This window comes from Pelophylax lessonae (genome assembly GCF_965119305.1).
Source record: "Pelophylax lessonae genome assembly, chromosome: 12".
Taxonomy (NCBI): domain Eukaryota; kingdom Metazoa; phylum Chordata; class Amphibia; order Anura; family Ranidae; genus Pelophylax; species Pelophylax lessonae.
In genome coordinates, this window is record NC_138779.1 from 185,022,905 (window position 1) to 185,094,993 (window position 72,089).

The 72,089-nt window shown below is 43.0% G+C and overlaps 1 protein-coding gene and 1 pseudogene across 2 annotated transcripts; both read right to left on the reverse strand.

The window, feature by feature from the left end:
• Positions 1–14,743: 14,743 nt before the first annotated feature.
• LOC309568555 (trypsin-3-like) lies at positions 14,744–26,145 on the reverse strand (annotated as a pseudogene). The gene is made up of 5 exons (XR_014226128.1): positions 25,982–26,145; positions 22,222–22,387; positions 20,450–20,709; positions 17,263–17,399; positions 14,744–14,962 (listed from the first exon to the last, which is right to left on the reverse strand). The product of XR_014226128.1 is annotated as a trypsin-3-like (transcript).
• Positions 26,146–37,819: 11,674 nt separating this feature from the next.
• Positions 37,820–45,063, reverse strand: APOC2 (apolipoprotein C2). Its single transcript, XM_082273896.1, has 3 exons — positions 44,961–45,063; positions 42,540–42,699; positions 37,820–37,943 (listed from the first exon to the last, which is right to left on the reverse strand). Exons 1-3 carry the CDS (start codon positions 45,013–45,015, stop codon positions 37,856–37,858), a joined length of 303 nt encoding a protein of 100 aa, XP_082130022.1. The 5' UTR covers positions 45,016–45,063; the 3' UTR covers positions 37,820–37,855.
• Positions 45,064–72,089: the final 27,026 nt, after the last annotated feature.

Consider the following 72,089-nt stretch of genomic DNA (forward strand, 5'->3'; position numbering starts at 1 on the left):
AGAGTACTATTCTTGCCGCTTGGACCCCGTGGCTAGGAGTGGCCCTTCCTGGTTAAACTGTTTTTGCTGTCCATACTCTGCTGGACAAAAACTTCAGACCTCGTTTTAGCACACCTGCTTGTTCTGGTTTCGCAAGACAATGCTGTTTCCCAAAGTGTGCTCTACTCATCCCGGACAATGTGTCCCTCCAGCGAGTCACTCTCAACCCGGCCACACTTCTGCCGTTTTTTTCGAGGGGGGACAAGAAGGAGAATAAGGAGAAGGACAAGAAGGAGAAGGACAAGAAGGAGAAGGATAAGATGAAGAAGGTGAAGAAGACCCCTATAAATACTCCAGATATGCAGACGAAGAAGGCAAGTGCCATACTGGTGGCTAGAGGGTTCCTGACAGCGGCCGGAACACCATTGAAACATGGCCCAGTAATCAAGGATTTAATGGATGCACTATTCCTGCCTGAACAAGTGGCTGTCTTGAAGGTTAAAGCACATGGCAGACTGAATTCTCAAGAAGCCATAGGGAACCACTTGGTGGATATAGCGGCTAAGCAAGCGGCAACAAACCAACGAAAAATGGCCGAAGTGGCCGAAGAGGAGAGTGAATTTCCAGTGCAGATGCCTTTGGCAGTGCAGATGCCATCTGACAGGCTATACCTAGCTTCTATGCAAGGGGCGGCTCACACAGATAAAAGGAAAAACCCGTTTACCAAAATATATGTATTCAGCAGTCATCCAATGGGAGCATGGATCTGCACATCTCTCTAAGAACTTAATGAATTCACTGATCAGCAGATATTACTGGGCCCCAGGATCAGGAATAACCACCTTAACCAGAAATTACTGTGCCTCATGTGCAGTATGTGAAAAATGCAATCCGGTGAGGACAGAAGAGACACCGCAGAAACATTTGGCGAAACCCCTGTATCCATTCCAGAGGATACAAATTGATCATATACAGATGCCAAAAAGCCCTAGTGGTGGTAGACATGTCCTCCGGTTGGCCAAAAGCCTACAACGTTACAAACATGACAACCAATGCCACAGCCAAGAAATTATTCAGTGAGATATTATGTAGACTTGGGGTCCCAGAGGTGGTAGAGAGCGATCAGGGCCTAGCTTTCACAGCAACCCTTACAAAAGAGATTTGGGCATCACTGGGAGTTCAGTTTGCTCTACACACCCCATATCACCCTTGAAGTAGTGGGAAGGTAGAAAGGATGAATGGTACAATAAAGTCTAGGATGTTAAAAATGTCCCATCTGGGGTGCCAAAATGTGTTGGATTCGGACCAGAACAGTCCTCAGATATATCTACTGCCTTCCCAATTGGAGAGATTAATGTGCGCACACTGAAATGACCAAACTCTGACCATCGTCAAAATAGTTCATTCTGATTTTATTACTTCCTCTTTATCTTTATAAAGACTGAGGAAAGTTATTTCCAGGAAATAGTCATATATAATACGTATAAGGTGGTGATTGGATGATTGGAGTATCTATGTGTCTAGGCTTTTCTTCCAGGACATGACGAGGTCCTATTTTGGGTGTAGTCTCCATGTTCAATCGCCATCTTGCTTCTCCGAAAGGAGGGGTGATCTAATTGCATTTTGAGTAAGGTAGTGAATCCCAGCAGTAGTTCGCTGGTACAATGGTTAGCGATCTCGCCTCCCATAGGGAGAGCCACAGGTTCGATTCCTGACTACTGCACCATAAGGTGAAATAGGCATTTCACTAATATAACCAGTATTACATCCATTACAGGATCCATGCCTGGTTCATTTTAATGAACGTGAGCTTGTCCACATTGTCTCTGGACAGGCGGCTGCGCTTGTCTGTGATAACGCCCCCAGCCGTGCTAAATACACGTTCAGATAATACACTGGGCAAAGGGCAAGCTCAGGCCATGTGCCCAATTTGGAGACCCAGAAGTTGAAGGGGGCAGACCCGTCATTCACTACATGTAGGAGTGTGCACACATACTGCTCCACCATGTTGGTAAAATGCTGCCTCCTGCTAAGACGTTCCATATGAGCTGCTGGTGCTGCTGTTTGTTGTGGCATGCTGACAAAGCTTTTCCACATTTCGGCCATGCTAACCCTGCCTTCTGAGGTACTGGCGGTGCCCTGGTTGCATTGGCGACCTCTTCCTCCTCCTCCTCTGCCTTGGCCTTGTGCTTCCACTGTGGCCCCGCTGTCAGGTGGGAATGCCAGCAGCATCGCGTCTACCAGCGTGCGCTTGTACTCGCGCATCTTGCGATCGCGCTCCAGTGAGTGAATTAAGGACGGTACGTTGTCCTTGTAACGGGGATCCAGCAGCGTGGCCACCCAGTAATCAGCACAAGTTAGAATGTGGGCAACTCGGCGGTCGTTGTGGAGACACTGCAGCATGTAATCGCTCATGTGTGCCAGGCTGCCCAGAGGCAATGAAAGGCTGTCCTCTGTGGGAGGTGTATCGTCTGTGTCCTCTGTATCCCCCCAGCCACGCACCAGTGATGGCCATGAGCTGGCCTGGGTGCCACCCTGCTGTGAACGTGGTTCCATCTCCTCCTCCATCTCCTCCTCCTCATCCTCCAGAACTGTGCCCCTGCTGGACAATTGTGTCCCTGGCGTTTGTGGGTGCAGGAACCCACCCTCGGAGCCACTTGCGAATGACTGCCCTGAAAGCCTTGGAAATGTTACCTCTTCATCCTCCTCCTCCTCCTCATCCTATGCCACATCCCCTCATCATCGCCCAAATCGTTTTTTGAAGGAGGCATAGAAGTGGGATAGTTAAGCTGACAACGGCGTCATCGGCACTGGCCATGTTGGTGGACTACTCAAAACAGCGCAACAAGGCACACAGGTCTCGCATGGAGGCCCAGTTATTGGTGTTGAAGTGGTGCTGTTCTGCAGAGCAACTCACGCGTGCGTGCTGCAGCTGAAACTCCACTATGGCCTGCTGCTGCTCGCACAGTCTTTGCAGCATGTGCAAGGTGGAGTTCCACCTTGTGGGCACGTCACAAATGAGGCGGTGAGCGGGAAGGCCGAAGTTACGCTGCAGCGCTGACAGGCGAGCAGCAGCAGGGTGAGAACGCCGAAAGTGCGGCGCACAGACGGCGCGCACTTTCTGCAGCAGCTCTGACATATCGGGGTAATTTTTAAGGAACCTCTGCACAACCAAATTCAGCACATGCGCCAGGCAAGGGATGTGCGTCAAACCGGCTAGGCCCAGAGCTGCTATGAGATTTCTCCCGTTATCGCACACCACCAGGCCGGGCTTGAGGCTCGCTGGCAGCCACCACTCATTTGTCTGCTGTTCCATGCTCCTCCACAACTCCTGCGCGGTGTGTGTTTTTTTTCCCCCAAACAGGCAAGTTTTAAAACTGCCTGCTGTCGTTTACCCCTGGCTGTGCTGAAGTTGGTGGTGAAGGTGTTACGCTGACCGGATGAGGAGGCGGTAGAGGATGAGGAAGCGGAGTAGGAGGAGTTAGGAACAGGAGGCAAACTGAAGCGCCCTGCAATCCTCGGTGGTGGAAGGACATGCGCCAAATTGCTATCCGCCTCAGGCCCATCCGCCACTGCATTTACCCAGTGTGCCGTTAGGGAGATATAACGCCCCTGACCGTGCTTACTGGTCCACGTATCGGTAGTTAGGTGGACCTTGGCACAGATGGCGTTGCGCAGTGCACACCTGATTTTTTCCCCCACTTGGTTGTGCAGGGAAGGGATGGCTTGCCTGGAAAAGTAGTGGCGGCTGGGCACGACGTACTGTGGGACAGCCACCGACATAAGGCTTTTAAAACTGTGCGTCTCCACCAGACGGAATGACAGCATTTCAAAGGCCAAGAATTTTGAAATGCTGGCATTCAGGGCCAGGGATCGCGGGTGGGTAGGGGGGTACTTCCTCTGAAGTGTTTGGGAGATGGAAAGCTGAACGCTTCCACGGGACATTGTGGAGATGGTTGGTGACCCAGGTGGTGGTGTTGCTGACAGATCGTCTGTTTGCGGGGTGGCAGGTGCTGGTATCACTACAGAGGTGGATGAAGAGGCCGAGACTGCAGCAGAAGAGGAAGAAGGAGGAGCCAGAGACCTTTCTTGGTTTTGAAGGTGTCTACTCCACTGCAGCTCGTGCTTTGCACTTAGATGCCTGATCATGCAGGTTGTGCTCAGGTTGAGAAGGTTTATGCCTCGCTTCAGGCTCTGATGATTGCACAGGGTGCAAACCACTCGTGTCCTGTCATCAGCACATTTTCTGAAGAACTTCCACGCTAGAGAACTCCTTTGAGCTGGCTTTGGTGCGCTCGGTCCCTTGCTGCGTTGGGCAGTAGCAGGCGTAGTGTCTAGGGCATGGCCGCTCCGCTTCTGCACCCTGCTCCCTCTTCTGCTGTGCTGGTGGCTCTGTGCGACCACCGCCTCTTCCTCCAAACTACTCAGGTCACCTGCATGACCTTCATTCCATATGGGGTCGAGGACCTCATCGTCCTCCACATCATCTTCCACCCTGTCTTCACCCCTGCCCTCCTTGTCGGTCTCCACAATTCTGAGTGCCGCAGCAGTTGGCACCTGCATTTCGTCATCATCGGAGACGTGCTGCAATGGTCCTTCCATGTACTCATCTTGAGAAATAAGTGGTTGGGCATCGCTGCACTCAATCTCTTCCACTTCTGGGGCAGGGCTAGGTGGATGGCCCTGGGAAACCCTAATGACAGAGTCATCAAAAAGAAGAAGAAACTGCAGCATGACTTGGGGCTCAGACTGCTTGCCTGATTTGCAAGGGGGTGAGGTGAAAGACGGTTGGACATCGGCTGCAGGTGCCAACTCTGACCTTTCTGCAGTAGACTGGGTGGGAGACAATGTGAAGGAACTGGAGGCACTGTCAGCAACCCAATCTACTATCGCCTGTACTTTTTCTGGCCTCATCACTTCTAGAGGCGCATGATGCCCTACCAAATACTGCTGCAGGTTCTGTCGCCTACTCACACTTGAGGAAGATGTTTCACTTGTGCATGTAGCTGGCACAGATCAATCACGTCCTCTCCTTGCAACAGGAGCTCTACCAGCAGCACCACGACCCAGGCCACGGCCCCTATTTGACGGTCTCCTCATATTTCTGTAATTTATGATCTTGCCCTAGAAAGGTGTTTATTGAATAGCGGAACAAAACAACAACAGTATTGCACGGATGTATCTCACAGTCAAATATGCAAACTATGCCGCAATTTAATTTTTTTTACCCCAAAAGGGTGTTTATTAAATAGCGGAATAGAAAAACAGTATACAAATACAACGGGTGTATCTCACAGTCAAATATGCAAGGTATGCCGCAAATTTAATTTTTTTCACCCCAAAAGGGTGTATATTGAATAGCGGAATAGAAAAAAGGATATAAAGTGGTGTATCTCACACGTACAAACACAGACTAGGCCCCGATTACAATTTTTTGTACCCTAAAGGGAGGATGAGGAAGAGGAGTAGGAGGAGTTCAGAACAGGAGGCAAACTGAAGCGCCCTGCAATCCTTGGCGGTGGAAGGAGATGCGCCAAACAAATTTAAAAGGTGTATCTCACACGTACCGATACAGACTATGCCGTAATTAAATTTTTTACACTCCAAAAGGGTGCATATTGAAGAGCGGAATAGGAAAAATTGTATAAAACGGTGTGTCTCACATGTACAAACACAGACTAGGCCCCGATTAAAATTTTTTGTACTCTAAAGGCAGGATGAGGATGAGGAGTAGGAGGAATTCGGAACAGGCAGGAGGCAAACTGAGACACCCTGCAAACCTCGACGGTGTAAGATGCGCCCCAAAAATTAGAAAGGTGTATCTCACACGTACCAATACAGACTATGCCGCAATTTAATTCTTTTTACCCCAAGGGTGTAGATTGAATAGCGGAATAGAAAATATGATATCAAAAGGTGTATCTATCTCACACGTACAGAGCCAGACTAGGCCCCGATTACTATTTTTTGTACCCCAAAGGCAGGATGAGGAGTAGGAGTAGTTCGGAACAGGCAGGAGGCAAACTGAAACACCCTGCAATCCTCGGCGGTGTAAGATGCGCCCCAAAAATTGGAAAGGTGTATCTCACACGTACCGATACAGACTATGCCGCAATTTAATTCTTTTTACCCCAAGGGTGTAGATTGAATAGCGGAATAGAAAATATGATATCAAAAGGTGTATCTATCTCACACGTACAGACCCAGACTAGGCCCTGATTACTATTTTTTGTACCCTAAAGGCAGGATGAGGAGTAGGAGGAGTTCGGAAAAGGCAGGAGGCAAACTGAAACACCCTGCAATCCTCGGCGGTGTAAGATGCGCCCCAAAAATTGGAAAGGTGTATCTCACACGTACCGATACAGACTATGCCGCAATTTAATTCTTTTTACCCCAAGGGTGTAGATTGAATAGCGGAATAGAAAATATGATATCAAAAGGTGTATCTATCTCACACGTACAGACCTAGACTAGGCCCTGATTACTATTTTTTGTACCCTAAAGGCAGGATGAGGAGTAGGAGGAGTTCAGAACATGTAGGAGGCAAACTGAAGCACCCTGCAATCCTCAGCGGTGTAAGATGCGCCCCAAAAATTGGAAAGGTATATCTCACACGTACCGATACAGACTATGCCGCAATTTAATTCTTTTTACCCCAAGGGTGTAGATTGAATAGCGGAATAGAAAATATGATATCAAAAGGTGTATCTATCTCACATGTACAGACCCAGACTAGGCCCCGATTACTATTTTTTGTACCCCAAAGGCAGGATGAGGAGTAGGAGGAGTTCGGGAACAGGCAGGAGGCAAACTGATGCACCCTGCAATCCTCGGCGGTGTAAGATGCGCCCCAAAAATTGGAAAGGTGTATCTCACACCTACTGATACTGACTATGCCGCAATTTAATTCTTTTTACCCCAAAGGGTGTAGATTGAATAGCGGAATATAAAATATGATATAAAATTGGTGATTTTTCAATAGCACATGTGAACACAGCAGCGTCTTATGTCAGACAGCTCTGCTGCAGGCTATGAAGGGAAAAAAAAAGAAAATTCCCCTTTAATTAAGTTTGTAATTTTTAAATAGATTAGTACAGACTATGCCACAATTTAATTTTTTTTTAACCCAAAAGGGTGTATATTGAATAGTGGAATAGAAAAAAGTGTATAAAATTGAAAGTCACTCAATAGCACATGTGAACATAGCAGTGTCTGATCACAGTCAGCACTGGAGCAAAAAGGCTATGAAAAAAAAAAACCCTTTTAACTTGTAGTAAAATAGATCTAAGATGAACGCTGCACACAACTGACTGATAAAAAATTATTTTTTTCTCCCTCCTCCTCCTCCTCCTCCTCCTCCTCAGTGGGCTCAAGTGAGGGCAAAAAGATTGTTCACTGCACCACCCCCCACACAGCAAAATCGATGTATACTGTCCCTGCCTAATCTCTCCAGCCTGGCCCTAATATGCTTGATAAGATCGTTCACTGCACCACCCCCCACACAGCAAAATCGATGTAGAAGACTGACCCTGCCTAATCTCCAGCCTGTCCCAAATATGCTCAATAAGATCGTTCACTGCACCACCCCCCACACAGCAAAATTGATGTAGAAGACTGACCCTGCCTAATCTCCAGCCTAATCTCCAGCCTCGCCCTAAAATGCTCTAATAACTCTCTCTGCCTGCACTCCGACCTGTCCCTGCATTCTTTTCGGACACAATTTTTCACAGAATCACTGTCTGTCCCTAATCAGCAGCCAGCACGTATGATGTGTGCTCTCTCCCTAATCTACAGCAGAATGACGCAGCACGCTGGGGCTCTCGAACTTATAAAGACATGGTCACATGCTTCAGATGGCCAATCACAGCTACTAATACATTAGTAGGCATGGCTGGGATGGCTTAAGGCACACCAGTTAAACGCTTGTTGATTGGCTGTTGAAAGCCTGCCATTACATACAAAACAGGAAATAAAATGACCGAACACGGATTTTAAACCCGAACATACAGTAAAGTTTTCGGGTCCGTGTTCGGGTAACAAAAATCCAATTATTCGGTACGAACACGAATAATACAGTCCGTGTTAGCTCAACACTAGTCTGGAGTTGTGAGTGGAGTGCCCCAGGGCTCTGTCTTGGGACCAAACCTGTTAAATTTGTACATAAATGATGTAGAGATTGGAATAAAAAGTTGAATCTCAGTGTTTGCTAATGTTACAAAGATTGGCAGGGAAATAAGCTCATGACAGAATATAGAAACTTTACAAGAAGACCCCCATAAAATAAAGGGGTGGGAAGCTACATGGCATATGAATGCAATTTACTCCCTGGGGGGAGAACCTCTGAGAGAATCGAGGATGAAAAAGTATCTAGCAAGGTCAATAGACTATTAGCATGCATTAAAAAAGGGTATCTACTCAAGAGATAAAACTATAATTCTACCACTTTACAAGACATAGGCCTGGCTATCTTTAGTATGCCAGCAAGTTCTGATCACCAGTCTACAGGATGGATATACTTTAACTGGAGGAGTCCAGAGAAGAGAAACCAAGCTAAAAAGGGGACTGGAGGACCTCTGTTATGAGGAATGACTACAAACATTAAACTTTTTCTTTCTGGAGAATAGACGCTTGAAAGAAGATATGATAGTGATATACAAATATCTAAATAGTGATTGTAGCATAGGTAGAAAACTATTCAGTCTCAGGCTGCTTAAAATGGAACTTTAGGCTCCACAATGAAAATGGACAGACAGGAAGGATTTTTTCAATGCAGCAGAGACATGCTTTGTCTCTTCTGCATTAAAGTTTCTTACCTGAATGTCAATCCCTATTTTAGTTAGCTGCGCAAGCACAGCTCATTGCACAAATTGGGTAATGCTAAATTTGACGGAACTCCCTCATATGCGTGGCCCAGCCAATGAGAGCAGCTGGCAATCCAGACCCAGAAGCCAGACAGCCAAAGATATCAGCAGCAAACAGCGAGTCCTGGGGATGGTGCATCGCCAGATTCTAGGGGAGTATAGTTCCACTTTAGGAAGACAGGTTGCCACTCAATGACTGCTTAAAAGGTTCTTTACAGTTAGCGGGATGTGTTGATAATTTAAAAATATTTTAGATGGGCATCCTAATGAAGGCAATATACAGGGATATGGAAAATGGTATTGACATAAATACATACAGACACATACACCTACGTCCACACAGGTTGAACTGGATGGACTGGTGTATTGTATTGTATTACTGCTTTTGTCAACCTTACCAACTATATAAGATGTAATTTGTAATCATTTATAGCTCTGGGGAATTTTTTATTAAAATCGGCTAAAAATACATTCCAGTGGCATCAAAACAAAAGGAGTATGTGCATAGTCTTACAGTTTTTCATTAGAAAGCAGGTAAAACCTGAGTAGAAAAGCCTAACCTAATGGCAGCATGCTGTAGAGAAGGGTCCTTTGATTCTGTAAAGGTCCAACACTTTCTTTGCTGGGTCAGACCTAAAGCTCTGTAAAGCCCCGTACACACGTCCCGAATGTCGGCCGAACGATCGGCCGTCTTTTGTCGGCTGAAAACTGCAAAAGACTGCACATGAATTTTGCTGGCCAACAACAGCCGACTGCAGAAGTGATGTCATGTGATGGTTAACTTTCCGTGTGTTTTTTCTTTTCTGAGCATGCCCAGTCTTGCTAATCGGCTGTTTGTCGGCCGAATTCTGTACTGACTGGCGAACAATCGGCCGTTCTGGTGTTGGCCAACAAAAATTTTAATGCCTGCACAACAGATTCTGTTCGGCCGAAAAGTCACTGTCGGTTGTCGGAAGCATCAAACTAACAAGCCGACAATCGGCCGATCGTTCGGCGGCCGAATATTTACGGCCGACAATCGCTACGTGTGTACAGGGCTTAAGGAGCAAAATGTGTGCTGCTTATTAGAGGGATTTACCTCTAACTTGGCAGAGGGTGTGTCAGATCTCTGCAGAGTTAACTGCTACCAAAGAGAGAGCAAGGTTCCCACTCTACTGTTTGCTGGCTCGGGGACAGGCTTTTCTACTCAATCTGTGACTGCTATGTGACCTCCTCCCAACCGGCCACTGTACATGTACAGTGGGGTAGGCCTTTCACCAGTCTGAGTGAACGTTCAGGAACGTCCCTCAGAACAAGTGTCTGATATTTTGATGGCTGTGATCACAAGACAGAGCCAAGAAGGGAAATGGCCGCTATGATTTTTTTTCTTCAAAGCCCGTGGTGTGTGAAACACATTCAGACTAGCACCCGGTGCATAAAAAAGTGCATACACGCAAACGTGAGAAACACAAAAAGTGCACAGGGTGTGCGAATGTTCCACCTCTGAAGAGGATGGACCCTTACCTTGATCCCCCCAGGGCTCAAGACTCCTGACAGGAACCAAGGTACTCACTGGTTCGCCTGGTCGAAACCAGGCAAACCCCGTTCTCTGGGAGGACTGCTGAAACAGCCCACCACAAGTACTAGGTGGGGCTCCCCCAAAGGGAGACCCCATGAGATGGGGCGATCTAAGCCAGAAGGTCATATCCACCCCCTCCCAAGACTTTCAAGGTAGGTCCGAGGACCCACACCCTACTAATCATGTGAAAAAGTGAGATGCAGTGACAAAGAAAAAAACACACAAGAAAAAGTGGGGAAAGGGAAGTGGAAAAGTGCATAGTGTCAAAGTGCAAGACCTTGACAGGCCCTTCGGCCAGGAATAAAAAATTCCTCTGGGCCCAGCCTTAGAGGCAGGTGCAAAAAAAGTTTGTAGGTGCAGTGACCAAAGTGCCAAAACACTCAAGATGAGCTCCCCCACCTGTGAAAATCAAGGCACCCCAGGGGCACATACACCATGGGCTTTTTCCGTTTCCCGTCCTTCGGCCAGACCAGACCAGCCCCATCCCTACCAGGAGGCATCAGAATTTAGACAGCTTAGGGAGAGCCTAGGCCTAGGGACAAGCCTTTTTCAAGGCCAGATTCAACCCAGGAGGATAAGACCCTCCCACCACTATCACCATTCCTTACTAATTATATCCAGGAGCAGTTCTAACTGGCATGGACAGGGCACCGGCTTTCTCGCTCTCTTCAAACTGATAAGAACAATTACTGCACTTGACTCTTAGCCAAAAGACCGAGGGAAATGGCCGCTGTGATTGGCCCTCCTGATCATGGGATGGCCAATCACAGCCTTCACAGTGTAAACAGAGACAGGTGTCTCTGTGACAGTTCTCCCCGCTGAGCTCAGTGAGAGCTCAGTGTGTGTGTGTGTGTGTGTGTGTGGGGGGGGGGATCTGCAAGATCTGTGACAACTCTGTGTGTAAGGATGCTTTTACATACAGAGCTGTCACAGATCCCCCAACATACACAGTACACCAAGCATCACTGTCCCTGTCCCCATACACATCTGTCATAGTGCCAACATAAATATCTGTACAAATGCACAAAGCATCTGTCAGTGTCCCCATTACATCTGTACCAGTGCACAAAACATCTGTAAGTATCCCCACCACATCTGTCACAGAGCACAAAACATCTTCCAGTGGCCCATCACATCTGTACTAGTGCACAAAACACCCGCCAGTATCCCATCACAGCTGTACCAGTGCACAAAACATCTGCAATAGTACAATAGTGTACCATTGTGACATCAACATCTGTCACCATTGTCACACCAATAAATAAAGAAAACTTTTAAAGCTTCCCCCATCACCCTGTGCTCGCGTGCAAAGACAAACGCACACGTTGCTCCAGTACGCATACGTAAACAGCGGTAGCACCACACATGTGAGGTATCGCTGCGAACGTCAGAGTGAGAGCAATAATTCTAGCACCAGTCCTCGTGTGTAACTCTAAGCTGCTAACCAATAAAGGCTTATAAAATCGTTGCCTATGGAGATTTTCAAATATCGAAGTTTGACGCCATTTCAAAAGCGTGCACAATTTTAAAGCATGACATGTATGGTATCTATTTACCTGGCGCAATACCACATTTTATATTTTGCCAAAAAGTTGGGTATTATATTGTCTTTGTGTGCATTGAAATTTAATAAAAAGTATTGATGCGTTAGTGTATAAAATTGCGTTAGAAAAACTGCTGCGCGAATACTGTGTTACATAAAAATTTGCAAAACCCACCATTTTATTCTCTAGGGCCTCTGCTACAAAAATATATAATGTTTGGGGGGTTCAAAGTCATTTTCTAATAAAAATACAGATTACAAAAAGTGTCAGAAGAAGTCCTGATCTTAAGGTGGATAATGACTGAAGTACTCCTTGGATGTTGTGGCCTCTATGTGGCCAGGCTGTGAAAAAGTGTGACTATGTGGTATCTTCATACTCGGGACAAGCAGCAGAGTGTGTTTTGATGTGTAGTTGCAAGTATGCCTATGCTTTGTGTGAGAAATAACTTGTTAATACGACATCTTTGTGAAAAAAAAATAATACTTTCCTAAATTTTCAAAGAATTGTGGGAAAAAATGACAACTTCAAAAAACTTGTCATGCCTTTTACAAAGCAAGACCACTCCAAGGGTCCCCCAGGCACACACCTCCCAAAGAGTAGTGTTCCCTTAAAAGCCAGGGCCCATAGTCAGCAGGAGGCCACCCTGCAGTCCTCTCCAAAAGCTCTTCTCCCTGTTGCGTCTGTCACAGGGTTGGTTTAATTTTTCATTTTTTAAAGAAATTCTGTAGTGAGAAAGTATTGAGATTAAAGTTGTAAACCTCTGAAATGGAAAATTAAAACAGTGTATACATGTCTCAATCCAAAGCATTTAGTGTGCATCCTGTCTGCTGTCTCCTCCCTCTATCTGCATGAGTCAATTGTGACATGTTATGCCAACTCTAAGAGACCCAGGAGGATGGGGAGGAGAACTCCATCACACAGCCTGTGATTGAAAGGCTCAGCTATTAACATCCTGAGGAAGTCTTCATGATGAAATCTGTCAAGCTGAAATGACGTCATATGCAGGGGACACCATAAGTATTTCTATTTCCATGGCTGAAAGATAGAGGCTGGTGTTTATATTGTGTTATGGGAATAAAATATTTTATTAAAAATGTGCTTTTGACCTTACACTACACTATGGGAGCATTTTTGTTTGATATGTCTCTCCTATATTGGGGAGTGGAGGGGGAACAAGGGTTGGTTTTGTGGGCTACAACTGAAGGAGAAGATTAGGAAAAGAGTTGAGAATTCTGGTTGTTCCTATTTTGGATAATATATTGAGAGGTGGGAATCTTAGTGGAAGGAGTAGGAATCTGGATGCCTTATCAACCATATCTAGCTGCATAAATAAGGGGTCGTGGAAATGTTGTGAACATTTTATTTTTAAGTGAAGTGTCACAGACTTGTGGGATTTTTTTTATTTGAGCTTGACGGTGTGAAAATCAGGCTCTGGTTATTTCTTTTGCATTACATAATTTATGTGTTCACTATATGGGAAATTTAGCATGGATGTATGATGTGTGACACAGAAGATATTCGATTTTCACTGTTATTACAACATACTGTATGTTTTGACTGTGTTTGAGCATTTGCTTGGTTTCAATTTATCATTTGCTTAACCACTTGCCGACCGCCGCACGACTATTTACTGCGGCGGTCAGCCCCTCACAGGCAAAGCGACTAGCCTGTGAGGCTCTAGGGAGCGAGCGCCGCCGGAGGCGCGCTCCCGCTTGGTCACGGACCCCCCCCCCCGCGCGTGTGCCCGGCTGATCCGATGTCCGCCGGGCACTCGCGATCATCCGTTACACCGGGAGAAAGGCAGGCGGCTAATGTTAACAAAGCCACCTGTCTTTCTTCCATGTGTAAGAATGGAGATCACACGGTTCTGCTATGTAGGACCGTTGATCTCTGTTCTTACACCAGTAGCCACATTTAATCACAGTTAGAATCACGCCCCTAGGGACACACTTAACCCCTCCCTCTCAAAAAAAGTTAACCCCTTCACTGCCAGTGTCATTTTTACAGTAACATTGCATATGTATAGCACTGATTACTGTAGTAATGTCACTGGTAACCCCAAAAGTGTCAAAAATGTCAGTCAAGGGTTCGATCTGTCCGCCGCAGTGTCGCAGTCCCGCAAAAAAAATCGCAGATCGCCGCCATTACTCGTTAAAAAAAAAACAACAAAAATGACAAAAAACGCAATAACTTTTGCGCAAACCAATCAAAATACGCTTTTTGCGATTTTTTTTTTACCAAACATATGTTAAACAAATGTTAAAATGTTAAAAAATTTAGATTTTTACATTTTTTGGGGGGGGGGATTTCATATAAAAAAATGTGAAAAATAGTTATTTTTGCAAAATTGACGCTTTTTTTTGTTTATAGCGCATGATCAAAAAATAGCACAGGTGATCAAATACCACCAAAAGAAAGTTCTGTTTGTGGGGAAAAAAAGGACGTCAAATTCGTTTAGGTACAGCATCGCACGACCGCGCAATTGTCCGTTAAAGTCACGCAGTGCCGAATCGCAAAATAGGCCCTGGTCAAGAAGGGGGTAAAATCTTCCGGGGCTTAAGTGGTTAATATTGATGGAGCGCTAGTTCACTTAAACAGTCATACTGTCATGTTCTATTTAGACCTTTCTAAACAACAGGTTTCTATAAGGATTCTCGGTCTTTAGCTTTATCGCTAAATCGTTTCATGGCTGTGGTAAAAATATACCATCTCCTTGTGTAAAAAACCTTGGCGACTCAAAGACTTATTGGTGTTTATTTATGCAAATGAGAGCCCTAAAAACCAGAGTCAGTGTAAAGTAATATGGACACAGAGATGCTGGAAAAATGTACAATACTTTAATATACATTTGCTTTGGTGTAACATTGACTTTAGTATTTCTCAATAACGCTCTTAATCCAGTCGAAATAGATGCAGACTTTGGTATAGACACCAGGATATCCACTTTGTGCACATCCTTGACCCCAGGAAACCACTCCATACAGCTCTCCATTGCAAACCAGTGGTCCACCAGAATCACCCTGTGGAAATAGAGATACGTCAGTGTAGTGCATTATTAAAAGCATAAGACCGAGAATAAACCAGTATGGTATAAACCACCCTACAACTTCTAAAAATGTATTTACCATTGTACCTCAAAACCAGAACAATGTGCTGGCACATTTAATTTATAAAACCATTGTATTTCAGTTATATGGTAGAATACTATTTTATTTTAGCTGAACAAGACTTTTAGCAGGGATAGAGCTGGATTCTCAGCAGGGACCGCTTACACAGCTGGCATGAAGAAAAACCTAACAAACCTATTATATTACCCAATAGTAGGTATCAATCGAATAAGAAGAGGTCCAACTCCAGTCTTGTGTAAATACCTGACCACCACTCCCACCTGGCATTTATTTAAATTGGCATTTAACACTCCCATCTCCTCTATTGCCCCAACATTTATAAGTCCCCTCCTTCAAACAACTCATTACCTCAAATCTTTGTCTGAAGCCACCCTTTTGGCATTGGAGCTGAGGGAAGTACTGTCAGGATCCGGTTCCGAACCTGAAACCTTTGCTGTGTCCGGTGATGTCTCTTCTTGCTGAGTTACCTGAGATGCTGGACAGCACCCTGTCTGATCCATTGGTCATTGTTTCTACTGAACTTTGAGCTTCTTGCTTCTCCTATGAACTTCCTATTTAAGCCACGCCTTTGCACTTCCTGTTTGCCAGATTATTGTGCTCTCACCAGCCAATATCTCACTCTTGGCACTTCTGCTGCCATCCGTGTCCCTGCTACCACTCATTACCAATCTTTGGCTTATTCCTCGACTACACTTCTGCTTAATTCCAACCTGTGACCACATCTTACCAACATTTGGCTTGTTTACTGACTACTCTTCTGCTTGATCCCTACCAGCTATATCTGCAACTGGACCCTGGCTTGTTCACTTTTTGGTGGGGCAGTCTTAAGGACCACAACCTGGTACTAACACACAGCAAAATCCATCTCCACCATCAGGAGCTCTGGTGAACACTGACTAGTGCTTCAGAATCCGCACCTCGGATGAGCCCTGTCAATCACCAGGGTTAACTGCTGTGGCACATATACAACTGGTTAGTGGGAGCCTTTTCACTGCTATAGCTACTGGATTCTAATCCCGACCCCTGAAAATAGGTGTCATCAGAAAATACTCTGAAATAGGTGTCATCAGTCAGAGCTGCAGAGGATGCGAGTAGTGGAAGTCTTCCTCCCCTGGCCTTCAAAATCCTGTGCAGTACTGTGCTGATGGAGGTCTGGACAGGGTCCAATTGAACCCCCCTCCACTTGACAACACACACCTTTTGTCCCATGACGATTTATTCTGTTTTTCCCCAGCTTCATTGGTGGCAGCAGCAGTCTAAATTACACTGCCACTTATGAAGCCTGGAGAAGGGAGGTTACAATTACACAGTGTCACCATAACCTCTTTCCCCACCTTCATGGATGGCAGTGTTAATAATTATACTCTTTTTTTTTGGAGGAGATTACTCCTCATCTCCAAATTCTACACCTGCCTCACACTGATAGGGAGGAGGGGAGTAACTCAAAACTAACAGCCATGCACACGAAACAGAACAGCGAGCAGCAGGCAGACATTAGGTAACACACAGGGCTGCTGTTAGAAATCGCGGGGCCCCGTACAGACTACCTGGCAGGGCCCCCCCAAGAAAATATTAAAGATATATTTAGCTAAAATTACAACAAAATCACTATTATCAGACACAAATATAACATAACTCGAATAATTCCTGCTAAATCTAAAAAAAAAAAAAATCTATGTTAAATAAAAAAGAAGATGAGATGAGAAAAATATACAGGCTGGGCAGTTGGAGCTCAGTGATCAGAGAGACAGAGAGAGAGAAACAAAGTTACAATTTACAAATAAACTCCTGAGCAGAGATAAGTGCTGGGAGGGGGGCCCACACAAGGGAGGGGGATTAGTGAGGGACGACTGTCTCTTTCTCAACAGATAAAAGCTGATAGCAGGGAGAGGGACAGATCTGATTCAGGTGCTGGAGGAAGATTTCTGTATTTGTTGTCCATCACTAATCCCCCTCTCTGTGTGGGCCCCCCCCCCCCTGTGTGCTAGGGCCCCCTACAAGAGGGCTGGTGGTCCCCAACGATCAGCGGCCCTGGTAACACAACTTACCGTCTGATCCTGACCAGCCCCCCCCCCCCCCCCCCCACTAGCTTTAGCAGTCATATAGTCTGCTATGGGTTTGTTTACCATCTAAGTAATACAGTATGAAAACATTTATTAATATTCGTATTTCCATGTATCTTTAATACTCACCTGGCATGAGTCTTTGCCACCTTCTAGGTAACCAGCACAGAACATACTGCTAGTGATCATATCTGGATAAGAAGCTTTACAGTTGGAGTCCGACAAAACAGGGAGATCAAGACACTGTAAAACTTCAGGATACTGGACTATAATAAATAGAAAACTAAGTAAAACATTTTGCTATCAACTGTAGAGCAGTGTAATTTAAAATATAGGTGATGTTATACATTTTTACATTATCATTTACATTTTGGGAGATGAAAAGACTAGAGCCATTTTTCTTTTCAATAAGTATTTTAAATAAAAGTGCAGTTTTGTGTAAAACAGATGTAGCACCCTACAGATAGGTGCTAGGCAAATGTATAGTGGGCCTTGTCTGCTTAACAGCAGGGCTGTGGTTTATTCAGTGAGGGTGTCAGGGCTTCCAGAGGTGTATGCTGAAGGGAGAAGTATCCCCACTGGCTCCTGTGAGAGGCTTCTCATAGGGCAGTGTGGGAAGCCCAATCAGGGGACACATCCCAGCTTGTAACTACCCCAGAAGGCAGATTATGCTGCAAAGGATTCTGGGAGTGGGTATAAGTTTGGGGGGAAGTGCGTGGCACGGTGCCTTTGGCAGGAGTCCTAGGAAGGAGAGTGCGGCTGTCTCTCCTCCTATCTGAGGAAGGTTGATGTCTTGGGGTGTCGCCTGAGTGTCCAGAGAGTGCTGAGTTGAGCTGAGGGGATCCGGTGTGCCGAGAACCTGCGGAGAGCGAGAGGGGTCCAGTCCCAGGAAAGCCTACACAGGTCGTGAGTACTGAGAATTGCCCCTGGGGGTCTGCCTGAAGGCAGAGGGGACCACTCCGGAAGAGGTTCTAGGATCCAGTGCCAGCTAGCTGTAAAGGGGGTGCCTAGGTTGAGGACCCTGAAGTTGCAGAGGGGGTTCATAGTCAGTGAACCCCGAAGATTTCAAGGTCAAAGGGGGTACCTGCAGTTGGGCCCTGAATTGTACAGAGTGGGTCAGTCTGAAGCTACAGTTTTATAAATTCTGCATCATACTACCTCAAGCCAGTGCAGGGCAGGAGGGAAGTATCCAGTGACTTTCACAGTGCAGCAGTGTCAGTAGTTCTACAATTTCACAGTCCTGGGTCTTCTGGACTTAAAGTTGAGGATCTAGCACTTCTATCAAGTTACAGAGTGTTCTCAGTGTCAGTGAGCATTGGCTGGCGCCGGCTGGCATTAAGGAAGCGCCAACGGGCATTTTTTCGGAACAAAGTCCCAAGTGTATCTAGTTAAAGCCTAAAGGAGTATCCCACTCATTCCCTTCTCCCATCCCCTTAAAAACAATAAAAACCACAAACAAAGATGCCGGAGTTGTCACTGCTTCAGTTCTCACACCCAGGGCCGCAGCTCACATGGGCTGGAGAGGTAACCGGTACTGATGGCAGACCCACATCAGGCCACAGGCCTGGAAAACCTGCTACACAACTTTGGTCAGTTTTGCATAGTGTGTGTGAGGTTAGAACCTGTGGCAAGCTTGTATTTAGTTAGGTTTGAGTCCCCATTCAGGAGAATTCCTCCTCACTTCTTTGCCTAGTGACCACAAAGAAATTGAAGATTATCTTCCAAAGGGAAACAGACAGCAATAAACACATGGCAGAATATATAACACTTACCCATTCTTCTACAATGGTGGAAAAAATGGTAGCAGAGAAAAGTGTGAAAAAGAAAAATACATCTTTGCTTTGAAGCCAACCTATGCTTTGCAGAGCAAATCATTAAACATCTTAAAGGGTTGTTGCAGCTTATCTTTGAATGTGTGTATATATATATATATATATATATATATATATATATTTGTATATGTTTACATGTTTCTGTACTGATGACTATATGCTTCTCATTAAAGAAAAATGTCTTGTTGCCTCACCCCTGAAACCCCTGAAAAAGCGGGTAACCGCGAAACATGTTGAATATTGACCAGATGTGCCCCTATTGGTATATAGTATCATTTTATACTATTTGGACATAATAGACCAAAGCACAGTTGATTCATTGTAATGGGTGTAAAATTTTAATGGACATTCTTACTTTGTACAAATATCTTTGTTATGCTGTTATTTTTGTAATAAAAATGTGTTGATTTTACATACGGTTTAATACGTGTCTATTGGTACCAAGACAATCCTCCAGCCCCTCCTTCCCTCTTTTATATCTGAAATTGCAATTTAGGATGTACAGTAGGTACCTGTAATGTTCTGGTACCTTTGGGTACCCTAATTACTCTTTCATAAGTGTATGCGCCCCACCATTCTCTTTTGGTAAGGTGCGCATACACCTTTAAGACTGATGCTGTCATCACTGAGCGCCGGACTGGATGGCTATTTAGATCGCCGGCTCTCACTCACATGTGTTCGTTCAAACTGCTTTGTGCCTTGATGCTAACCTGTCTTGAAGCTCTCATGCTTGCAAGCATACCTCGCTGTCGGAACCACGCTGCGCTGATCCCTGTATCCCGCTACCGGATCATCCGCTCTTGACGAACCTCTCCTCTGCTACATTGCTATTAGTGATAAGTACCCCACAGGGGAAACCTCTATAACCTTTATACTAAAGCTTACACTATCTAGCTCTGCATACTAAGGACTATTACTACATCTGCATTATCTAAGATTGCTAGCTCTTGAGCCTACTACCACCTGTTCTTGCACTGGGTTGATCTCTCTTGTATGTCCACCTGCTACTCTGTCATCTACTACCATACATGATTGCTAAACCTATCTGCATCCCATCTGCTACTATCTTACTTTCAAGAACATTTCCTTTCAAGTGTCTGTCATCTACCATCTCTACCCAACCTGTCTCTTCAGCCTATCATCACTGTGTTACTATATACATAAGTCACTCTAGGAAACATCTTATTGAGTGTGTGTATTTACTTGCTGAATTGAGATCATCCACACATGATGAGTCATTGAGAGTTGGGATTGGTGTCTCAGCGTTTCTCTACATGACTACTGAAGTGGAATATTTCTGCAGCTGAAAATCCACATCATACGTAAAACGCAGGAGCGTTACAGTACCTTTTCAACCAGAATGTATATGCAAAGAGCACAAAAATAACATATCCCTATATACTGTATCTTAAAGAGTATGTAAGCCTTCTTAATAAAGTTCGGCTTTAAAACAATTATTTCTAAATACCAGAAAATGAACTTACCTCCAGAGGTCTTCAGGTTTCCCCAGCCTGAGACCAGACACTGACTTCCTTCTGTCGGACAGGATGTGGCTATTGGGATGGGTTGGACGTACTGATTGAACTGGGCTGGCTCAGCTAGTTTGACCATCATGAAATCATGATCTATGTAATATTGGTCATAGTAGAAGTACTGATAAGCCTTTTCCACCTGGATATGCTGCTCTGTTCCTTCTTGTTTAGTAGTGTCATGTTCCCCAAGGTGAGCAATCAGGTATCTGGGCCTGTGCAAGTTGGATATAAGAATAAAGAGGAACTGTAGATATTAAAGGTTACTACAGATAATGTGTAAAATGGTTTCTGTTAAATATTTTGTAATTCCAGAGATGGCATCTGCCCATCCTGCCCTGTTGCAAGGGGCGTTGATATGATACTCCCAACTGTTACTGTCCGTCCCCATCACAGGAGAGGGCTCCTAAGAAAAAAAATAATAATAAATGCACATTTTTTTTAAATGCAAAAAAAAATATGCATTTATTATTATTTTTTTCAAAAGACGAACTTATCCTTTAACCACTTAAGCCCCGGAAGATTTTACCCCCTTCCAGATCAGGCCCTATTTTGCGATTCGGCACTGCGTGATTTTAACGGACAATTGTGCGGTCATGCGGCGCTGTACCCAAATTAAATTGACGTCCTTTTTTCCCCACAAACAGAGCTTTCTTTTGGTGGTATTTGATCACCTGTGCGATTTTTTGATCATGCGCTGTAAACAAAAAAAGAGTGACAATTTTGAAAAAATAACAATATTTTTCACATTTTTTTAAATGAAATTCCCCAAAAAAAATGTAAAAATCTAAATTTTTTAACATTTTAGGCCAATTTGTTTTCTGCTACATATGTTTGGTAAAAAAAATCGCAATAAGCGTATTTTGATTGGTTTGCGCAAAAGTTATTGCGTTTACTAACTAAGGGAAAGATTTTTGTAATTTTTATTGTTTTTTTTTTTTTAACGAGTAATGGCGGCGATCTGCGATTTTTTTTTTTGCGGGACTGCAACATTGTGGCGGACAGATCAGACCCCTGACTGACATTTTTGACACTTTTGGGGTTACCAGTGACATTACTACAGTAATCAGTGCTATACAAATGCACTGTTACTGTAAAAATGACACTGGCAGGGAAGGGGTTAACTTTATTGGAGAAGAAGGGGTTAAGTGTGTCCCTAGGGGTGTGCTTCTAATTGTTATGGGATGTGGCTTGTTGTGTAACAACAGAGATATACGATCCTGCATAGCAGGACCGTATGATCTCTGTTCTTACACAGGGAAGAATGAAAGGCGGCTTTGTTTACATTATCCGCCTGCCTTTCTCCCTTCAAAGCGGACGATCGCGAGTGGCCGGCGGACATCGGGTCCGCCGGTCACCCGTCCGGGGGGGTCCGTGAACGAGCGGGGCCAGGAGCGTGCCTCCGGCGGCGCGCGTTTGCCCCCTAGAGCCTCACAGGCTAGCGACGTAGCCCTATGTCACTTTGCCTGAGAGGGGCTGACTGCCGCAGTAAATAAACTGGGGGCGGTCGGCAAGTGGTTAAGAGGAATCATGCATCAAACAGATTGATGGGATTCCCACTGGTCTTCTTGTTCAGACAACTACAAATCTTTTTGTTATGGTTAGCCTAAGATTCTCTAACCTTTTTTTTAATGGATCCAAGTCATTTTGGCTTTAGGCCACTGGCTTGGTCTGTGTTCAGGATTGCCAAGTGTTACCAATCTACATAGAAGAATCATGGAACTTACTGCTTATAGCAATGAGCTGCAGATATGATCCACCTTGCTGTGACCAGGGAGCCACCACACCAACGTTGTCCATTATAGGTGAAATAAACCTGCCAAGGCTGGGAATGGCGGGCACACTCATAGCCATTGATAATCTTATCATCATCATCAAACCGTGGAGCAGCAGCTTCAAAACAATCAAAAAGAGTTTAAAAATACTTGGTGAAACAGAGACCCAAAACTTTCTGCCAAATTATGGGAAAGTTAAAACTTTACTCCCACTTCCCAAGATCATATAATCATTTTCTGGTTGCTCCCCCACTGCCATATTCAGCCAGCAAGAGCAAACAAAACATTTCCAGGTACTTGGGGTATTGATTCTCATACATACTGACACAGTACTAGGCAAATCAGACACTAGAACTGTCACATCCGGACCAAAACCTTGGGTCAGCTACAACTAGAAATGACTAGGTGCATTGATAGGGCAGCTCCAATTCCAGAGAGACAGGGAGTTGTGTGGACAGGTCTGTGTAGAATGCAGGGCCAGGTCACCAGGCATGGAAGGGTAGGGGGGGAAATGTAGGCCATTCATGCTGTAAAAGTGACATCATTGGACCTTCTATCGTCTATAGCAGGGGGTCTCCAAACTATTTAAACAAAAGGCCAGTTTATTGTTCTTCAGACTTTAAGAGGGCCGGATTGTGGCCGGGGGGGGGGGGGCAGTAAATATCCCAGGCTTGGCATCAATGAGAATAAAAATGGCCTCAGGGTTTGTGGTCAATAGGAGAAGGAGTAGTGCCCCTAGTAGTAGGAATAGTATCCCATCATTGGTATCGGTGGATCAAATAATGCCCTATTGTTGATATCATGGAAAAGAGAAACCCCCCTGAAGGGAATGGGACTCTTAAGGCCAAAATAACAGCAAATATTGAATAACAACATAAATTTATTAAATCGCCATAAAATCAGCTAAATAGAAAAAGTAACAAATATGCAATAAATTACATAACATGATAAAATACTTGTCAATTCAGACAATAAAGGGTTGAAGCACAGACTTGTGAAAGACACCCATCACCCTACGCGTTGCGGGAAACCCTTCATCAGGGGTGTGAGTGATGAAGTCCAAAGTGCTGAAGTGTAAGTATTTCTGCAATAGAGAGTACACAATAATAGTATACAGGCAAAATGTATGAGACCAAAGAGATTTGTACTGAATTGACAAGTATTTTATCATGTTATGTAATTTATTGCATATTTGTTACTTTTTCTTTGTAGCTGATTTTATGTGGATTTAATAAATTTATGTTTTAATTCAATATTTGGTGTTATTTTGGCCTTAAAAGTCCCATTCCCTTCAGGGGGGTTTCTCGTTTCCATATTTTCCAGGGATTTCGGCCTTATAACACCCAGTCCTACTTAGATGAGTGATCCTTTGTATTTATTGTTGATATCAATGGGAGGAATAGTGCCTCATATCAGTTGGAGGAATAGTGCCCCAAGGGCCGGTTAAAGGCTAGCAAAGGGACACAGTATCACACATAGCACTATGTACCTGGAGTTCCCCGTACACCTCCCATAGTTCAAGCTGCAGAGAAAAGAGTCACGCCCCCCTGTTGTAAGTAACTGAGTATTTAAATGATTGAAAGTATGTTTGAAAAATATATTTAGGGTGTATATAGTGATATACACTGTTTGCATCCTTGCTAAAGTGATGAAAGGAAGAACTGAAGAGACTCAAAGGGCTTCTACCTATATTGTCTTGTATTTTCTCTGGTGGACTTATAATCTGTTTCTGAGTTTTTTCATTTATATTATCTGGTATTTATTCTACTGGACTTCTCATCTGTATTTAGGACTCTAAAATTCAATAAATGCTGCAATCTCTGGAAAAGAACCAAGGCTGCCTGGAATTTGCTCGATGGTTTCATTCTACACCTTTCCTTTTCCTATTATTATGTATACAGTACTTTATATTATTAACAACATCACCAACCACCCTGGATCTTGGACAGTCCCAAGCTTTAAATAAAAAATCAGTATCCTTCATGTCCTGGACATGTCCCAAGGCAGAGTTCTTTTGAATATGTTCCAGTGGCCAGCATTAAGCCCATTCTGGCAATGTTTGGTGGAGTGATCTTCTGCTTGACACTATCTGTATTTTTTGTTGGTTATCCCACCAGAGTGAGGCAGTGGCTGTGCATAAAAAACAGATGCCCTGGGTAGGTGGACGGTCTGCTCAGTAGGCACTTCAAGGTTCTTTTTTTTTTAAACGTTGGCACCATACCCTTGATTAATGAGGTTTACAGTGTTTTTGAATGCTGATTTATTATTATTATTATTATTATTATACAGGATTTATATAGCGCCAACAGTTTGCGCAGCGCTTTACAATGTGAGGGAAAACAATACAGTTACAATACAATTCAAAACAGGAGGAACTAGAGGGCCCTGCTCGTTAGAGCTTACAATCTAGAAGGGAGGGTCAAGTGAAACAAAAGGCAATAACCGTGGGGTATAGATTAATGGAGAAAATGGAGGTATATTTGTTAGGTGTTGGTAGGATAGGCTTCTCTGAAAAGGAGGGTTTTTAGAGATCGCCTAAAAGCTAGTAGAGTAGGAGATAATCGGACAGATAAGGGTAAGGAGTTCCATAGGATTGGAGAGGCTCTGGAAAAGTCCTGGAGGCGAGCATGGGAGGAGGTGCAGAGAGGGAGCTAGAGAGCAGGAGGTTTTGAGAGGAACGAAGAGAGCGATTAGGTTGGTATTTTGAGACTAGGCTGGTGATGTAGCTGGGGGCTAATCTGTGGATTGCTTTGTAAGATGTTGTAAGTATTTTGAATCTAATTAGTGGGATTTAAAGCGGAGTTCCAGCCATTTCACTCACCTGTCCAACGGTCCAGCAATGCGGCCGCCCGAAGCCTCGATCCTCTCCCTCGGCGCCGGCATCACTGCTGTGGGCACCCGGCTGTGACAGTTTGCGGCTTCACAGCCGGATACCCACTGCGCATGCACGAGTCGCGCTGCGCGTCTTGATTGGCCGGCAATCTTCTGGGACCTCTGACATGTCCCAGAAGATTGCAGGGAGGGAGGGGGAGAGGAGAACTTCCGTTCAGGGCGCCGCGGCGCTCCGAGCGGAAGTGGGAGCGGGTACCTGTCAAAACTAGGTACCCGCTCCCCCCCCAAAAAAAATGACATGCCAAATGTGGCATGTCAGGGGGTTAGAATACCTAAAGCGGAAGTTCCACTTTTGGGTGGAACTCCGCTTTAAGCTTTGTATTTATAATGTATGTATGTAACTGTACGTATGACTATTTTTTTCTTTTTTCTAATGTGTAGGGAATGATTAATACACCTGCCTGTTTTTTTTTTTTTGATGGCCCATCTTACTTTCCCTGGGTGTAACAGGAAATGAGTGGAAGTCTCCCCAAATGAGGGGAATTACCCTCTTGAACAGTGGTCGCTGAAGCAGGTGTCCCCTTCTGGAAATGTTTCCTTATCTATTGTTCTGGTAACAACTTTAAAATGTAGGTTTTCCCAATGCTTACTATCTTGCTGGCAGTGGTCACATATCTAGGACAAACAGAGAAAGTGGGTCTCCCCATCAAGGATACATACAGAAATAGAAACCCGGGGTTCCAATACTTATGCATTGGATCCAAAACAGAAAAACATGTTTTGGATGTGCAGACACTTCCAGGCAACACAATTTATTTTTTATGCAATCATCTGAGTTGCAACAGAAATTATATGAGGTGTGATGATGATTAGCATTTACCTGCAAGCCCCAGGAACATCCATAGCCAGAGATGGAGCATCGTGAGCTGATGGTAGCTCTTCTTTGAGTTGTTGAAATATTTAAAGAACCATGGCCAGCTCAGGACAACATTTATAAAGGTCTGCATAATGAACAGATTGCCCGTTTCCATGGCTCATCTCCAAGCACCTGGCTTTTCCCATATTAACTGCATAGATATTTCAGCAAATGCCAAAGAAACAGTGACTGCTAAGTACGTTTGTCATAAACTTGTTTTGTTCTTATTAATTTGGGGTGTATTTTTATACATAAGTTCGGAAAATATTTGGCAAAGTGAAATTAAGCCTGAAGCACTTTCCAGTATATTTATAACAGATGGGCACTACTTGGGATTGCTGCTACCTGTAAAATCCAAGGCTCTCTTGTAGTGCTGAAGGATACCATAGCTCTAACTCTAAAAACAATGCTAGGCTTGCAAGCATGCCATTGAATATGATACAGATGACAACATGCTATTTAACCACTTTACCACCGGAGGATTTTGCTGTCTTGCGTCCAGGCCACTTTTTGCGATTCGGCGCTGTGCGAATTTAACTGACAATTGCGCGGTCGTGCAAAGCCATACCCAAACGAAATTTATGTCCTTTTTTCCCACAAACAGAGCTTTCTTTTGGTGGTATTTGATCACCTGTGTGATTTTTACTTTTTGCGCTCTAAACAAAAAAAGAGCGTAAATTTTGAAAAAACAACAATATTTTTCACATTTTTTTTATATGAAATTCCCCCCCAAAAAATGTAAAAATCAAAAATTTTTTAAATTTTTGGCCAATTTGTTTTCTGCTACATATGTTTGGTAAAAAAATTCACAATAAGCGTATTTTGATTGGTTTGCGCAAAAGTTATTGCGTTTACTAACGAAGGGAAAGATTTCTGTCATTTTTGGTGTTTTTTTTTTTTAACGTGTAATGGCGGCGGTCCGGGGGTTTTTTTTTTTTGCGGGACTGCGACATTGCGGCGGACAGATCGGACCCTTGACTGACATTTTTGACACTTTTGGGGGTACCAGTGACATTACTGCAGTAATCAGTGCTATATATATGCACTGTTACTGTAAAAATGACACTGGCAGTGAAGGTGTTAATTTTATTGGAGAGGGAGGGGTTGATGTATGCCTGGTGCTTACTGACATGTGGGGGGGGAGGTGACTGAGTGACACAAGGACAGATCGAGGGTTCAACTATGCTGAACCCTGCAATCTGACCCTGTCTGTCACTTAGGAGATCCGCCCGCTTTGTTTACACATGCAGGCGGATCTCCACACTCGATCCCCGACGATCGGGGAAGAGCGGCGGCGATCGCCGCTGCTCCTCCCGTGGTCCGATTCCGGCTGTGACTGAAAGGGGAGTGTCTGACGACGTAGTACTACGTCGTCAGACGATAACGAGCCACTCTGCCGCAGTAATATTACTGCAGGCAGACGTAAAGTGGTTAAAATCATTTATAGCTCAATGGAACTTTCTATTTAAATCCACTAAATACATCCCAATAACATCAAAACAAAAGGAGTGCATAGTCTTAGTTTATTTTCTTTAGAAAATAACCACAACTTTAGTAGAAAAGCTTAATCCATGGCAGTATGCTTGCTGTAGAGATGAATCCTTTACCTCTGTGTGGAAGCAGTGGTCTCCCTGCAACATTTCAACATGCCCACTGCTGGGTCAGACCCAGGGCTTTTTTTCAGCCAGAACACGGTGGAACTGCTCCCTGCTCACCACTAATACTTGTAAACACAGAAGTCTGGCTTCTGTGTTTACAAGTGACAGTTTGTCTCCCAACGGCTGATCTTCTGAGTGTCTTCCACTGAGTGCAGGATGAGGACAAGGGAGATGCAGGTGCCAGGAGTGCAGTGCAGATGCCGACAACCCCAATGGATGATCTCCCTGCAAATGAGAGAAACAGAGCCAACTACAGTGTGCAGGGAAGTACTAGAGCTGCCTGTGTGCTTCTGTTTAACACAGCAACAAAAGTAGGAAATGAAAGATGGTGAAGCTTTAAAGAAGGTGGAGAGAAAATAGGGGTATGGAGGGGGCTTGCATGCAGAGGTGAGAGCTGTCGTGGTTGAGTTCCTGTACCTATTTGCTGAGAAAAAAAGCCCTGATCAGACCTATAGCGCTGCAATAAGTAAAAATTGTACTTTATGCTGATTTGAGGGATTTAGCTCTAACTGTGTCAGACCTCTGCAGACAGAGTCCACTGTTTCTAAATAAAGAGCAGAGATCCTACTCTGCAGCTTGCTGCCAGGGGACAGGCTTTTCTGCTCAAGCCGTAACTTCTTTTTAACCTCTTGCTCTCCAGGCCATTTTTTGCGATACAACACTGCATTATTTAAACTGATAATAGTGTTTGATCACCTCTTGCGCTATAACGAAAAAAAAGGCCGACAATTTTGAAAAAAAAAAATATTTTTTTTCATTTCTGCTATAAAACGCATCCAATAAAAAAATCTTTTTTTTTTTTTACATTAAAAAAAATGTAAAAAAATATAAAAAAAATGTCTTCATCAATTTTGGCCAATATGTATTCTGCCACATGTTTTTGGAAAAAAAATCCCAATAAGCGTATATTCATTGGTTTGTTCAAAAGTTATCGCATCTACAAACTAGAGGATATTTTTATTTAATTTTTATTTATTTATTTATTTATTTTACTAGTAATGACAGCGGTCAGTGACTTATAGCGGGACTGAATGATACTTTTTTGGGGACCAGTGACCAGCTAAAAAATATGCACTGTCTCTGTACTAATGACACTGGCAGGGAAGGGGTTAACATCAGGGGCGATCAAAGGGTTAAATGTGTTCCCTGGGAGTGCTTGCTAACTGTGTGGGTGGTGCTTGTACTGTGGGAAGACAAAGATACGTGTTCCTGCTTAGCAGAAAAACAGGATCTCTGTCTTCCCTACTGTGACGAGACCAATCTCGCCACTGGGCGTTGGAGAAGCCTGATTGCTCGCCTCCTGCAATGGGACTATGGACCCTCTCATCAGCCCAGGCTAAACGTAAACCCCATGGCAATTTGACATTGTTTGTGGCATCTGAGTGCTGTTTGGATATGTTGAGCGCTCAGATCCAGGCTATCTGGGGATGGGTTGAATGTAGGGGTTCTGTTCAGTAGACTGGGAGTTATGCATTTTTGTGTCTTTTTGTGTTTCTTTAAACATGTGGCTAATGGAGCCTTGCCTCTCCTGGAAGCTAAAACGTATTCCTGTAAACTGTAAGGAACAGGAAGCCAACTCCTAATATGGGCATTACAGGAAGTTCTGAGGAGACGGGCGGTCTATTGACACTCAGAGTAATGTGTATTGAGGGCTCGTTAGGGAACCATTGTTCTGTGTCTGACTATTGTGTACATTGTTTGCCCCCTGGGGCTTCTGTCTCCTTGCATTGGTCAAAACTATCTGACCAATCCCTGTTGACTCATTTTCAAGCCCTCATTTGCATATGCTGGAGAGGACCTTAGTGAGAACTGCAAGTACTTTACAATTGACCAATGGGAAAGCGGTTGTTGGGGAAGGATGTTTCAATTTCTGTATAAAAGTGTGCTCTGTTCTTCCAATAAATGTTGTTCCTGTTTTACCCTCATCTCGGAGCTTTGTCTCGTTATTGGGGGAATCTGCTGCAGGGATTGCTATGGTCTTCCATACTCCCTTAGAGAATCACTAAGCTCTTGTAAGAGCTTGTGTAGAGCTTGTTCGTGCTGCACTCTCTAGGGAAAGAGAGGTTCACCCACAGGAACCTGGAGCCTTGTCGTTGGTCCAGGGTGGGTAGGAGATGCCAAGACCCTAACCAAGCTGCGGCGGTTCGTGGAGTCTGAAGTGCTTACGGTGTCTGGTGGAGTGCTTGGAGCCTTCGGGAAGCACTAGGAGCATCTGTCAACGGAGGTACCTGCTCAGGGGTGCCCTGTTCCGTAACAATTGGTGGCAAGCGACGGGATGGAACCAGCAGTGGAGTACAGATACTCTCTGAGAGAATATGACCGTATGGTGTGGTTACGGCTGAACTTTTTCGGACCCAATCCACTGGAGAGATCCAAGCGGTTTGTGAAGAACTTAGTGTTTGGGACTCTGCTAGACAGGGCAGAGAGAGAGGGCCAGCTGGCACGTTGGGAGGAACTCCAGCGGCAGGTACAGTTAAGGGAAGAGGAGAACCCAATCTCCATTCCCCAGCGGCAGCCTGATTTATTGGGAATTGGGAGCCCAGTCTCCATTCTCCAGCGGCAGCCTGATTTATTGGGAATTGGGAGCCCAGTCTCCATTCTCCAGCGGCAGGCTGAGTTAAAGGGGGCAGAGACAGTCGGTCCTGTCGCCCAGCAGCAGGACTCTGTGTTGGGAGGAGAGACAGTCGGTCTCCCTCCACAAAGACTGGAAGTATGTATGGGAGAGGAGATTGTTACCCCCTCTCCCCAGCGGCAGCTTAATGTACCAGGGGGAGACTGTAAGCCCCCCACCAGTGCAGATGGGACCGAGGTCTCTCCACCGGTCCTGCAGGGAATTGGGAGCCCAGTCTCCATTCCCCAGCGGCAGTGTAAAGTGCAGGGAGAGGAGAGCAGTGTCCTCCCTCCCCAGCAGCAGTGTGATGTGCCGGGAATTGGGAGCCCAGTCTCTCCATTTCCCAGCGGCAGAGTATCCTACAGGGAATAGAGAGCCCAGTCTCCTTTCCCCAGCAGCAGGACTCTGTGTTGGGAGGAGAGACAGTCGGTCTCCCTCCGCAAAGACTGGAAGTATGTATGGGAGAGGAGATTGTTACCACCTCTCCCCAGCGGCGGATCAATGATGGGCAGAGTGTTCTATCGGGAGAGGAGCTTGTTACCCCCTCTCCCCAGCAGCAGCTTAATGTACCAGGGGGAGACAGTAAGCCCCCCAACAGTGCAGATGGGACCGTGGTCTCTGCACTCACAGCACAGGGGGTAGGGACAGTCGGTCCTGACCCCCAGCAACAGGGCTGTTTAGCCAAAGGGAAGACAGTCGGTCTTCCCCCACAGCAGCATGGTGGGGTATCTAAAGGGGAGACAGGCGGTCTCCCCCTCCAGCAACCAGGCTCCAACCAGACTACTCCGGTTGTAGTGCTGGCACCAGGACAGAGTACCGCTGGTCTCTGCCCACTCAGCAACCCACTAAGGCAGCCTACCAGTCCCCTACACAGCCATGGTGAGGCACCTGGACATGGACATGTTTCTCCTCTAACCAGGTGTAGTAACCATTTATTGTGGGTGGGCCGTACTGTTTTTTCTGTTTTGTGGGTGGGCTGCTGGACTAGCAAGGGCACTGACCGGCAGGAGGTCAGGTACCCTGTTAGTCTTTTTGGAAAGGGGGAGAGATGTGACGAGACCAATCTCGCCACTGGGCGTTGGAGAAGCCTGATTGCTCGCCTCCTGCAATGGGACTATGGACCCTCTCATCAGCCCAGGCTAAACGTAAACCCCATGGCAATTTGACTTTGTTTGTGGCATCTGAGTGCTGTTTGGATATGTTGAGCGCTCAGATCCAGGCTATCTGGGGATGGGTTGAATGTAGGGGTTCTGTTCAGTAGACTGGGAGTTGTGCATTTTTGTGTCTTTTTGTGTTTCTTTAAACATGTGGCTAATGGAGCCTTGCCTCTCCTGGAAGCTAAAACGTATTCCTGTAAACTGTAAGGAACAGGAAGCCAACTCCTAATATGGGCATTACAGGAAGTTCTGAGGAGACGGGCGGTCTATTGACACTCAGAGTAATGTGTATTGACGGCTCGTTAGGGAACCATTGTTCTGTGTCTGACTATTGTGTACATTGATTGCCCCCTGGGGCTTCTGTCTCCTTGCATTGGTCAAAACTATCTGACCAATCCCTGTTGACTCATTTTCAAGCCCTCATTTGCATATGCTGGAGAGGACCTTAGTGAGAACTGCAAGTACTTTACAATTGACCAATGGGAAAGCGGTTGTTGGGGAAGGATGTTCCAATTTCTGTATAAAAGTGTGCTCTGTTCTTCCAATAAATGTTGTTCCTGTTTTACCCTCATCTCGGAGCTTTGTCTCGTTATTGGGGGAATCTGCTGCAGGGATTGCTATGGTCTTCCATACTCTCTTAGAGAATCACTAAGCTCTTGTAAGAGCTTGTGTAGAGCTTGTTCGTGCTGCACTCTCTGGGGAAAGAGAGGTTCACCCACAGGAACCTGGAGCCTTGTCGTTGGTCCAGGGTGGGTAGGAGATGCCAAGACCCTAACCAAGCTGCGGCGGTTCGTGGAGTCTGAAGTGCTTACGGTGTCTGGTGGAGTGCTTGGAGCCCTCGGGAAGCACTAGGAGCATCTGTCAACGGAGGTACCTGCTCAGGGGTGCCCTGTTCCGTAACACCTACTAACAGAATGGCGATCTGCCTTGTTTACATAGGCAGACCCGTGTTCTGCCTCTGCCAAGAATGATTGGATAGGTCCCAGCGGACATCTAGTCCACCGGATCCATTAATTGGCTCCTGATGTGTCCAATCAGACATGGAAGGGCAGAATGATGTACCTGTACGTGATTCTGCCCAGAGTACCTGTATCCTAATGAGAGATGAGGTAATCTAGATACCAGTAATGTGTCCCCTTTAAAAGCAATGAGATAGCAATGTTCAGAATGCAAGGCCTTTCTATTATCTTAACTGGCAGTTGGAGGTCAAAGAGCAAATGATTCCCCAGTGTAGCACAGTGTGAAACAGACAATGCAAAGTAGCTGGTTCTGATTAATGATGCTCCACTAACTGATCCAGGTGTAGAATGTCTGTGTTTAGTGTTTAAGAGAAATTGTAGAATCATGTAACTGGACTCTGTGCAGTTGCTCTCTCACCAATCCTGATGTCCCTCTTATGAGTTTTGGAAGAACAGGCAGCGGCAACTCTCCATGCTGTGAGACACTGAGATGGCTGTGCTCTGCTGTTTCAGTGAGTCCCGCCGACTTCAACTCGATCAGCAATACTGCAGGGATGTCCACAATGTAGCAAGTGTCATCTGTCCCACATGGGCTGAGTCTGCAGACAGCTGGATAGCATGCAGTCGGCCACAGTCCTCTCTCTGTGGCGGACCGATGCACACACCATGGATCCCTGGAAGCAGGAGAGCATGGACCTGTTCAGCAGAACCTTTTATAGTCTCTCCCACAATTCTCCCCTGGAGTTAATGGCCTGCTGGGAGGTGTAGTTCATGAACAGTTCAGCAGTGCAGTAATATCCTTTTTAGAATACTATATTTCCCACAATGCTTTTCTTCCAGTCTCTGATGCATGCAAGAGCATAAAGACAGTCTGAGAGAGCAAAGAATAAGTCTGCAGTGTCAGATAATGGTAATCCGCTCCTGGCTACAAAAGCAACTGCCTGGTTGTTACTGTTATAGAGTAAATATACAGATCAGGAAATTCAGAAGTCCTATCGTGGCCTGTTTTCTCTGTGACTGGTGGCAGTGTGCATGGTGTTGGTATTGAGAGGTTATCTTTTTGACCTCTTAAGAGCCCATTCACACTGCCGTGACTTGTCAGGCGACTTGTCAGCCTGACAAGTCGCGGTCGGTCGCGGTCCATTGAGTAGTACAGGACCCGTTCTAATAGGAGCGACACAAGTCGCTCTGACTTAGAAAAAGGGTCCTGTACTACTTTGGGGCGACCTCGGAGCGACTTGCATAGACTTCCATTATGTGAAGTCCCTGCAAGTCGCGCCAAAGTCGCAGTGCACAGCGGTGCACGCGACTTCACAGGTCGCCCCCCGAAGTCGTGTCGCCTCAGTGTGAATCGGCTCTAAGAGGAAGTTGAGTGGACTCCATTCCTTCCAAATGTACCATATAGATGGCCTGGATCAGGAGTCATTTTTGCACAAGGGGACAGGAGTAAGTAACACACAGAGTGCAGAAGTAAGACTATATCTTATCTGCTCATTGTTCCAGACTACTTGTGTTTTCTTCTGCTCCTACTTAGCATCTCCTTTTTGTTTTCAGTCACATGTGGCAGGCTGGGGAAGGTTGCAGCACCCATTGGCTAAGGAGGAGTAGTCTGCACTCTTTTAGAGCTGCCTACATCCTAGCAACCAAGGACGTTAGGCAATGTGAGCTGTCTGTGTTCTAGGACCCAAGGAGTCCTAGCAACCACTAGGTGGCATGAACCTCTTCACATCCCTCTCTAACATCCAGGATTTATTTATTATAGGCTGAACCACTTCTCTGGAATGCTTTCCATAATGTTATCATTAAATTCTTTAAATGTGCCATAAAAACACATCTCTTTAGGAAATCCTTTCACGTTCCCCAGTCTTCTTTTTTCGTCAAATTCTTAATAGATGTGTCCATTGTGCATACTTCTTCCCTTTTTGGATTTATATACTAATCTTAAACAACTTTTTCAGTTAAGTTCTAATTAGCTGTCCCTAAGTCATAAGTTAATTGTTTAACCACTAGGTGGTGTGAGTCTCCTGCATCCTAGCAACCAAGGGTGCTAGGGGGTATGAGCTGTCTGCGTCCCAGCAACAAAGGATGCTAGGCAGTGTAAGCCATCTGTTTCCTAGCAACCAAGGGTAATGTGCCTCCATTTGCTAAATATAGGCAGTCCTGGCAGTGTGCACTGTGCACCCTAAACTTGAACCCTGCACTATAAATATTAAATGCACCAGACCCCCACACAGTGTGCACTACATACTGTATATCTGTAATGTTCTGGTACCTTTGGGTACCCTAATTACTCTTTCATAAGTGTATGCGCCCCACCATTCTCTTTTGGTAAGGTGCGCATACACCTTTAAGACTGATGCTGTCATCACTGAGCGCCGGACTGGATGGCTATTTAGATCGCCGGCTCTCACTCACATGTGTTCGTTCAAACTGCTTTGTGCCTTGATGCTAACCTGTCTTGAAGCTCTCATGCTTGCAAGCATACCTCGCTGTCGGAACCACGCTGCGCTGATCCCTGTATCCCACTACCGGATCATCCGCTCTTGCCGAACCTCTCCTCTGCTACATTGCTATTAGTGATAAGTACCCCACAGGGGAAACCTCTATAACCTTTATACTAAAGCTTACACTATCTAGCTCTGCATACTAAGGACTATTACTACATCTGCATTATCTAAGATTGCTAGCTCTTGAGCCTACTACCACCTGTTCTTGCACTGGGTTGATCTCTCTTGTATGTCCACCTGCTACTCTGTCATCTGCTACCATACATGATTGCTAAACCTATCTGCATCCCATCTGCTACTATCTTACTTTCAAGAACATTTCCTTTCAAGTGTCTGTCATCTACCATCTCTACCCAACCTGTCTCTTCAGCCTATCATCACTGTGTTACTATATACATAAGTCACTCTAGGAAACATCTTATTGAGTGTGTGTATTTACTTGCTGAATTGAGATCCTCCACACATGATGAGTCATTGGGAGTTGGGATTGGTGTCTCAGCGTTTCTCTACATGACTACTGAAGTGGAATATTTCTGCAGCTGAAAATCCACATCATACGTAAAACGCTGGAGCGTTACAATATCTAACCCCTGAACTATGTACATTACACACTCCTGACCCCTGCATTCTGTGTGTTAAACACTTCTGGACCCTGTACACTGTTTATTACATACTCCTGACATCTGAACTCATAATCACAAACACGTGATAGGTGGAAGGAGGACTCTTGGTGTTTTGGTGGTGGCACAGCTAGCTGCTTTACGAAGGGGGATTATTACATAAAGACGAACTTGTACATTAAATCTTTATTGATAATGAACCTGTTACACATATTACATCCCTGCAATAAAAGTTCAAAATATAAACTTCTTGAACTGCAATAATCTTTCCAAGGAAGCATGATGATGCCATTTAAATTGTTAGTGGGTGATGAATATTTGCATGTATACTTGTTTATGAACACTAGATGGCACTGTTTATACTTCACGAATATTATGTGTAATCCTGCTTCAATTTCTGAACCCTTCCCTATATTCCATGTACATTTGGCTATCGACTGTTACTTTGCAGTTATTGTTTCTTGTTTATCCTCTTTTGTTTAAAATCTCAATAACATATATTCAACATTAAATTGTTAGTGGGGTCTTGATTTCTTGCTGATGATCCATAAACTTTTCATCAGAAAAGTAGACAGCACAGTAGCTTAGTGGTTAGGACCTCTGCCGTATAGCAATGGGGTCCTTGGTTTGAATTCTGGTTAGTGCAATATCTTCATAGAGACTGGGTATTCTGCTTTCCTCCTACACTCAAAACACATGCTGGTAGGATAAATGGTTCCCAAATTAGCCCTAGTATGTGCATTTATACCTGGGAGATAGAGTACTTACCCTCTTGTTGCCAGCATTATATATATGCACTTACACTATATTTTCAAAAGTATTGGGACGCCTGCCTTTACACGTACATGAAATTTAATGGCATTCCAGTCTTAGTCTATAGGGTTCAATATTAAGTTGGTCCACCCTTTGCAGCTATAACAGCTTCAACTCTTCTGGGAAGGCTGCCCACAAGGTTTAGGAGTGTGCCTATGAGAATGTTTGACCATTCTTCCAGAAGCGCATTTGTGAGGTCAGGCACTGATGTTGGTTGAGAAGGCCTGGCTCGCTGTCTCCACTCCAATTCATCCCAAAGGAGTTCTATTGGGTTGAGGTCAGGCCAGTCAAGTTCCTTCACCCCAAACTTGCTCATCCATGTCTTTATGGACCTTGCTTTGCGCACTGGTCAAAATAACTTGGCGGAGGGTGGATTATGGTGTGGGGTAGTTTTTCAGGGGATGGGCTTGGCCCCTTAGTTCCAATGAAGGATACTCTTAAGGGATTAGCATATTAAGACATTTTGGACAATTTCATGCTCCCAACTTTGTGGGAACAGTCTGGGGAAGGCCTCTTCTGTTCCAACATGACTTTACACCAGTGCCGTGTTATTTTATATTGCACCTTTATATCATACTCACTGGCATCCGATTCTATCCGCTAAAAACAGATGGATGGGGAATCCATTTCCCATATGTCTGGTGGATCAGTCGGATGTAAACAGACAGACGGTCTATTTACATCCAACCTCCCACAGAGGAAAGCAGGCTGTGTCTGTGTCTGCTCTACATACTGTATATGGACCGACACAGATTTGTAATCTGCCTTTTCAGCGGGGATCAGTGGACAGATTCCCCGCTGAGCAGGCGGATCTGCTGGAAGCTGATTGGTTACTATATACAACTGCACAAGACTTGGCATTCTCCACACAAATGGTCCTTCCAAACCTGATAATGAACAGTCAGGCCAAAACAGCTCCACCTACGCTCAAGTCTCTGCGGGAATGTGAATGTAGAATATGTAAAGGGCTGTGAGGCTCTGAGGAAGAGGCACGGCCTCGAAATGCGTCAGCCCTCCGTCTTCACGAGACATTGGACTTTTATAAAGATGCTATGGAATTGAAATGCTGGATTATTACGCATGTTTGTGAGTAGCTGATTTTAAAATTTATGTTATTAAAAAGCCCGCTGAGGATAATGCGCTAGGCTGGTGCGCCCCTTTCTTTGTTTTTATATGCAGTGTTTGGTTGACCACCCTGGTCGTAGAGGGCAGCAAAGCTTAGCCATAGTTGATGCCAAGTGTGAGTTCCGTGATAGAGGCAGCCTGAGGACCTAGTTCTGAGCGCAGGAGCAGGGTGCTCAGCATCACTATTTTTGTTTCTGGAGCACATTGTTGGCACTATAAGAAATAAAACTGGATCATTTTGGTGCAATTAATGCTTTATTTTTTGTTCTTGAATAAAAAGGATAGTACTCATTGCAGGTAGAAAATCAGTGAGATCAAGTTTCTGAAATGGTCATATTAATGCCTCGGACTCTCTTCATCACTTATGATTTGTAGAACGCATCCTCCATCAGGGGTTGCCAGCCAGGTGATATACCTGGTCTGAGAGGACGCCGTAATAGATGGTCACCTTCTCTGTCGTCTGGTCATAAATTTCCCTGGGAATAAAATGTCAGCATATAAAATATATTCAGTACTATGTAATCTCCAGCTATGTCTATGACTTCTATCAGCATAAATCCCTTTTTATAACCACATAACGACCGCTCACATTGCTGCTACTGCGGCAATGTGGCTTGTTATCGTCCAGCGACGTAGACCTACGCCGCTGGACTCCTCCCCTTGTGGGCGGCGCACGCGCGCCGCTGGGGGCTCGCTCCCGCTGTTTTCAGTCACAGCGGGAGTCGGGCCAAGGGAGGAGTGACGGCGATCGCCGCCGCTCTTCCCCGATCGGCGGGGAATCGAGTGTGGAGATCCGCCCGCTTGTGTAAACACAAGCGGGCGGATCTCCTAAGTGACAGGCAGGGTCAGATTGCAGGGTTCAGCATAGCTGAACCTGCGATCTGTCCCTGTGTCACTCAGTCACCTCCCCCCACACATGTCAGTAAGCACCAGGCATACATTAACCCCTCCCTCTCCAATAAAAATTAACCCCTTCCCTGCCAGTGTCATTTTTACAGTAACAGTGCATTTATATAGCACTGATTACTGCAGTAATGTCACTGGTACCCCCAAAAGTGTCAAAAATGTCAGTCAAGGGTCCGATCTGTCCGCCGCAATGTCGCAGTCCCGCAAAAAAAATCGCAGATCGCCGCCATTACTCGTTAAAAAAAAAAAAAACCAAAATGACAGAAATCTTTCCGTTAGTTAGTAAACGCAATAACTTTTGCGCAAACCAATCAAAATACTCTTATTGCGATTTTTTTTTACCAAAAATATGTAGCAGAAAACAAATTGGCCTAAAATGATAAAAAATTTTGATTTTTACATTTTTTGGGGGGAATTTCATATAAAAAAATGTGAAAAATATTGTTATTTTTTCAAAATTTTCACTCTTTTTTTGTTTATAGCGCCAAAAGTAAAAATCGCACAGGTGATCAAATACCACCAAAAGAAAGCTCTGTTTGTGGGGAAAAAAAGGACATACATTTCGTTTGGGTACGGCGTCGTACGACCGCGCAATTGTCAGTTAAAGTCGCACAGTGCCGAATCGCAAAAAGTGGCCTGGACGTAAGACAGCAAAATCCTCTGGTGGTAAAGTGGTTAAACATTTCAAAGAAGTTCTCCATGAAAAATGAAGTCCTCATTTATATGGGCACTGTGGTCCGTACAAATGACTATCTTGTTTTATGAGCTTGGAGCTACGTGCCAGCTTTTCTTTGAGGATGAAGAAGCTGTACGGACATAACTGCTCATCTTATTGTGACTGGCCTGCAGGAGTGGGTGAGTGACCCTGAACACAGACGGGGTGTATCCAGGACCGCTCACTTTCCTCTGCATGACTGATACATTAGGACGGGCAGCTGTGTCCATACAGCCGCTGTGTCCCCATGAGAAACCTGTACTCAGCTCCAGCTGCATAAACAAGGTGCTTGTTCATGTTGTATGGGGATCAGTTTGTTCAGTAAAACAATGTAGGGGGTAAAATGTTGAGCGCATTTTTTTAGTAACCATATCATACAATTCGTTTTTATCTTCTAATAGTATAAATTGAAATAAAAAAAGAGTTCTGCTTAGCCTCTATAAGTGTTTTGCATGTGATTATTGTCTAGGACTGTTAAAGAATACATTTATAGCTCAAAGTGGTTAAAGTGGTTCATTCTATGCATGAAAGTAAAAAACCTTCTGTATGAAGCCCCCCTAATACTCACCTGAGCTTCCTCTCGATTCAGCGATGTGCCCAAAAGCTGAGCTTCTCCCCAGTCTCTCATTCCTCAATGGCTGAAACAGCAGTGGTTCTCAACTCCGGTCCTCGGGACCCACTAACAGGCCAGGTTTGCAAGATGACTAAATTACATCACAGGTGATCTCATTTTCTGTTCAGTGATTGCAGTATTCTAGTCTGCATCTCTCCAAGGTAATACTTAAAATCTGGCCTGTTAGTGGGTCCCGAGGACCGGAGTTGAGAACCACTGGTCTAGAGAAAAACTGATTTTGTTTCCAAATAGGGAAAGGTTTCCTCACTGTAAGAGCTGTGAAAATGTGGAATAGACTCCCTCCAGAGGTGGTTCTGGCCAGCTCACGAGATTGCTTTAAAAAAGGCCTGGATTCTTTCCTGGGTGTACATAATATAAATGGCTACTAATATTTATAGGTAAAGTTGATCCAGGGAATATCCGATTGCCTCTCGGGGGATCAGGAAGGATTTTTTTTCCCCTGCTGCAAATTTGATAATGCTTTGTTGGGGTTTTTTCGCCTTCCTTTGGATCAACTGCGGGTATAGGATTGTGTATATGGGATTGTATGGTTGGGTTTTCTTTACTGTTTTTTTTTTTTTTATTGTTTGAGCCAGATGGACTTGTGTCTTTTTTCAACCTGACTAACTATGTAACTATGAAACTATGTTTGGTAGTCAGTGCTGCCATTTAAGTGAATGGGGCCGGGCTGCAACCAGCCCGCAACCACGTGCATGATTGTGTGAGCTTTTAGGGGTGAAAACATTAACATACAGCCTCCTCAACACTTGTCAAAGAGACAGTTGACATGGCAACAATTATCAGACCTCAAGTAATTCTAACGCTCAAGTTTAAGCATCAGGCTCAGATAAAATATACAGTGCCTTGCGAAAGTATTCGGCCCCCTTGAACTTTGTGACCTTTTGCCACATTTCAGGCTTCAAACATAAAGATATAAAACTGTAATTTTTTTGTGAAGAATCAACAACAAGTGGGACACAATCATGAAGTGGAACGAAATTTATTGGATATTTCAAACTTTGTTAACAAATAAAAAACTGAAAAATTGGGCGTGCAAAATTATTCAGCCCCTTTACTTTCAGTGCAGCAAACTCTCTCCAGAAGTTCAGTGAGGATCTCTGAATGATCCAATGTTGACCTAAATGACTAATGATGATAAATAGAATCCACCTATGTGTAATCAAGTCTCCGTATAAATGCACCTGCACTGTGATAGTCTCAGAGGTCCCTTTAAAGCACAGAGAGCATCATGAAGAACAAGGAACACACCAGGCAGGTCCGAGATACTGTTGTGGAGAAATTTAAAGCTGGATTTGGATACAAAAAGATTTCCCAAGCTTCAAACATCCCAAGGAGCACTGTGCAAGCGATAATATTGAAATGGAAGGAGTATCAGACCACTGAAAATCTACGAAGACATGGCCGTCCCTATAAACTTTCAGCTCATACAAGGAGAAGACTAATCAGAGATGCAGCCAAGAGGCCCATGATCACTCTGGATGAACTGCAGAGATCTACAGCTGAGGTGGGAGACTCTGTCCATAGGACAACAATCAGTCGTATACTGCACAAATCTGGCCTTTATGGAAGAGTGGCAAGAAGAAAGCCATTTCTTAAAGATATCCATAAAACGTGTCGTTTAAAGTTTGCCACAAGCCACCTGGGAGACACACCAATCATGTGGAAGAAGGTGCTCTGGTCAGATGAAACCAAAATCAAACTTTTTGGCAACAATGCAAAACGTTATGTTTGGCATAAAAGCAACACAGCTCATCACCCTGAACACACCATCCCCACTGTCAAACATGGTGGTGGCAGCATCATGGTTTGGGCCTGCTTTTCTTCAGCAGGGACAGGGAAGATGCTTAAAATTGATGGGAAGATGGATGGAGCCAAATACAAGACCATTCTGGAAGAAAACCTGATGGAGTCTGCAAAAGACCTGAGACTGGGACGGAGATTTGTCTTCCAACAAGACAATGATCCAAAACATAAAGCAAAATCTACAATGGAATGGTTCACAAATAAACATATCCAGGTGTTAGAATGGCCAAGTCAAAGTCCAGACCTGAATCCAATCGAGAATCTGTGGAAAGAACTGAAAACTGCTGTTCACAAACGCTCTCCATCCAACCTCACTGAGCTCGAGCTGTTTTGCAAGGAGGAATGGGCAAAAATTTCAGTCTCTCGATGTGCAAAAATGATAGAGATATATCCCAAGTGACTTACAGCTGTAATCGCAGCAAAAGGTGGCGCTACAAAGTATTAACTTAAGGGGGCTGAATAATTTTGCACGCCCAATTTTTCAGTTTTTTTATTTATTAAAAAAGTTTGAAATATCCAATAAATTTTGTTCCACTTCATAATTGTGTCCCACTTGTTGTTGATTCTTCACAAAAAATTACAGTTTTATATCTTTATGTTTGAAGCCTGAAATGTGGCAAAAGTTCGCAAAGTTCAAGGGGGCCGAATACTTTTTCAAAGCACTGTAGCTGAATATGAGAGTAATAATTGAATAATACCCTGTACTAGGTGGGCATGCTGGCTGCCATTGCAGACCTCTCCATCTGAAAGTGCTAGTTCCCTGGCTGGCAGGATGATCCTGTAGTATCACTACTTTTTTACTTCAGAAGGCCAGAGGCAGCCAGGTAACTAGCTTTGGCAGATGGAGGTCATCTATATTTCAGGTTTCCAAGGGCAATAAGATGTAAAAAGTCAGACCTCAATCTTTGCAGCACACAATCTCTGTTGCATTTTTGAACACATGTTGTACCAAACTATTATGTAAAGTTAACTTGCAAGGTTTATAACATTTATGCTTTTTTCTCATATACTCACTTAATTTTGTCAGGAACGCCAGTCTCTTTTACTTTGTCATACACTCCCTCTGCTACAGAGCTGATGCTGCTGAATGCTGATTGGAAAAATCCTTGTGCTTTTTCCAGAATGCCAGGCTCCTCTTCAGTTTCTCGTTTATGGATCCTGAAACTCTCGATTCCTAAAGATGGAAAATAAACAGTATGTTAAAGCCCAATTGAATTTTCAGTTTAAATAATTCAATATATTCCAGGCACATCAAAACAACAAAACAAAAGGTGTGCACATTCTTATAGTTTGTTTTCTTTAGTAGGCACCACTACTACAGTAATTGCTGCTAGCGTCCGGTTGCCCTAATGCTTGTTGAATACAAGCGTTCTCTCTCTCGGCATGGGCGCCATTCAGAGAACACTTTCCATTTTCTCAGTGGATGAAAAGTATCATCTCTATTGTGTCCAATCAGAAAACAAATTCCATTAATTGAGAAAATGCAAAGTGTTCCCTAAAAGCTGAGCAATCATAAGTAGGGCTAGTGGAAATCACTGTAGTAGTGGTGCCTACTACAGTGATATCCAGCTTCTATGGGAATCCCACAGGTATGACACATACATACAGAACTTTATTTGCCCACAAGTTGTCAAGAGTTGCTGCTTTATTTTCACCATAGCACTAATACAGGTACCCAGAGCATCAGGGGAATCGTAGTCTCAAAAGAAAGTCTACATACAGTTAAGCTTGGGTCACAACTACAAGTCCCATAGTGACCAGCACAAAAGGGAAGAACGAGGGGGTTAAAATGAAAAGCCCAGGAAGAAACCGGGCACTTGGGGAAAAACTCACCAACTGGAAAGGTGGATGAAAGAGCTGTGCTGAATTTGACCGGGCTGTACTGCATCCAGCATGGCTAAGCAGGAGCTCTAACGATGAACTGTTGAGCGAATGCCAAGCTGCTGAGAGGATCTAAGGTGGTCACTATCCAGATTTGTCACATGTTGTACCTGTCTGGGCTGCTGCTGCTGCATTACCAACTAAGGGCACCATGCAGAGGGAGTATTCCAGCATCCAGAGAATGCCGCTTTAGTACTGGGTGAGACCGGTCAGACCCATTTAACAGCTTAAGTAACTAGTGAGTTCCATTTCCAAATCAGACACAGAGGTACCTTCTCCTTACATTTGCCCAGTTCCTCTAAAGCGAAACCAAGTTCTCTATTGCCCCCCTTCCCCACTAGCAGCAGGAGACCCCAAGGCCAAACACAATTTCCACTATCACCCCAGTCTGTTTACTTTGTCTATACCCCTTTACACACTGTAAGTGCTGCACAGAAATCTGAACGTATATACTCCAAATGCCCTGTTCACAGTGTATTCCCAACTTCATGCATGCACCTACATCGCCCTGGCGCTCTTAAAGGGGTACACCTACTGACTAAGGAAAACCTGTCAACTATATGTCCCTGAACTTGTCATCTCTCAAAACACAACAGTTTATGTACGCCAACATTAAAGGGCCCCACCTGAGGTGGCAGAAGCTAACCTTCAGAACCGTCCAGAGTTTGTGGCCTACCTGGAAGCAAAATTGGGTTGAGAGAAGTGTGGCAAACTCTCAAGCCTAAGCCTAGTCCCTCTGGTCCATAGACTTCAAGTGAGCTAGCTTGTCTCATACTCTGTTAACCCTATTTTTTCACCTAAGGCATAATCTCTCCAGCGGAGGGCTACTTTTTATACTTAGTACTGCAGTACATACCGGATTCACTCCTAGGGGTACCTAGGCTACTGTATTGTATTGGATATCACAAATTATTTCCTGATTTGAACTATTAATTTACTGTGTTGCTTTTCTACTTTGGTTTTGCCAATACACTTTACATACACTTTAACAGGTACCTCACCTCCAACACTTAACTTTTAAGGCTTAACCTAAAAACAGAACATAAACTTCATAATCCTTGACCCTAATAATAATATAACTTAAAAGTGCCCAGATTATGGACAGTAAACCAATTACATATTCTTATCAAGCAGTAAAAAAGCCTAACACCCTAACTTATCTCTCTAGCAGCCGGCACTATGAAACAATTCATTCTCAAAGAATGTCAAAGATCAGAACAATGACACTGAAATTGAGTTTTAGACCGTCAGGCTCTAATAGGGATGAGCTGGTGGTTTTTCTTGTTCAGAGGGTCAGCAAACGGCAAACTAAAGGTCACTGACTAAATATGGTCATGTCCATATTTAGTCAATGACATCACTTGGGAGACCCAGCCCCTTTTTTATCTTCTATTACAGGGCCTATGCCACTTTACAGGTAGTTTTAAAGGGCTTTTACTGCTTGTTTATTATACTTTAGTGTTCATAGTCTGTGCACCAGTTTGCATTAACTTCTTTATAACCATGTATCCAATGTAAGGAGCAGCCTGGATTAGTTATGACAGAGGTACTGACCTGAGCTGAGGAGTACAACAAGTAAAGAAATCGCAAAGACTTGTGTTAGCCTCATAGTTTTGACTCGGGATGTCCACAGCAGTTCCTATGAGAAAGGTTTAAAGCATTGTATGTTTCAAATAAAAAGAATATGTGTGCCAAAATGTATTTTCTTTTCTGAGTCTTATCCACCACCCCACCACTCCCAGATTTTATCAACAATAAATGCTATAGTTTTACATTTCATTTATAGCTGTCTATCTGCTTGTGAGATTTGATATTGCAACTTAACCAAAAAATATATAATAGTACTCTATAGGTCCATGAAACTCTGTAACCAGCAGAAGAGTTCTACTATTCTTTACAAAGGAGATGCAGGGGGTGAGGTGTTTTTGGGACTTACCATATACTAGATTTCCATCTTGAATTTTTAAAGTTCTATAACTGACCTAAGGTGTTAAAAGCAAGTACACAAGTATCTAACTTTGTTTTCTAGGCCACCTAGAAGTTCCTTGGCATTGCTTTATTGCTGTTCTAGACCTTCCTAAAAGCTCCAAAGGAAAGGCAAGTCAAGGAGGATTCAGTATATACAGTATATATGACAGATCAAAAATCGGAAGCCTAACACCTTCTACACTTGTATCCCTCTAGGTGTCTGCTTTGATCTCCTTATGTCAGTTTTAAATCCATAAACATTGTTTTTTTTTTTTTTTTTTCCCCTTTCACTAATAGTTGTAATGTTTTTTCCGAGTGATATGTTGATTGTAATACACTGGAAATGTGTGTTGCACTTTTTTTCTCTCCCCCCTTTTTTTTTCTTCTTTTCTTTCACTTTTTTCACTTTTTTTTACATTTTTTACTATTAATGATGATTGCAAATATATAGTTTTTGCCCTATCTCACTTCACAGAATGTTTACGACTGGGGGCTCTGGGGGAATTTATGTAATATGTACTTTGTTTTTGTGGATTTTATGAGATTATATGTGTATGTTGAAAAAATAAATAAAAGATTTAATAGAAAAAAAAAAATCCATAAACATGAGGAAAATATACATTTGATAGACCTAGACTCAGGCAACCTTATCAATCAAGCAGTGGAGAACACTTCAGTTGTAAATGACAGTATATGAGCATACCTCCCAACTTTTTGAGATGGGAATGAGTGACAACTATTAGCAAAAGTATGTAGGCAGGGGGGATTATACAAAAAATGATTAGTTAAACCTACAAGTGCTTTTTTCTTTACCACTACCATTCCTTTATACCGGTTTTTGACATTTGCAAATGCAGCAATTTAGAATTTGGGTGAAAGGTTTAGCACTGGATAACCCTTTTTGAAAATTAAAAAGTACATTTTATATACAACTATATAGATCAGACCAAAATGAGAGACACAGGCGCTTTGTTTCAAATCAGGGACAGTTGGAAGCCATGTATGAGTAGCCCGCTTTTTAATCCACTTGTGGAACAGAGCATCTTGTAATTGTTTCGAGACCTTTGAAGAAAGAGGTTTGGTGCCTCGAGTCAAGGTTTGTGGGACTTTAAAGGGGCTAATATACACAAAAGTATTCTAAGTATAAATATAATATTTATTTCAAAATAACATAAAAGAAATTATCATACATTTCTGGTTTAGCAGAACATATGTTACATGTGATGTATGGGCTAAGAACCCATAGGTGAGAGTGAAGGAGAATAGTATGAAAAAAGTGACATGGTGGAAATGTGACATTAGTCTCTCTCTTGTGGTCTAAACGTCTATGGTTGGCGTTGGATCTTTGTTTTGAGAGAGTATTTGGATTCCTACGCGTTTCGGCGGGGGGCCTTTGTCAAGGAAAAATGTCAACCATCTCTGCAAGATATGTGAAATGGTAGTAAGGGTATTTAGTTTTTTGACCATCCTGAGACATTTGTTTCATGGTAGGTCATGTGATACATACTTAGATAGAGAATTGCCTGGGCCTGCTTGTGGTCCTCCGGTCCTCATATGAATCAACAGGATAAAGCTACTGGGATGTATAAGGTGGCGGTATTAGTATACGTTTGTATGTTTATAGTACATGTGCCAGTGGTATTGGTTATGTACTTACTGGTTAAGTATATTCTCTAGACCAGTTGAGGGAAGAAGGTATTGGATCAACCCGTATTAGGTCAGGTCTGTATATGGAAGGGAGTATTTGGTTAAATATTTAAGAACAATATTTACTTTTATATGTTCCATATTGTTTTAGTACTTACTTTGTGACATAGGATTATATAAGCAATATTGGTTCCAGCATTTGTCCACTAGGTGGCGTGTTGTCCCGACTGGTCTTGTAATGCTATACAGTTCCAGTGGTCTCCACTGTGGGGTGCTGGTCCAACTGTTCCTGTTCTAAATATAGTGAACAGGAAAAGTCTTGTCAAAAGTGTATTCCAGTATAAAGATACCATCAGTGCATCTTTTGCACTATGGTATACTTACAGTTTTGTCCTTTGGTTAAGGGGGAAGAAGGGTGGAAGGTCCGAGTAGCGTGGTCCGAGCGTCCTCACCGTCCCTCAGCTCGAGGGAAGTGACGCCCTGTTTGAGATTCCCGGCCTTTTATATCGTTCACGCATGCGCAATAGACGCATGCTTGTGTAACAGAAGATCCTTGCCGGATGACGCGTCGCGGGTGCGCGCGCATCCTGTCTTCAATCTGAACGGTACATTTCATGCGGCCGCCGACACAGGGGGCGGAGTTTGGGTCCCAATTCAGGGTCCTATTGGCAGAGGATGGTAGAAGGTCTGCTTAACTCCTTGTTCCCCGGTCTTGATCACCGGGGTTACCTGTGCCGGATGAGGTTTATTTGGGGGAGAAAACAAGCAGGCTTTTAAATTTTCAGGCGATGTATAGCAATTAGTGAATTGATTTATTCTAAATAACGTGCCATTTGGAAGCCAATTTTAGGCTTTTTTGAAAACATCCAAACGGGAGAACGCCATTTAGGTTATATATAATAGAAATAAGTATAGATAAAAATAAATAATAAAAAAATAGGTTATTTATTTTATTTATTTTGAGCAGCAATTAGTATAGAGCTGTTCATGTGTGATATGGATGAAACATGAAGTTCTTGATTTTGGTCAGGGAGTGTTCGATCCCAGCAGGGTGTTTTTAGATGTAATATCGGAAAGTTCCGAAAGGGGATAGTGTTTTTCAAGGTAGGTTGTCCTCCATGTGTGGAGGGGGGTTTTTTTGAAAAATAAATATCTGACGTTAGGTCTTTTGTTACTGTGCCTCAATCTGTTTTCCCAGATACAAAGCCCTCCAAAAAGGGGCGGTAGCTGACATTTTCATTCAGGCCCGGTGGGTGGGCTGCATTTAGTTTCTTTATCCAGCGAAGTTCCATCTGGAGGAGCACTTTATTCCAATCCCCCCCTCTGGGGGGGATATGAATCCTGTCCAGTATGGAGAATTGGACTTTGGGCATATGGTTTTTGTGATGATTGGCCACATGGCGGCCTAATGGTAAATAAAAGTTGCTTATGGACATACTTTGTAAGTGCTGGTTAACTCTTATGCCGAACTCTTGTCGCGTTTTCCCTACGTAGAAGCTGCCACATTCGCACTCCATAAGGTAGACCACCCCTTTGGTCTTGCAGTTTGCAAAATGTTTTGGGGTGAACTGGTCTCCGTTTGGTAGTGTCTTATATGTGGATTTTTTGATAACTGAACATTGTGCGCATGATCCGCATGGGAAAGTGCCTTTAGTCTGGCAAGGATCCTTTTTGGTTTTAAACTCGCTGTGAACCAGTGTTTCTTGTAGTGAGGTTGTTTTCCGGTAGGTAACAAGTGGTTTTTCTGTTACCAATTCTTTTATATTGGGGTCTTCGGTCAATATAGACCAATTTTTTTGTAGTATTTTTTTTAATTGTTTATGTTCATTGGAAAATCGTAAAATCAACCTTGTTGGTTGTTCCGTTTTGGCCTTAGGGGCATGTTTCTTGAAGAGGATGTCCTGTCTGTTTTTTTCCTGGACTTTGTTAAATGCCTTTCTGAGGCACGTTTTAGTATATCCTCGTTCCTGTAGTCTCAAATTTAAGTCATATGCTTCCTTTTTGTAGTCCATTTCTTTTGTGCAGTTCCTTTTTAGTCTCAGGAACTGACTATAGGGGATTGATTTTTTTAGAGATTCCGGATGAAAACTGGTGGCATGTAATATTGTGTTTCCTGCCGTTTCTTTTCTATAAAGTGTTGACATCACGTTCCCTTGGTTGTCCTTATAGATGTATGTGTCTAAAAATGGAATTTTGGTTTTATGAAAAGACATGGTAAAGAACATGTTATGGTTGTTTTTGTTCATTTTTTCAAGGCATTTTTTCAAGAGATCTTCAGGTCCATTCCAGATTACTAGGATGTCATCCAGGTATCTTTGCCACAAGAGGATGTTTTCTGTGTATTCTGAGTTTTCTTCTGCTGTCAAAAATTCGTTTTCCCAGTCACCGAGGTATATGTTGGCGTAGGCAGGTGCACAACTTGTGCCCATGGCAACTCCGCAGACCTGAAGGTAATAATTTCCACCGAAAGAGAATGTGTTGTGGTTCAATATAAACTTTAGCATGTTCAAGATAAATTGGTTAAACTTCCTGTCGCGGTTGCTCTGTTGGTTAAGAGTTTTTTCTACGGTTTTTAAGCCGTGTGAGTGAGGAATATTATTATATAAAGCCTCTACATCTATGGTAACCAGTAATGCGTCTTTTGGAACTGTGAGGCCTTCCAGGATCTGTAGCAGGTGTACCGTATCCTTTGTGTATGATGTCAGTTGGGTCACATGCGGTCTTAAGTAGTTGTCTATGACTTGACTTGCCTTCTCCGTAATATTCCCGTTCCCCGAGATTATGGGTCTGCCGGGTGGGTCTGTTGGATTCTTATGGATTTTTGGCAGTGAGTAGAAGGTTGGGGTTCTCGGATGTTTTGTTCTAATGAATTCCCAGAGGGGTTGAGATATAGCCTTGTCATTATACGCGCTGTCTACTAGTTGGTAAAATTCCTCCTTGTAGTTCCCTATCATGAGAGGTGAGATGGCTTTATAGCATTTTTTGTTTTCCAATATTTGCATACACATATATTCATAGTGGTCGTTGTCCATCACGACGACGTTTCCTCCCTTGTCTGAGGGTTTGATAGTGATATTTTCAATCTCTTTTAATTCTTGTAATGCTCTCTTTTGTGCGCGATTTAAGTTGGTTGTTCGGGTGTTTTTTTGTATTTTTTCGACGTCTTTTGACATTTGCCTGACAAATAGCGCGATGGTAGGGTTTGTACTTAGTGGTGGGAATTTGTGTGACTTTTTCCGGAACATGTCAGTTGTTGCGGCTTCCTCTATTTCATCCTCACTATCTGTGGGTTCATCATTTTCTTCAGAGTCACTCAGGCCTCCTTCTTCCAGTAATAAGTTTAGGTCTCGGATGGCTCGAAATTCCGCGGCCGTCAGTGGTGTGGGTTGTTCCTGGGTTATTGGTTTTTTCTGGTGCAGGAATTTCAATAATAGATTCCGTGCGAATAAGTTAATATCCTTTATAGCCTCAAAAGTATCCATAGTTTTATTGGGGCAAAAAGACAGTCCTAGTGATAGTACCTTTTTCTGTTCCGGTGTTAGGTTGTAGGAGGAGAGGTTGATCACGTTCAGTCCCTCGGTTCCTCTGGTTGTTGCTCCTGTTGTGCCTGTGTTAATGGTGGTTTGGTTTTGGTTTTGGTTTTTTCTCGGGCTAAAAAAGGCCCCTTTTGGGGTTGTTTTGGATTTTCATCCCTGTTTTTCTGGGATCTTGTGAAGATCTGGTAGTTGGTGGGTCTGCTGGTTGTGGGTACTTCAATAATTTCTTGTTCTTGGGTATCAAATTCCCCTGGTTCGTTATGTGTTCCCCATTCTCTTCTATCATAGTTCCTTTGCGAGTTTTGTTGATAATTTTTTGTTGTTTGGTTCCTACCTCTGCCTCTGTTGGTATCGGTCCCAGAGTTGTAGGATGATGAATCCGTAGAGTAGTTGGGGTTTTTTGTTGTTTTGTTCCTGTTTCTGTTTGCTCTTGATGTATTTGACCATCTATATGCTCTTCCTTGGGTAAATGCGTTTTTGTCTCGCCAGTATTTTCTTTCCTTTTTTTGTAGTATTTCTTTTCCATATTCCTCTAGGTGTGTCTTAAGTTTGGTTTCCTGTTCGCTATATAGTGGTGCGTTTTTAAGGGGGGTGAGTAATTCATATACTGATTTTATTTCCTCATCTAGGTTTTTAATTTGTCTCCGGTATTCCTCCTGTAGTAATATCATGAGGTTTTTGGAGCATTCATTTAAAGTATTTTCCCATTCTTTCTTCATCTGTTCAGTTATGTGGTCCATAGTTGGGAAAATTTGAATGCGTAGTCCAGCTGGGTTTATTTTTTCCTTTATGTATCTGTTAAAACTTTGGATATGCCAGTATAGTGCAGATTTTCTTACCAGGTGTTTCCTGAGGTTTGAAAATAATGCTAGTACGTCTGAGTCCATTTGTTCTTTCTCTTGAAATTTATCCTGAATCCCCTGCATTAGGGAGTCCCATTCCGTGCCCATCAGTTCCTCCATGTTTGTCTCCATCACACATGCACAAGTACTTACCAGGTCAATATTTTTTGGCCTGTATAGTAGTTATTATTTGGGGGTCAAATCCCTTCGTCACTCCTGTTACAGTTATATGCCGAACTGGAGGAAGGGTTTTTATTTGTACCCTTTAATATATTAGTTTTTCCTATGCCTTGCTGGTCAGCATAGGAGGGGAAAAAAGGGTCGTTTTTTTCTCCTTTGGGGAATCTGTGAGGCAGTGGGTGTGTTTTCCACCCGGGACAGAATTTTTGGGTATGCGATTCCTTAAGGAGTTTATAGTTCAGTTTTAGCCATAATCCCTAAATATCTTTGAAGAAAGAGGTTTGGTGCCTCGAGTCAAGGTTTGTGGGACTTTAAAGGGGCTAATATACACAAAAGTATTCTAAGTATAAATATAATATTTATTTCAAAATAACATAAAAGAAATTATCATACATTTCTGGTTTAGCAGAACATATGTTACATGTGATGTATGGGCTAAGAACCCATAGGTGAGAGTGAAGGAGAATAGTATGAAAAAAGTGACATGGTGGAAATGTGACATTAGTCTCTCTCTTGTGGTCTAAACGTCTATGGTTGGCGTTGGATCTTTGTTTTGAGAGAGTATTTGGATTCCTACGCGTTTCGGCGGGGGGCCTTTGTCAAGGAAAAATGTCAACCATCTCTGCAAGATATGTGAAATGGTAGTAAGGGTATTTAGTTTTTTGACCATCCTGAGACATTTGTTTCATGGTAGGTCATGTGATACATACTTAGATAGAGAATTGCCTGGGCCTGCTTGTGGTCCTCCGGTCCTCATATGAATCAACAGGATAAAGCTACTGGGATGTATAAGGTGGCGGTATTAGTATACGTTTGTATGTTTATAGTACATGTGCCAGTGGTATTGGTTATGTACTTACTGGTTAAGTATATTCTCTAGACCAGTTGAGGGAAGAAGGTATTGGATCAACCCGTATTAGGTCAGGTCTGTATATGGAAGGGAGTATTTGGTTAAATATTTAAGAACAATATTTACTTTTATATGTTCCATATTGTTTTAGTACTTACTTTGTGACATAGGATTATATAAGCAATATTGGTTCCAGCATTTGTCCACTAGGTGGCGTGTTGTCCCGACTGGTCTTGTAATGCTATACAGTTCCAGTGGTCTCCACTGTGGGGTGCTGGTCCAACTGTTCCTGTTCTAAATATAGTGAACAGGAAAAGTCTTGTCAAAAGTGTATTCCAGTATAAAGATACCATCAGTGCATCTTTTGCACTATGGTATACTTACAGTTTTGTCCTTTGGTTAAGGGGGAAGAAGGGTGGAAGGTCCGAGTAGCGTGGTCCGAGCGTCCTCACCGTCCCTCAGCTCGAGGGAAGTGACGCCCTGTTTGAGATTCCCGGCCTTTTATATCGTTCACGCATGCGCAATAGACGCATGCTTGTGTAACAGAAGATCCTTGCCGGATGACGCGTCGCGGGTGCGCGCGCATCCTGTCTTCAATCTGAACGGTACATTTCATGCGGCCGCCGACACAGGGGGCGGAGTTTGGGTCCCAATTCAGGGTCCTATTGGCAGAGGATGGTAGAAGGTCTGCTTAACTCCTTGTTCCCCGGTCTTGATCACCGGGGTTACCTGTGCCGGATGAGGTTTATTTGGGGGAGAAAACAAGCAGGCTTTTAAATTTTCAGGCGATGTATAGCAATTAGTGAATTGATTTATTCTAAATAACGTGCCATTTGGAAGCCAATTTTAGGCTTTTTTGAAAACATCCAAACGGGAGAACGCCATTTAGGTTATATATAATAGAAATAAGTATAGATAAAAATAAATAATAAAAAAATAGGTTATTTATTTTATTTATTTTGAGCAGCAATTAGTATAGAGCTGTTCATGTGTGATATGGATGAAACATGAAGTTCTTGATTTTGGTCAGGGAGTGTTCGATCCCAGCAGGGTGTTTTTAGATGTAATATCGGAAAGTTCCGAAAGGGGATAGTGTTTTTCAAGGTAGGTTGTCCTCCATGTGTGGAGGGGGGTTTTTTTGAAAAATAAATATCTGACGTTAGGTCTTTTGTTACTGTGCCTCAATCTGTTTTCCCAGATACAAAGCCCTCCAAAAAGGGGCGGTAGCTGACATTTTCATTCAGGCCCGGTGGGTGGGCTGCATTTAGTTTCTTTATCCAGCGAAGTTCCATCTGGAGGAGCACTTTATTCCAATCCCCCCCTCTGGGGGGGATATGAATCCTGTCCAGTATGGAGAATTGGACTTTGGGCATATGGTTTTTGTGATGATTGGCCACATGGCGGCCTAATGGTAAATAAAAGTTGCTTATGGACATACTTTGTAAGTGCTGGTTAACTCTTATGCCGAACTCTTGTCGCGTTTTCCCTACGTAGAAGCTGCCACATTCGCACTCCATAAGGTAGACCACCCCTTTGGTCTTGCAGTTTGCAAAATGTTTTGGGGTGAACTGGTCTCCGTTTGGTAGTGTCTTATATGTGGATTTTTTGATAACTGAACATTGTGCGCATGATCCGCATGGGAAAGTGCCTTTAGTCTGGCAAGGATCCTTTTTGGTTTTAAACTCGCTGTGAACCAGTGTTTCTTGTAGTGAGGTTGTTTTCCGGTAGGTAACAAGTGGTTTTTCTGTTACCAATTCTTTTATATTGGGGTCTTCGGTCAATATAGACCAATTTTTTTTTTGTAGTATTTTTTTTAATTGTTTATGTTCATTGGAAAATCGTAAAATCAACCTTGTTGGTTGTTCCGTTTTGGCCTTAGGGGCATGTTTCTTGAAGAGGATGTCCTGTCTGTTTTTTTCCTGGACTTTGTTAAATGCCTTTCTGAGGCACGTTTTAGTATATCCTCGTTCCTGTAGTCTCAAATTTAAGTCATATGCTTCCTTTTTGTAGTCCATTTCTTTTGTGCAGTTCCTTTTTAGTCTCAGGAACTGACTATAGGGGATTGATTTTTTTAGAGATTCCGGATGAAAACTGGTGGCATGTAATATTGTGTTTCCTGCCGTTTCTTTTCTATAAAGTGTTGACATCACGTTCCCTTGGTTGTCCTTATAGATGTATGTGTCTAAAAATGGAATTTTGGTTTTATGAAAAGACATGGTAAAGAACATGTTATGGTTGTTTTTGTTCATTTTTTCAAGGCATTTTTTCAAGAGATCTTCAGGTCCATTCCAGATTACTAGGATGTCATCCAGGTATCTTTGCCACAAGAGGATGTTTTCTGTGTATTCTGAGTTTTCTTCTGCTGTCAAAAATTCGTTTTCCCAGTCACCGAGGTATATGTTGGCGTAGGCAGGTGCACAACTTGTGCCCATGGCAACTCCGCAGACCTGAAGGTAATAATTTCCACCGAAAGAGAATGTGTTGTGGTTCAATATAAACTTTAGCATGTTCAAGATAAATTGGTTAAACTTCCTGTCGCGGTTGCTCTGTTGGTTAAGAGTTTTTTCTACGGTTTTTAAGCCGTGTGAGTGAGGAATATTATTATATAAAGCCTCTACATCTATGGTAACCAGTAATGCGTCTTTTGGAACTGTGAGGCCTTCCAGGATCTGTAGCAGGTGTACCGTATCCTTTGTGTATGATGTCAGTTGGGTCACATGCGGTCTTAAGTAGTTGTCTATGACTTGACTTGCCTTCTCCGTAATATTCCCGTTCCCCGAGATTATGGGTCTGCCGGGTGGGTCTGTTGGATTCTTATGGATTTTTGGCAGTGAGTAGAAGGTTGGGGTTCTCGGATGTTTTGTTCTAAAGAATTCCCAGAGGGGTTGAGATATAGCCTTGTCATTATACGCGCTGTCTACTAGTTGGTAAAATTCCTCCTTGTAGTTCCCTATCATGAGAGGTGAGATGGCTTTATAGCATTTTTTGTTTTCCAATATTTGCATACACATATATTCATAGTGGTCGTTGTCCATCACGACGACGTTTCCTCCCTTGTCTGAGGGTTTGATAGTGATATTTTCAATCTCTTTTAATTCTTGTAATGCTCTCTTTTGTGCGCGATTTAAGTTGGTTGTTCGGGTGTTTTTTTGTATTTTTTCGACGTCTTTTGACATTTGCCTGACAAATAGCGCGATGGTAGGGTTTGTACTTAGTGGTGGGAATTTGTGTGACTTTTTCCGGAACATGTCAGTTGTTGCGGCTTCCTCTATTTCATCCTCACTATCTGTGGGTTCATCATTTTCTTCAGAGTCACTCAGGCCTCCTTCTTCCAGTAATAAGTTTAGGTCTCGGATGGCTCGAAATTCCGCGGCCGTCAGTGGTGTGGGTTGTTCCTGGGTTATTGGTTTTTTCTGGTGCAGGAATTTCAATAATAGATTCCGTGCGAATAAGTTAATATCCTTTATAGCCTCAAAAGTATCCATAGTTTTATTGGGGCAAAAAGACAGTCCTAGTGATAGTACCTTTTTCTGTTCCGGTGTTAGGTTGTAGGAGGAGAGGTTGATCACGTTCAGTCCCTCGGTTCCTCTGGTTGTTGCTCCTGTTGTGCCTGTGTTAATGGTGGTTTGGTTTTGGTTTTGGTTTTTTCTCGGGCTAAAAAAGGCCCCTTTTGGGGTTGTTTTGGATTTTCATCCCTGTTTTTCTGGGATCTTGTGAAGATCTGGTAGTTGGTGGGTCTGCTGGTTGTGGGTACTTCAATAATTTCTTGTTCTTGGGTATCAAATTCCCCTGGTTCGTTATGTGTTCCCCATTCTCTTCTATCATAGTTCCTTTGCGAGTTTTGTTGATAATTTTTTGTTGTTTGGTTCCTACCTCTGCCTCTGTTGGTATTGGTCCCAGAGTTGTAGGATGATGAATCCGTAGAGTAGTTGGGGTTTTTTGTTGTTTTGTTCCTGTTTCTGTTTGCTCTTGATGTATTTGACCATCTATATGCTCTTCCTTGGGTAAATGCGTTTTTGTCTCGCCAGTATTTTCTTTCCTTTTTTTGTAGTATTTCTTTTCCATATTCCTCTAGGTGTGTCTTAAGTTTGGTTTCCTGTTCGCTATATAGTGGTGCGTTTTTAAGGGGGGTGAGTAATTCATATACTGATTTTATTTCCTCATCTAGGTTTTTAATTTGTCTCCGGTATTCCTCCTGTAGTAATATCATGAGGTTTTTGGAGCATTCATTTAAAGTATTTTCCCATTCTTTCTTCATCTGTTCAGTTATGTGGTCCATAGTTGGGAAAATTTGAATGCGTAGTCCAGCTGGGTTTATTTTTTCCTTTATGTATCTGTTAAAACTTTGGATATGCCAGTATAGTGCAGATTTTCTTACCAGGTGTTTCCTGAGGTTTGAAAATAATGCTAGTACGTCTGAGTCCATTTGTTCTTTCTCTTGAAATTTATATATAATCCTATGTCACAAAGTAAGTACTAAAACAATATGGAACATATAAAAGTAAATATTGTTCTTAAATATTTAACCAAATACTCCCTTCCATATACAGACCTGACCTAATACGGGTTGATCCAATACCTTCTTCCCTCAACTGGTCTAGAGAATATACTTAACCAGTAAGTACATAACCAATACCACTGGCACATGTACTATAAACATACAAACGTATACTAATACCGCCACCTTATACATCCCAGTAGCTTTATCCTGTTGATTCATATGAGGACCGGAGGACCACAAGCAGGCCCAGGCAATTCTCTATCTAAGTATGTATCACATGACCTACCATGAAACAAATGTCTCAGGATGGTCAAAAAACTAAATACCCTTACTACCATTTCACATATCTTGCAGAGATGGTTGACATTTTTCCTTGACAAAGGCCCCCCGCCGAAACGCGTAGGAATCCAAATACTCTCTCAAAACAAAGATCCAACGCCAACCATAGACGTTTAGACCACAAGAGAGAGACTAATGTCACATTTCCACCATGTCACTTTTTTCATACTATTCTCCTTCACTCTCACCTATGGGTTCTTAGCCCATACATCACATGTAACATATGTTCTGCTAAACCAGAAATGTATGATAATTTCTTTTATGTTATTTTGAAATAAATATTATATTTATACTTAGAATACTTTTGTGTATATTAGCCCCTTTAAAGTCCCACAAACCTTGACTCGAGGCACCAAACCTCTTTCTTCAAAGATATTTAGGGATTATGGCTAAAACTGAACTATAAACTCCTTAAGGAATCGCATACCCAAAAATTCTGTCCCGGGTGGAAAACACACCCACTGCCTCACAGATTCCCCAAAGGAGAAAAAAACGACCCTTTTTTCCCCTCCTATGCTGACCAGCAAGGCATAGGAAAAACTAATATATTAAAGGGTACAAATAAAAACCCTTCCTCCAGTTCGGCATATAACTGTAACAGGAGTGACGAAGGGATTTGACCCCCAAATAATAACTACTATACAGGCCAAAAAATATTGACCTGGTAAGTACTTGTGCATGTGTGATGGAGACAAACATGGAGGAACTGATGGGCACGGAATGGGACTCCCTAATGCAGGGGATTCAGGATAAATTTCAAGAGAAAGAACAAATGGACTCAGACGTACTAGCATTATTTTCAAACCTCAGGAAACACCTGGTAAGAAAATCTGCACTATACTGGCATATCCAAAGTTTTAACAGATACATAAAGGAAAAAATAAACCCAGCTGGACTACGCATTCAAATTTTCCCAACTATGGACCACATAACTGAACAGATGAAGAAAGAATGGGAAAATACTTTAAATGAATGCTCCAAAAACCTCATGATATTACTACAGGAGGAATACCGGAGACAAATTAAAAACCTAGATGAGGAAATAAAATCAGTATATGAATTACTCACCCCCCTTAAAAACGCACCACTATATAGCGAACAGGAAACCAAACTTAAGACACACCTAGAGGAATATGGAAAAGAAATACTACAAAAAAAGGAAAGAAAATACTGGCGAGACAAAAACGCATTTACCCAAGGAAGAGCATATAGATGGTCAAATACATCAAGAGCAAACAGAAACAGGAACAAAACAACAAAAAACCCCAACTACTCTACGGATTCATCATCCTACAACTCTGGGACCGATACCAACAGAGGCAGAGGTAGGAACCAAACAACAAAAAATTATCAACAAAACTCGCAAAGGAACTATGATAGAAGAGAATGGGGAACACATAACGAACCAGGGGAATTTGATACCCAAGAACAAGAAATTATTGAAGTACCCACAACCAGCAGACCCACCAACTACCAGATCTTCACAAGATCCCAGAAAAACAGGGATGAAAATCCAAAACAACCCCAAAAGGGGCCTTTTTTAGCCCGAGAAAAAACCAAAACCAAAACCAAACCACCATTAACACAGGCACAACAGGAGCAACAACCAGAGGAACCGAGGGACTGAACGTGATCAACCTCTCCTCCTACAACCTAACACCGGAACAGAAAAAGGTACTATCACTAGGACTGTCTTTTTGCCCCAATAAAACTATGGATACTTTTGAGGCTATAAAGGATATTAACTTATTCGCACGGAATCTATTATTGAAATTCCTGCACCAGAAAAAACCAATAACCCAGGAACAACCCACACCACTGACGGCCGCGGAATTTCGAGCCATCCGAGACCTAAACTTATTACTGGAAGAAGGAGGCCTGAGTGACTCTGAAGAAAATGATGAACCCACAGATAGTGAGGATGAAATAGAGGAAGCCGCAACAACTGACATGTTCCGGAAAAAGTCACACAAATTCCCACCACTAAGTACAAACCCTACCATCGCGCTATTTGTCAGGCAAATGTCAAAAGACGTCGAAAAAATACAAAAAAACACCCGAACAACCAACTTAAATCGCGCACAAAAGAGAGCATTACAAGAATTAAAAGAGATTGAAAATATCACTATCAAACCCTCAGACAAGGGAGGAAACGTCGTCGTGATGGACAACGACCACTATGAATATATGTGTATGCAAATATTGGAAAACAAAAAATGCTATAAAGCCATCTCACCTCTCATGATAGGGAACTACAAGGAGGAATTTTACCAACTAGTAGACAGCGCGTATAATGACAAGGCTATATCTCAACCCCTCTGGGAATTCATTAGAACAAAACATCCGAGAACCCCAACCTTCTACTCACTGCCAAAAATCCATAAGAATCCAACAGACCCACCCGGCAGACCCATAATCTCGGGGAACGGGAATATTACGGAGAAGGCAAGTCAAGTCATAGACAACTACTTAAGACCGCATGTGACCCAACTGACATCATACACAAAGGATACGGTACACCTGCTACAGATCCTGGAAGGCCTCACAGTTCCAAAAGACGCATTACTGGTTACCATAGATGTAGAGGCTTTATATAATAATATTCCTCACTCACACGGCTTAAAAACCGTAGAAAAAACTCTTAACCAACAGAGCAACCGCGACAGGAAGTTTAACCAATTTATCTTGAACATGCTAAAGTTTATATTGAACCACAACACATTCTCTTTCGGTGGAAATTATTACCTTCAGGTCTGCGGAGTTGCCATGGGCACAAGTTGTGCACCTGCCTACGCCAACATATACCTCGGTGACTGGGAAAACGAATTTTTGACAGCAGAAGAAAACTCAGAATACACAGAAAACATCCTCTTGTGGCAAAGATACCTGGATGACATCCTAGTAATCTGGAATGGACCTGAAGATCTCTTGAAAAAATGCCTTGAAAAAATGAACAAAAACAACCATAACATGTTCTTTACCATGTCTTTTCATAAAACCAAAATTCCATTTTTAGACACATACATCTATAAGGACAACCAAGGGAACGTGATGTCAACACTTTATAGAAAAGAAACGGCAGGAAACACAATATTACATGCCACCAGTTTTCATCCGGAATCTCTAAAAAAATCAATCCCCTATAGTCAGTTCCTGAGACTAAAAAGGAACTGCACAAAAGAAATGGACTACAAAAAGGAAGCATATGACTTAAATTTGAGACTACAGGAACGAGGATATACTAAAACGTGCCTCAGAAAGGCATTTAACAAAGTCCAGGAAAAAAACAGACAGGACATCCTCTTCAAGAAACATGCCCCTAAGGCCAAAACGGAACAACCAACAAGGTTGATTTTACGATTTTCCAATGAACATAAACAATTAAAAAAAATACTACAAAAAAATTGGTCTATATTGACCGAAGACCCCAATATAAAAGAATTGGTAACAGAAAAACCACTTGTTACCTACCGGAAAACAACCTCACTACAAGAAACACTGGTTCACAGCGAGTTTAAAACCAAAAAGGATCCTTGCCAGACTAAAGGCACTTTCCCATGCGGATCATGCGCACAATGTTCAGTTATCAAAAAATCCACATATAAGACACTACCAAACGGAGACCAGTTCACCCCAAAACATTTTGCAAACTGCAAGACCAAAGGGGTGGTCTACCTTATGGAGTGCGAATGTGGCAGCTTCTACGTAGGGAAAACGCGACAAGAGTTCGGCATAAGAGTTAACCAGCACTTACAAAGTATGTCCATAAGCAACTTTTATTTACCATTAGGCCGCCATGTGGCCAATCATCACAAAAACCATATGCCCAAAGTCCAATTCTCCATACTGGACAGGATTCATATCCCCCCCAGAGGGGGGGATTGGAATAAAGTGCTCCTCCAGATGGAACTTCGCTGGATAAAGAAACTAAATGCAGCCCACCCACCGGGCCTGAATGAAAATGTCAGCTACCGCCCCTTTTTGGAGGGCTTTGTATCTGGGAAAACAGATTGAGGCACAGTAACAAAAGACCTAACGTCAGATATTTATTTTTCAAAAAAACCCCCCTCCACACATGGAGGACAACCTACCTTGAAAAACACTATCCCCTTTCGGAACTTTCCGATATTACATCTAAAAACACCCTGCTGGGATCGAACACTCCCTGACCAAAATCAAGAACTTCATGTTTCATCCATATCACACATGAACAGCTCTATACTAATTGCTGCTCAAAATAAATAAAATAAATAACCTATTTTTTTATTATTTATTTTTATCTATACTTATTTCTATTATATATAACCTAAATGGCGTTCTCCCGTTTGGATGTTTTCAAAAAAGCCTAAAATTGGCTTCCAAATGGCACGTTATTTAGAATAAATCAATTCACTAATTGCTATACATCGCCTGAAAATTTAAAAGCCTGCTTGTTTTCTCCCCCAAATAAACCTCATCCGGCACAGGTAACCCCGGTGATCAAGACCGGGGAACAAGGAGTTAAGCAGACCTTCTACCATCCTCTGCCAATAGGACCCTGAATTGGGACCCAAACTCCGCCCCCTGTGTCGGCGGCCGCATGAAATGTACCGTTCAGATTGAAGACAGGATGCGCGCGCACCCGCGACGCGTCATCCGGCAAGGATCTTCTGTTACACAAGCATGCGTCTATTGCGCATGCGTGAACGATATAAAAGGCCGGGAATCTCAAACAGGGCGTCACTTCCCTCGAGCTGAGGGACGGTGAGGACGCTCGGACCACGCTACTCGGACCTTCCACCCTTCTTCCCCCTTAACCAAAGGACAAAACTGTAAGTATACCATAGTGCAAAAGATGCACTGATGGTATCTTTATACTGGAATACACTTTTGACAAGACTTTTCCTGTTCACTATATTTAGAACAGGAACAGTTGGACCAGCACCCCACAGTGGAGACCACTGGAACTGTATAGCATTACAAGACCAGTCGGGACAACACGCCACCTAGTGGACAAATGCTGGAACCAATATTGCTTATATAATCCTATGTCACAAAGTAAGTACTAAAACAATATGGAACATATAAAAGTAAATATTGTTCTTAAATATTTAACCAAATACTCCCTTCCATATACAGACCTGACCTAATACGGGTTGATCCAATACCTTCTTCCCTCAACTGGTCTAGAGAATATACTTAACCAGTAAGTACATAACCAATACCACTGGCACATGTACTATAAACATACAAACGTATACTAATACCGCCACCTTATACATCCCAGTAGCTTTATCCTGTTGATTCATATGAGGACCGGAGGACCACAAGCAGGCCCAGGCAATTCTCTATCTAAGTATGTATCACATGACCTACCATGAAACAAATGTCTCAGGATGGTCAAAAAACTAAATACCCTTACTACCATTTCACATATCTTGCAGAGATGGTTGACATTTTTCCTTGACAAAGGCCCCCCGCCGAAACGCGTAGGAATCCAAATACTCTCTCAAAACAAAGATCCAACGCCAACCATAGACGTTTAGACCACAAGAGAGAGACTAATGTCACATTTCCACCATGTCACTTTTTTCATACTATTCTCCTTCACTCTCACCTATGGGTTCTTAGCCCATACATCACATGTAACATATGTTCTGCTAAACCAGAAATGTATGATAATTTCTTTTATGTTATTTTGAAATAAATATTATATTTATACTTAGAATACTTTTGTGTATATTAGCCCCTTTAAAGTCCCACAAACCTTGACTCGAGGCACCAAACCTCTTTCTTCAAAGATATTTAGGGATTATGGCTAAAACTGAACTATAAACTCCTTAAGGAATCGCATACCCAAAAATTCTGTCCCGGGTGGAAAACACACCCACTGCCTCACAGATTCCCCAAAGGAGAAAAAAACGACCCTTTTTTCCCCTCCTATGCTGACCAGCAAGGCATAGGAAAAACTAATATATTTAAAGGGTACAAATAAAAACCCTTCCTCCAGTTCGGCATATAACTGTAACAGGAGTGACGAAGGGATTTGACCCCCAAATAATAACTACTATACAGGCCAAAAAATATTGACCTGGTAAGTACTTGTGCATGTGTGATGGAGACAAACATGGAGGAACTGATGGGCACGGAATGGGACTCCCTAATGCAGGGGATTCAGGATAAATTTCAAGAGAAAGAACAAATGGACTCAGACGTACTAGCATTATTTTCAAACCTCAGGAAACACCTGGTAAGAAAATCTGCACTATACTGGCATATCCAAAGTTTTAACAGATACATAAAGGAAAAAATAAACCCAGCTGGACTACGCATTCAAATTTTCCCAACTATGGACCACATAACTGAACAGATGAAGAAAGAATGGGAAAATACTTTAAATGAATGCTCCAAAAACCTCATGATATTACTACAGGAGGAATACCGGAGACAAATTAAAAACCTAGATGAGGAAATAAAATCAGTATATGAATTACTCACCCCCCTTAAAAACGCACCACTATATAGCGAACAGGAAACCAAACTTAAGACACACCTAGAGGAATATGGAAAAGAAATACTACAAAAAAAGGAAAGAAAATACTGGCGAGACAAAAACGCATTTACCCAAGGAAGAGCATATAGATGGTCAAATACATCAAGAGCAAACAGAAACAGGAACAAAACAACAAAAAACCCCAACTACTCTACGGATTCATCATCCTACAACTCTGGGACCGATACCAACAGAGGCAGAGGTAGGAACCAAACAACAAAAAATTATCAACAAAACTCGCAAAGGAACTATGATAGAAGAGAATGGGGAACACATAACGAACCAGGGGAATTTGATACCCAAGAACAAGAAATTATTGAAGTACCCACAACCAGCAGACCCACCAACTACCAGATCTTCACAAGATCCCAGAAAAACAGGGATGAAAATCCAAAACAACCCCAAAAGGGGCCTTTTTTAGCCCGAGAAAAAACCAAAACCAAAACCAAACCACCATTAACACAGGCACAACAGGAGCAACAACCAGAGGAACCGAGGGACTGAACGTGATCAACCTCTCCTCCTACAACCTAACACCGGAACAGAAAAAGGTACTATCACTAGGACTGTCTTTTTGCCCCAATAAAACTATGGATACTTTTGAGGCTATAAAGGATATTAACTTATTCGCACGGAATCTATTATTGAAATTCCTGCACCAGAAAAAACCAATAACCCAGGAACAACCCACACCACTGACGGCCGCGGAATTTCGAGCCATCCGAGACCTAAACTTATTACTGGAAGAAGGAGGCCTGAGTGACTCTGAAGAAAATGATGAACCCACAGATAGTGAGGATGAAATAGAGGAAGCCGCAACAACTGACATGTTCCGGAAAAAGTCACACAAATTCCCACCACTAAGTACAAACCCTACCATCGCGCTATTTGTCAGGCAAATGTCAAAAGACGTCGAAAAAATACAAAAAAACACCCGAACAACCAACTTAAATCGCGCACAAAAGAGAGCATTACAAGAATTAAAAGAGATTGAAAATATCACTATCAAACCCTCAGACAAGGGAGGAAACGTCGTCGTGATGGACAACGACCACTATGAATATATGTGTATGCAAATATTGGAAAACAAAAAATGCTATAAAGCCATCTCACCTCTCATGATAGGGAACTACAAGGAGGAATTTTACCAACTAGTAGACAGCGCGTATAATGACAAGGCTATATCTCAACCCCTCTGGGAATTCATTAGAACAAAACATCCGAGAACCCCAACCTTCTACTCACTGCCAAAAATCCATAAGAATCCAACAGACCCACCCGGCAGACCCATAATCTCGGGGAACGGGAATATTACGGAGAAGGCAAGTCAAGTCATAGACAACTACTTAAGACCGCATGTGACCCAACTGACATCATACACAAAGGATACGGTACACCTGCTACAGATCCTGGAAGGCCTCACAGTTCCAAAAGACGCATTACTGGTTACCATAGATGTAGAGGCTTTATATAATAATATTCCTCACTCACACGGCTTAAAAACCGTAGAAAAAACTCTTAACCAACAGAGCAACCGCGACAGGAAGTTTAACCAATTTATCTTGAACATGCTAAAGTTTATATTGAACCACAACACATTCTCTTTCGGTGGAAATTATTACCTTCAGGTCTGCGGAGTTGCCATGGGCACAAGTTGTGCACCTGCCTACGCCAACATATACCTCGGTGACTGGGAAAACGAATTTTTGACAGCAGAAGAAAACTCAGAATACACAGAAAACATCCTCTTGTGGCAAAGATACCTGGATGACATCCTAGTAATCTGGAATGGACCTGAAGATCTCTTGAAAAAATGCCTTGAAAAAATGAACAAAAACAACCATAACATGTTCTTTACCATGTCTTTTCATAAAACCAAAATTCCATTTTTAGACACATACATCTATAAGGACAACCAAGGGAACGTGATGTCAACACTTTATAGAAAAGAAACGGCAGGAAACACAATATTACATGCCACCAGTTTTCATCCGGAATCTCTAAAAAAATCAATCCCCTATAGTCAGTTCCTGAGACTAAAAAGGAACTGCACAAAAGAAATGGACTACAAAAAGGAAGCATATGACTTAAATTTGAGACTACAGGAACGAGGATATACTAAAACGTGCCTCAGAAAGGCATTTAACAAAGTCCAGGAAAAAAACAGACAGGACATCCTCTTCAAGAAACATGCCCCTAAGGCCAAAACGGAACAACCAACAAGGTTGATTTTACGATTTTCCAATGAACATAAACAATTAAAAAAAATACTACAAAAAAATTGGTCTATATTGACCGAAGACCCCAATATAAAAGAATTGGTAACAGAAAAACCACTTGTTACCTACCGGAAAACAACCTCACTACAAGAAACACTGGTTCACAGCGAGTTTAAAACCAAAAAGGATCCTTGCCAGACTAAAGGCACTTTCCCATGCGGATCATGCGCACAATGTTCAGTTATCAAAAAATCCACATATAAGACACTACCAAACGGAGACCAGTTCACCCCAAAACATTTTGCAAACTGCAAGACCAAAGGGGTGGTCTACCTTATGGAGTGCGAATGTGGCAGCTTCTACGTAGGGAAAACGCGACAAGAGTTCGGCATAAGAGTTAACCAGCACTTACAAAGTATGTCCATAAGCAACTTTTATTTACCATTAGGCCGCCATGTGGCCAATCATCACAAAAACCATATGCCCAAAGTCCAATTCTCCATACTGGACAGGATTCATATCCCCCCCAGAGGGGGGGATTGGAATAAAGTGCTCCTCCAGATGGAACTTCGCTGGATAAAGAAACTAAATGCAGCCCACCCACCGGGCCTGAATGAAAATGTCAGCTACCGCCCCTTTTTGGAGGGCTTTGTATCTGGGAAAACAGATTGAGGCACAGTAACAAAAGACCTAACGTCAGATATTTATTTTTCAAAAAAACCCCCCTCCACACATGGAGGACAACCTACCTTGAAAAACACTATCCCCTTTCGGAACTTTCCGATATTACATCTAAAAACACCCTGCTGGGATCGAACACTCCCTGACCAAAATCAAGAACTTCATGTTTCATCCATATCACACATGAACAGCTCTATACTAATTGCTGCTCAAAATAAATAAAATAAATAACCTATTTTTTTTTTTTTTATTATTTATTTTTATCTATACTTATTTCTATTATATATAACCTAAATGGCGTTCTCCCGTTTGGATGTTTTCAAAAAAGCCTAAAATTGGCTTCCAAATGGCACGTTATTTAGAATAAATCAATTCACTAATTGCTATACATCGCCTGAAAATTTAAAAGCCTGCTTGTTTTCTCCCCCAAATAAACCTCATCCGGCACAGGTAACCCCGGTGATCAAGACCGGGGAACAAGGAGTTAAGCAGACCTTCTACCATCCTCTGCCAATAGGACCCTGAATTGGGACCCAAACTCCGCCCCCTGTGTCGGCGGCCGCATGAAATGTACCGTTCAGATTGAAGACAGGATGCGCGCGCACCCGCGACGCGTCATCCGGCAAGGATCTTCTGTTACACAAGCATGCGTCTATTGCGCATGCGTGAACGATATAAAAGGCCGGGAATCTCAAACAGGGCGTCACTTCCCTCGAGCTGAGGGACGGTGAGGACGCTCGGACCACGCTACTCGGACCTTCCACCCTTCTTCCCCCTTAACCAAAGGACAAAACTGTAAGTATACCATAGTGCAAAAGATGCACTGATGGTATCTTTATACTGGAATACACTTTTGACAAGACTTTTCCTGTTCACTATATTTAGAACAGGAACAGTTGGACCAGCACCCCACAGTGGAGACCACTGGAACTGTATAGCATTACAAGACCAGTCGGGACAACACGCCACCTAGTGGACAAATGCTGGAACCAATATTGCTTATATAATCCTATGTCACAAAGTAAGTACTAAAACAATATGGAACATATAAAAGTAAATATTGTTCTTAAATATTTAACCAAATACTCCCTTCCATATACAGACCTGACCTAATACGGGTTGATCCAATACCTTCTTCCCTCAACTGGTCTAGAGAATATACTTAACCAGTAAGTACATAACCAATACCACTGGCACATGTACTATAAACATACAAACGTATACTAATACCGCCACCTTATACATCCCAGTAGCTTTATCCTGTTGATTCATATGAGGACCGGAGGACCACAAGCAGGCCCAGGCAATTCTCTATCTAAGTATGTATCACATGACCTACCATGAAACAAATGTCTCAGGATGGTCAAAAAACTAAATACCCTTACTACCATTTCACATATCTTGCAGAGATGGTTGACATTTTTCCTTGACAAAGGCCCCCCGCCGAAACGCGTAGGAATCCAAATACTCTCTCAAAACAAAGATCCAACGCCAACCATAGACGTTTAGACCACAAGAGAGAGACTAATGTCACATTTCCACCATGTCACTTTTTTCATACTATTCTCCTTCACTCTCACCTATGGGTTCTTAGCCCATACATCACATGTAACATATGTTCTGCTAAACCAGAAATGTATGATAATTTCTTTTATGTTATTTTGAAATAAATATTATATTTATACTTAGAATACTTTTGTGTATATTAGCCCCTTTAAAGTCCCACAAACCTTGACTCGAGGCACCAAACCTCTTTCTTCAAAGATATTTAGGGATTATGGCTAAAACTGAACTATAAACTCCTTAAGGAATCGCATACCCAAAAAAAAAAAAAAAATTGTTTCGAGACCTACCCTCCAATAATACGATCAATGTAATCCGGGATTCATAAGCAAGGATAAGTGTTCCTATCTTGACAGGCTCATGTGAGATAATATACTGGATGGCGCCTAGGCACTTTTGATTTGTAATGGTGGTCTGTCTCATGCTGGGTTGCATGGTCAGCACATGTATCCCGTTCATGCCTGGAAAGGGAGGGGTTGAGATACTCTTGTCCTGTGACTCCTAGGGTTTTTCTTACACTATGAAAGCTGCTATCACTTGTCCCTTAGCATGATCTCACCCCATCAGAGACAAGGGCTTGGCCTGGCAGTAGTCTGTAGCTGTGCTTCCATATACCCCCTACAGTCCTTACAGTAATAAGTCCCAAAGCAGCTCACATTGGCACAAGCCCATTACCACATGACATATCCAATAGACGTTAGAAAAAGAAAGAGCCTAGAAGGTCTTTTTTACTGCTTTACTGGACAATCAGTCAAATCCATATATACATGCTTATCGTCGTCATGGTCCCAGATCATGGCACATTGCTTCATTTCAAACAAAAACATTAGAAAGGTGAGGGAAGAGAGAGAGAGAGAGAGAGAGCTGAGTCAAGGAGCAGCTCATTCCTTTGGGGAGTCCCACATTCCATATGGATGATAAGAGTAATCCCATAGTCCTGTTCCTCTCCTTGCTTGCTTCCCCTCCTAGATAAAGCTACAGACTATGGGTCCTGAAAGATATCTTTATAGTCTTGGTGCTCACACTGCTTCCTATGACTAGAGTTGGCCATAGATGGATTGACTCTTGTCCGGTTCAGCGGGTACCAGCTGAGATTTGATCTATCGACTTGGATACAATCAGCCTGTTCGATTTATTTCACTTGTGATAATTTCCTGTGGTTATAGCTCTCCGCCAGCAGAACATAATAGTGCAGTGGAAGGATTTTGGTCAGTGTTTATGGGTGAATTAAGCAACTTTCTGTCTTGAAAGAAAATCAAATCGTCTAGAGTTTGTTCTTGAGTGGCTGCCCTTGTTGCCCCTTTGAAAAGTGATCTACGGTGGATCACTTTTATCAGAGGGCTGTTGACAGGCAGTGGGGAGGCCACACTGCCTCTTCCCTGCCAACTTTAACCCTAAAAAGGCTGGTTGCATCACAACCTAATTAACTTTAATAAGTTGCGTTCAGTAGCAATACTGCCTGGTGAATGCGACAGGGGGTTTTATCCTTTTTGGTTTGGGTTCTGGTAAATCGTGGATCAACCGTCTGCTTTTACCACCCCTGGCTGCATGTTTGAACAAGCTCTAAGTGAGCAAAGCGAACTGCCCCTCCATAGTTTATATACATACTACCCAAGTTGCCCCACAATATCCGGAGCAGGGCTGGCATTAACTCTAAGTTGATTTTGCAATCACTGCTATTTTGCATATGGGTACTGTTACTGCAGAATTCTCAACTTTACATATGGCGACATCTAATGGCCATTTTGAGGAACAAAATTCTTCATTTCCAGACTAGTTGGCAGCTTAGTGCCCAGAAACAGGAGGACGTTTGGATGTACAGAAGGCTGATAAAAATGCTGAACTTTAGTAGCTGCTTTTTCCTAGATTAATGAGTTCTATAAAGCTCAGGTATGTAGGATGCTTACAACTGTAAGAGCAATGTATATAGGACATAAACTAGGATCCTGATATTAATTTGCCAGGGCGTGACCTTAAAGTGTATCTATACCTAAAACTGTTTTTTGTTTTTTTTTTATGGATATATAAGAAACGTTAGAACCCCATCAGGTTTTATTGCTATCTGGGGTTCCGTTACAGAGATTTTCCCGCACATCCTGTCCTGAGGATAACCTTTTTACCAAACAGAAATTAAAGGGATCTGTCCAAAATAGCCTCCAACAGTAATAAAATCTGACAGCGGTTTTAAACTTTTAATCCTTCCCCATACTATCCAAAACTAAAACAATTTTTTTTTTAGGTTATAGATATGCTTTAAGTAAATACACACTGGGGGGACTAGTCTTTCTGGCAAATTCAGTTTGGGGAAATTGCCAGTTTAGTCATTGGACTTCACTGTAACAAAATAAGGAATTGATCTACATCCTAGTGGTGTAATAGGGCTAGGTCATATGATATTTGAAATATATAAAGTAGAATTTATTGATTTTAACATCTGATTGAAATAAATGGGAATCCAAACCATACCTAAAAAAGTGTGTGTTACATAGTTAGTGAGGTTGAAAAAAGACATCAGTCCATCCAGTTCAACCTATGATGTGTGTGTGTGTGTGTCTACTGTTAACCACACATTGTATACCCCTGTATTTTGTGGTCTTTAAGGTGCCCATCTAATAGTTTTTTGAAACTATCGATGCTCCCTGCTGATACCACTGTTTGCGGAAGAGAATTCCACATCCTTACTGCTCTTACAGTGAAGAACCCCCTGCGTATTTTAAGGTTAAACCGCCTTTCCTCTAGTTTTAGTGAGTGGCCACGTGTCTTATTGTATTTCCTTTCTCTGAATAGGTTTTTCCATATGCTAGGGTTTCCAGTACAATATTTGTACATTGATATCATATCCCCCCTCAATCGTCTCTTCTCCAGAGAGAATAGGTTCAGTGCTTGTAGTCTTTCCTCATAGCTGATGTCCTCCATTCCCCTAATTATTTTTGTTGCCCTTCTCTGGACTCTTTCCAATTCCAGCACATCCTTCCTGAGGACCGGTGCCCAGAACTGGACAGCATACTCCAGATGTGGCCGGACCAGAGTCTTGTAGAGCGGGAGAATAATCTCTTTATTTCTGGAGTGAATCCCCTTTTTTATACATCCCAGTATTCTGTTGGCTTTGCTTGCAGTGGCTTGGCATTGCATGCCACTGCCAAGCCTGTTGTCTACCAGTACCCCCAGGTCCTTTTCCATCCTAGACTCACCCAGAGGTCCCCCCCCCCCCCCCTAGTGAGTAGCTTGCTTTCTGGTTTCTGGCACCCAAGTGCATTACTTTACATTTTTCAACATTGAACCTCATTTGCCATGTAGTTTCCCACCCCGTTATTTTGTTCAGGTCCTCTTGTAAGGTTTCCACATGATGCATAATCATTTAGAATGGACATGGAAGTTCCTAGAAGCCCCATGACATCAAGGCTGAGTCACTAATATCAGGGATATTAAAGCTGACCATGCATTGGGAGGTATGGGGTTGTGCAAACAAGTATACCCATGGCTCAAATTTTGGCATTTGAACCCTGTGGCAGCATTAAGATGAAATGGTGGGGCCTGGTGGACCTGGCAGTCAAGCTAAGCATGCAGAGGCAGCAGCAGATATAAGACAGAGATATGCCTTGAAAAAGCATTTGGTCACTTTCTTCTTGAAACCTTCGGGAAATCCAAACCACCCAAATTAACACTGAAATTTGCTCATTCAAATCCCTGAAAATCAACTCAAATTCATCTGCATCTGAGTTTTTGCATCAACTCTACAAAGGGCCTCTGCAACGTATTTTTAATAACATTTATCTACAAAGTTTTCAACCACCTCTATTGTTCAACCACAATGTCACTTATCTT

What these genes read in the sequence shown, in the direction of transcription:
- APOC2 (XM_082273896.1), bottom strand. Translation starts at nt 45,015, where the DNA reads ATGAGGCTAACACAAGTCTTTGCGATTTCTTTACTTGTTGTACTCCTC. An exon ending in TGTTGTACTCCTCAGCTCAG is followed by an intron (nt 42,700 to 44,960) that starts GTCAGTACCTCT and finishes TTCCATCTTTAG; the next exon opens with GAATCGAGAGTTTCAGGATC. An exon ending in GGCGTTCCTGACAAAATTAA is followed by an intron (nt 37,944 to 42,539) that starts GTGAGTATATGA and finishes TTTTATTCCCAG; the next exon opens with GGAAATTTATGACCAGACGA.